We start from the raw sequence: 72,089 nt of genomic DNA, 5'->3' as shown, positions 1-72,089 counted from the left end.
CGAAGCCTTGAAGACCAGTGCAATTGTTTGCCAGCTTGCGGATCTGATCAAGGCAGAGCTGTTTAGGCATTTTATCGGAGGTCCTTGGAACTTTTCATATAGCAAGATCTCTAACAGTGAGCCCATCAGAAGGTTCAACAGCAAGCAGATTCTTTACAAGAATCACACCTATAATATTCTTGGGCTGTCCAACGTACACAGCGAAAACTGAGGACAAAGGAGTCATTGCATGACCAGCATTCTTTTCAGTTAATTCCAGTGCCCCAGCAATTATTGTGGTTTCATCATGTGGTATGTGATAGGAAAGCATACAACAACAAGGATACGGACAACAGGTGTCATAGTCGCACCAATTGCTAGCCCATATCTAGTGCAGATAGCTTGAGGGAGGATCTCTCCAAACATTAGAATCAATGTCACCGATATTATTACTGCAGCCCACGTAGAAACCAGAGAATCCAGAAATATTGGAAGGGCTTCCATAGCCAAGGAGTTGCACATAAGGAGTGTGCACAGAAGAAGATGCTGGTTTTTGACAATAGCTAAACCATTTGAGTGGATAGAAGCATCTGAAGCTAGCGGAAGTGCCTTCAGAAGCCTCTGACTGCATTGTACCACAGGCCTATCCAGAGAGAGCTGGCTTTCTTATCTCAGAAAGCTTGCTCTGCAACTCACCTTCTGTCATTAAGTTTCTAATACGCAGAGCTCGGAGTTTTAAGTGTGGCAACAGACATCCTGAAGAGAACTCATTTTCTGCAGCATGTGTCTGCTTAACTTTCAACTCATCTAGCTCTTCCAACATTTTGCTAAGAGCTGTAACAGACGCCAACTCAGTAGACCTGACATGGTCCAACTCCAATTCAAGCTAGCAATGTTCTTTTGTGTCTCACTTTCAGCCAACACTGCCTGTCTCTCAGTTTCTTGTACATCAGAATACTCTTCCTTTAGTTGATTACTGCAGACTATGATCTGACTTTAAAAGTCCAATCTGCTCTTCTGTCTCTACAAGTGCAGCTTGAGCAGCAACCAAAGCCTCATTAACAGAGCCCTGTTCTTCAGTAAGTTCTTGAATTTTCTTGGAGACAACATCCAGAGCATTATTGGCCTCTTGCCTTTCTTTTATTGTTGCTTGCTTCAAATTAGTGACATAGAGGAGCACCCCCTTTGTGCTTTCAATCTCTGCTGAGACCTTTTGTAGTTCTGACATAATTTCTTCCATGAACCAACCACCATCTGAGGATATATAGCTTTGGGGATGCAAATCAGTATACTCACTGATACTTTGTGTGCCCATGAGCTGAGACATAGGGAACGACATGAGGCCATCTTGTCAAGAATGGATCAGATGGTTCAATCTACTGATCAGACCAAGGCTTCTATTGATAAGTTGGTAGAATCCAACGAGCAACTCATGGCACAAATTGCTAAATTTATGCAGTTGCAAATGGCATCAAAAGAAGTTAATGAGAAGGCTTGTTCAAACAGTGACCCTTCAGTCCCACTTCAGCCATCCAACCAAAATGGTCATGGAGATGGGATCATTGGAAGAAGAGGCATTCCAAAAAATGGTTATGCTCATGGCCAGCATCAATATGCTGATGGTATACCTGAATCAAATGCTTATGCCTTTGGACAACATGTATATGCTGATGAGTATCATCCCATTGAACCTTGGCAGTAGAATGGTTATTATGGTCAACATGCTCATGCTTATGAGCATCCATCTCTTCAGCAAAATAGTTCTTATGGATGTAACAGAAATGGTTATGCTTATCAGTGCACTTCTAGCTTTGATCAACAGCAAGCAAGTGATTATGACCAATACAGTGGGATCAATGATCAAAGGCAACATGCTTATGTATATGAGCAGCAAACATCAGTAGAAGCAAATGCATATGCTCAACCAAACTGTCCCTCTGATGTGCAGCAGGGTTATTATCACCATATGCAGTATGGACAGCATGAGCAATATGGTCATGAGTATGGACAGCCATCTGTTGTACATGTTGAGCATGGACAGCCATCTGTTATACATGAATAGCAAGATGACTATGAGCAGCAAGTCAAAACTATCATAGAGCTGACCAATGGTGATGAACAGGTGTGTAAATTGCTATCTAAGGCTAAATGTGTTAGACACCTTACTAGTGATACAATACGGGAACTACATGCTGCGGGCTTATGCTATCGTTGTGCTAAGCCACTCTCTTGTAATCACCAAGCCACATGTAGAACAAAGTCTGCCAAAATAATCTTGCTATTTGAATATTATGATGTAAATGAAGAAGAACATCTTGTTGAGGACCATTCTGGTATGAGTCCACAGCAAGAAGTTCAACAACAAGAAGTTCAACAACAAGAAGTTCAGTTCAAGAAGGCAGATTATGGACAGCATGTGGATTTGGAGGAACATCATACAATGGAGACTTTGTTAGTGAGTACCATCATGATGATCATATTTCCAGCAGTATTTGATTTCGATCTTATGAAAGTTGATCCAATGCATGGCAAAGATACAACTTTTCCTTTTGATCCGGGAGGCTACAGGCTTATTTTGATCTCTTGTATAGATTAGTACTACTATTGAGTATTAGGTAATCTTTTCCTTTATCCCTTGTAATGCTGTACAGAGTAGTACTCTGTTCTATCCATCTCCTCTTTAGCTTGTTTCTAGGTTTGTTTTTGAGGACAAAAACTTTTGGGAAGGGATGGATTGTAAGAAGTTGGGAATAGTTAAAAATGTTGATAATATGCCATGTCACACTGACATTGGTATATAAGGAGATAAGTTGTAAATTTTCATATCTTTTTGACAAATCAATATATTTACAATCTTTCTCTCCCTTCTTGCTCTCAGCTTCCATGGCTTCTTCATCTTTCCTGTCTTTCTCTCTCCAATTCTAGTCTTTCTCTCTCCTCGTCACTCTTATTCTCTCTCTCCCTGCAGTTTTTCTCTCTCCTCTGCAATATTTCTCTCTCCTCTTTCTCTCTCCCTAGTTCTCTCTCTGACAGAAGTTGCTGCAATAATACATGCTAAGAAAGGAGAACCCACAATTCCAAAAGAGAACATTCCCTTTGCCAAATCGGTGAAGTTCAATCTTCCCAAGGAGAAACAAAACAATATAGAGCAAAACAATGTAGTACAAAGCACTGTAGAGTCAAAGAGAGCCACTCACTCCCTCACACTCTCACACTCCCTCTCTCAAGCACACATAAGCAAGCAAGAAGGCGAAGAGAAGAAGATGAGTCCACATTGCCACACACCAGAGAATGAGCTTCTTTATTCACTTTTTGGCTTTTATACATGCCCTAAATTCCTTGGGCACCCATCTCCTTTTTTACATGATTGGCCATTGTGATAAGGTCCTCTTTTCCATTACCTTCTATTTGCCCTATCTCTTTAACTATGTCCATCTACATTTTACAATCTACACAGGGAGGGAGTCTGATGCTCTTTTACAAAGGTTTTAGGGGTGTCGCCTTGCATTTAAAAATGTGACTTTTTCTTTGACTTGATTTTTTAGGCCGCCCTTGTGCTTTTGGTTGTTCTCCATCCTTCTTCTTCCATTGCATCTACATTATTGGCTTCTTTTTTCTCCATCTCAAGCTCGGGTTAACATTACCCCCTCCTAGATGAGTGCCAATCCCATGGCACTTGTGGGTCTTTGTTGATGAGGACTTGATTCTTTGAAGGGTGGTTCCCAAGTTGATGGTGGAGCCTAGTTCTCACTTAGTTGTCCCCTTGGACTCACTGTCTAGACCTACAGCTTGGGTGCCTTACTCTCTCCAGCGCGGGTCATTTATACTTCAACCAAGTGCTATGCATGCCATCACCCAAAGAATGATTGATTGAGAATCTAATGGTCAGCAACTCAATTTCTAAGGGCAAGACACACTTCTCCCCATAAACTAATTTGAATGGGGTGTGGCCAGTGGCTCGCTTAAACATCGTGTTATACGCCCAAACTGCCACATATAATTTTGTATCCTAGTCCCGCTTCTTTTCAGAGACTATCTTGGATAGGATACCCACAAGTTGCTTATTGGTACTTTCAACTTGTCCATTGGCTTGCGAATTATAGGGGGTCATCTTATTATGCTTAATTTTCCATGCTTCAGTCAGGCTTTTAATCACCTTATTCAAAAAATGGGTTCCACAGTTCGATACTATTTCCTTTAGCGGACCAAAATGGCAGATGATCTGCTCAAGTAGGAAACTTGCAGTCTCTTTTGCATTGTCCTTCCTCATCGCCCGTGCTTCTAACCACTTTGTAAAGTAATCAGTTGCTAGTATAATGTATCTTTTTTTAGTAGTAGACAATGAGGTAATAGGTCCCGCAAAATCAATGCCCCACTTCTCAAATGGAAGGATAGCCATAATTGGCGTAAGTGAACGCTTCCTATTCTCCCTACTGTCATGTCTTTGACATGTATTACATCTCTTGACATAGTCAAATGAATCCTGGAAGATGGACGACCACCAATATCCATCTCTTAAAGTTTTCTTTGTCATTAACCACCTAGCAAAGTGCCCTCCACAAGCAAAGTCATGGAACTCTTCCAATATAAATGGAACCTTGTCAAGCATTATACATTGGCAATAGATATCATCAATACCCTGCCGATATAGTGTTCCTGCGATCAAGGAAAATTTCAATACTTACTTTTTAAATTTTCTCTTCTCCAATTTTGATAAATTAACTTCAGTCTCTCCCGTAGAAAGTGTTGAGAGTGGAAAAAGACTGAAATTTTGACTAATTTTTGTTATTTTTGAGGTCTGAATGATTGATTTTTGATGGATTTAGAGTGGTGTATAGTTATTAATGGAAGTATTTGAGAGTGTTTTGGATGATATTGATTATGTTTTGGAAGTTCATGATGATTCTCAGTGGAGATATGAAGCTATGTGATGTTCTGATAGGTTCTGTTGAGGTTCTGATTGGTTCTGTATACCTTCTGTATAGCTTTTGTTTTGTTCTGATTTTCTTCTGTATGAAACATGGATTAATGATTGATGAATCATATTCGTATAGTGCTTCATCATGTCCTTAGCTTTGCCAAGGACATTAGAGGCACTCAACTCATAGCCGCGATCATCTATCTATCGTCCCATCGACCTAACTACTTGATTAGGAATTGGCCGCTGACCTACTGGGACAACATTACAATTCATTGTTTGGCTTCCACCACTTAGTGGGCCCGTCTGACTAGCCATGGGCATAGTCGTGCTAGGAGGAGCTGGTAACATAGGTAAATTTGGCATGATACTCCCTCTCCCATTCGCGTTTGATGTGGGATCACCTTGACTCCCATTGGTCAAGGCCAAATTATTGCCATTTCAATTTATCCTTGCTGCATAAGCCGCTTGTAAGCGCGACTCTATTCCTTCTGCTTGGGTAATAGCAATGTCAATGTCGGCCAAAGCGACACTACTAAGCTACACTTGGATATTGAAATCCAATCCATGTAGGAAGTATTGCAACTGTGCAGCTGCTCGAATGGAAATATGAGTATTAAGTTCGTGAAGAACTTACTTTAGTTTCTTAGCATAGGCCTGGATATTCTCATTTGGTTCTTGATGTGTTACATTCAAGATACGCAACCAATACTGTCCACCCTTCTTAGGAGCAAACTCTCTACGGAAAGCCATAAAGAATTGGGCACTGCTAGTTATGGTTCCGGCTTCGAGACCGTGGTATCATACTGCTGCTCTTCCTTTTAATGTCATATTGAAGAACATCATTAGGTGTCCTTTGTCTTGGATCCGATAGTTGAACATGAGCGTTTGAAACTCCTTAATATGGAGTTCTCCATCTTCTTCTGCTAACCCATAGAAAATGGACAATGGTGCTCCTAATGCTGGTAAATCCGGTGTCCCTGCTGGAATTGCAATGGGTTGTGCCATGGCTACAACCGGATTAACAACAAGAGTTTGTGTAGGTGTAACTACACCCCCACTTGTTGTGGGTTGATTAACTAGAAGTAGGGAAGTACTAAGACTTCCACTTGCACTCAATGGGCTGCTTGTGACACTTAGGTTACTAGAACCACTACCGCTTATGCATAATGGGCTGCTCTGAGAATAGTGTCTTACAATCTCCAACCGCCGTCTAGCCCTCTCAACATGTTCTGCTTTTTGTATTTGAGCTTGATGGTCCTTGTTAGAGGACATAAACCGAATATTTGGTCCCTAAAAACCCTAGATTCGAGAACCACCACTTGATGGCGGCTCCTAGCAAACACACCATTGATGGGACCTAAAATGGGTCGGCACTGGCTATAGCACTAGCCAGACCTCTAACATGCACAAGACAACCCCACGACGTCACGATCAAGAGTGTCTATAGGATACATTGCCGTGCCATCGTACATACATTTTGTGTTTGTATCATGTTTATAGTCCAACCCTTAACCTTCTCAGACTCTTCAGAGAGAGATCCTACACATTTCAGTGTAATTCACCACGTAGAGAACAACATAGGAGGCACCCCTCAACTGAATATCGTGGCCCCACTGCGACCCTCCTACACCTTGGGGATTGGCCCCTTGATATGTCGCTAACACATATAATACATATGAAACAGACTCCGCTCTTGGTACCAATATTATATCGTTCTAGGAATGTACCAGTTCTCACTTATTTGTCCCCTTGGACCGACCGTCTAGACCTATAGCTTGGGTGCCTTACTCTCTCTAGTGTGGGTCATTTATACTTCAACCAAGTGCTATGCGTGCCAGGAATAGATACCATGTGTATATGATTCATGCAATGGTGAATGCCTTATTTTTTGCACAAATAATTATGGTATAAAATCAGCCTATGTGTCGTGCAAAAACAACCCCTTTAATGCATTTCCGCTAATATGTTGTAGGAACCTAGCACCAAGGCAAACCTCGTGCTGCTAGATCCATTATTTTCAAATAAACCGCATCCTAAATGTTATGCATAAAGAGAACAATTAGACTTTGTATTATTTCAGTGCTTAAACTATGGTATAACATCATTCTCTCCCTCACTATTTAAATTTTGCTACGGTGCATAGGTGTAGAGGGTTTTTATGTCATTTTTTGTATGTAAAATCAATAAATACGTACTTTAATACAAAGAACAAGGCCAAATCGAGGTTTAACCTCATGCTTTAGGCCCGTCAAACATTCACATACATAGATCTTATTTTTCTATTTTTTTCAGCAAAAAACTCATTTTTTCTCTATTTTTCCTATTTATTTTTAATAGAAAATAGGTATTTTCTAGTTTTTTTATGACTCATCATTTTAACTAAAAATCAACATTTTTTCTTATTTTACCCCAAGTCCACTCATTTTTTTCACTCAAAATAAAAAAAAACTATCAATTTCTATCAAAATTAGTGTTTTTCGGGTTTTGAAAATTTATAATTGTTGTAAATCAATACGGGTTCTACATAACATTGATTGCAGCCCTTAAACATAAAACAAGAAACATTCAAATAAAATTTCAACCCATGTGCACACCATTTAGACCATGAATGATAAAAAACAAGCAAAATTCTTTCATAAAATAGAGCATACCACCTTTTTGCGTGTTTCGGGTTTTTTGAATATTTAATTGGGATTGTGTATCGACCAACTAGTCATGGATTTCAGCATAGATCTTTAGCCTTCAGCCTCCTCAGCCTCTTGGAACAATTTGGTGCCTCCCATGTATTCATCTCCCAATTCTCTTCTTAATTCTTGCCACATGAAGTGCCTCTATGCAGGAGAGAGAAAGAGGAGAGAGAAATACTGAATTCTGATCTCCACAACTAGGCAGCCATTCCACGCACGGTCTGGAGTGATAGGGAGTGAAGATTGAATGTAGACTAAGCATCAACTCAGTTGGAGGAGTTGTTTACAGCCCCCATAGCCTCCTCCATCAATCGTGAAGAAAATGGCACCTTCTCCCTGCTCACACCCGAAAAAAATGCCCCCCCCACAAATTCGTTTTTTTTTAGGGGTCCCCAAAAGTCATGACTTTTGGGCTCTCTTAAGTCCTTTCCCACTTGCCATTTTGGGATTGGCCTCCCGGGCACTCCCTCTCCATCGTTCGATACCCGAATTGAAGTCCTTAATCCTGGGCATCCATCTTGAAGTCTTCCACTGCCACGCATCTCCCAGGGTCTCACCTGACATGCCAAAAAATTATGAAAATTCACCAACTGTCATCCAGTGGGTCTTTTAAGCACTTTTGGGCATTGTCGCTTAAAATCGTACTGATTACAACCACCGCCTTTGATGAAGTCTATTTTTCCCCTGAAATTTAGAATTTTTGGCTATTTTTAAGCACTTCTCGGCATCAAAATCATCTGTCAATAGGCGAGTGTGACCTCCCTAGGTATGTCCTGCCCTTGATGTGCCCTAAGCTTGATGTGGGGAATCAAAAGAGGGGCTAGGGGGTTAGACACGGAGTTGGCTGACGAAGGCCACCAAATGAGCCTAACTTGAGAACCCTTGGATGCAATGATTGTTGAAAGATAAGCATAGGAACTCTCCTTACATTGGAGAGGATAAGGGTAGCTAGGTGTAAATGGACTGGAGGACAGGGGAAACCCTAACCCTAACTCCTCGAGAGGCTATATAAACAGCCTAAAGTACACACTCAAAGGTGGAGGAGAGTGTACTAGTTGCACCTTGAACAACTGACTAAACAAGATCTTGTTCTTGTACTTGAGCTCTTTCTCTCCCTCTTATACACACTCTTGTCAAGAAGTTTTTTTTCTTTAAATAAATAATTTTCTATATATTTTTTAAGTTTTATGTATTTTTGACTAATCATAATCATAATGAAAATTATTTGAAAATTTTTGGGTATTTTTTCTACTTTTTTTCAAAATTTTATGACATGTTGAAGTCTTGTGAAAATTTATTTTTTTATTGTAATATTTTTTATGTTTCATTGGAATTTTTTAATAAATAGAAAATACTCCAACTTTTTAGAAAAGTACAGTTTTTGAGTAATTTTTATTTGACTTTCTTATACAGAGCGCCACCTAACATGGTGTAAGGAGGTCATTTCAACATAAACTTCTTCTCTTGATTGGAAATACCGCGGGATACTATTGTATTACAAAGAGATTAGCTATGTCTGCATGCCATGGGGTAACAATTTGAACTAGAAAGAGGGAAGCATCAAAGGGAGGTCTAGGTCATTCTGCTCTTTTTCATCACTCTGAGGGATTCGTGACAGATGATTAGCCACTAGGACATGGGAGCGACCTGGTTTGGTAACCACTTCAAAGTCAAACTCCTGAAATAGAAGGAGCTATCTCATCATTCTTCCCTTCACATCTGCTTTGTTCATCAAGAAGGACAAAGCCTCATGATCCACATAGAATTTGAAGTGTGTCGACAGTAGGTAATGTTGAAACTTCTCCAAGGCAAACACCATTGCCAAGCACTCAAGCTCCATCATTATGTAATTTCGTTCTCTATTAGTTACTTTCTAGCTTGCATAATAGATATGTTGATCCAATTTTGAGGAGCCTTTTTGGCATAAGACCATGCATAAGCCTTCAACTGACGCATCAGTGTGCACATGGAATTCCTTCATCCCATCAGGAGGTTGCAAAATGGGTGCTTCAATCAGACAGTGTTTCAAAGTGTTGAATGCTTTGTCACACTCAGTGGTCCATGTAAACTCTGCATCTTTCCTCATAGGAGCTTATGCAAGGGGGCTGCCTTTGTCGTAAAGTGCACAATGAACCTTCTGTAATAGCCCACATGGCCAAGGAATCCCCTCAACTACTTGAGGTTAGTTGGCGCTATTAAAGCTACAATCTTCTTGATCTTGTGGCAGGATCTATTGCTATCCCATGTTCAAAGACAATGTGGCCCAAAAGAACTCTTGATAAGACTCTGAAGATGCATTTGTCGGGGTGAGAAAGAGATCCCATACTCTGAAAGCACTGTTCTAGGTGTCCCCCAATGCTCATGGATTAGGCTATAGACACAGAAGTCATCTAGGTATACCTCAATAAAATCATGCAGATGGTTTTGAAATGCGGCCATCATCACTCATTGAAAGGTAGCATGAGCATTATAGAGCCCAAATGACATCACTCCATAATCATAGGTTCCCCATTTTGTTGTGAAGGTGGTTTTGGATTTTCTTCTTTTGCGATTTGGATTTGATTGTATCCACTAAATCCATCCAAGAGGGAATAAAGCTCATGGCAGGGGAGTGAGATGTCAGTGGTTGGTCTGCAACATATGAGGAGAGAGAGAGGAGAATTGGTTGTGGTTCTAATGAGGAGGGGGAGAGTAAGATATGGCGGTGCTAGTGGTGGTGGTGGTGGTGGTGGTGGTAGGGGTGGTGGTGGATGTGGTGGTGGCAATGGAGGAGTAGGAGTGGTGCTTAATATATGCCCAAAAGAAAAATATGACCAAGTGGACTATGTGGAATAAAAATGGAGGTTGCTAAAAAAATCTCACTCCAAAAACTCACTTCTCGCATGCAGTTCAAAGTCCCTAGATTGGTTATTAAGAGAAGGTGGCATTGAATTATAGAAGAGACACTTTACAGGAAAGTCTAATCTTCCAAAAGGTGTTCAAATGTTGCAGTCCATGTTTTAGTACGTTAAGGATCATTTATAAGTAGTAAGTGGAGTTAAAGATGATTTGAATTATTGGAAAATGTGGTGAAATGTACAAGGACTTGAAGCAAAGTTCACAAAGTTTATAACACTAGTGGTTGATTATTAGAAACATATAATCTATACTCTTCAAACTTCAAAAGTCCAAGAATATATATTTTCATAGATTTTTGGCAAAGAATACAAAGTGATGTAACCAGTATAGATGTAGATAATGTAGATGACTTTATTGGATTGGAAGAGTTGAATGATCACTATTGTGCTTCTCTCAGCAAACGATCCAAACATGCATTTGAACCAATGCTTGATATTAAGAAAGACGAATTTGTGCTTGTTAGACCTTTAGATCCAGCATATTAAATATGGCTTGGTGGTGCACAAAGTGAGGTGGATACAAATAAAAAATCCAAAAAATTCAATAAGGTACATATACAATATTGGGCCCCAGTTTGTAGTCATCAAAATGCTACATATGTAGAGGTGTATCTTAATTGTTGGGATAAATATTGGATGTGCAACAAAAAATATCCTAAATGATAGGAAACAATAGATAGAACTATCTTCTCTTGGATGAAAAAAGATACAAAATCTCCCAAAAATTTTAAAATTCCCCCAAAGGTTGTATTGACAGCCAAACAAAGTCTACAAGAATCCATCGATTGAAGATTTTCCTTGAAGATTTTCAAGGATATTAAAAATTCATGAAATCCATTTTGATTCAAAATTCCCATATTGATGGGGAATTCCCAAATTCCCAAATTCTTGAAATTTCCAAATTCCCAAGTATGACCTGAAATAAAAGTCTTGCTAGATAGCCCATTGTCAATAGGTACCATGGTGGCTATTTTTCCTTCCCACTACTATCTTTTTCTCTCAAACACTCAAGTTGTTTCTCTTGATCTTGAGGTAAGATACTCAAGAATGCATTGACATTACACTTGAAGATACTATTGCAGTTCTAAAGAACATCCCATAAGCTTGTTTTCATGATGGCATACTTGTTCATACAAACAACATAAAATTTCATAAATGAAGATGTATAAATAAAAATATTAGCTATCAACTCATTGTAAAAAAATATTAGTACAATTACATATTGACTCTTTGAAGTTCGAAGAGAAGAGTAATCTTTGGAATTTGTGTGGGATCAATAATGGAATACAAAACCTTGACATGATGAGCTTTATTTTCTTTGTACATCTATGAGATTAACTCCATCTAAGTTGTCAAGGATGGTTTCATTACCGTATGTACAACATTTTACCAAAAAAGAACATAAACTCTAATTTTGCCAAGACATCTTTCTCAAATGCATCATCCACTTCATACCATAAAGGAGACCAAATTGATAATATGGTAGGGGTCCCTTGTTGTTTCTTCTCCTTTTATACTTGCATAAAGACACAACAAATGAGCCTTTTTCTAGTTAATAACTTTCATACTAAAATATACTTTTTAAGAGGACATACCTGTACAAATCCCTCTAAGAATAGCATGTGCAATCATGTGATTCAAGGGGATACGAGGGCACACTTCTTGAGATAGAAGGCTACACTAACATCTCCATATCGTACCATTTGTATTCTGATATCACAAAATTATCTTGTTGCTTCATCATCATTCTCATGTACCATTTTAGACCCTTTCTCCACTACTATATTATCTCCCCCTTGCCATTTTCTTCTTGCATTTGAGGATTAAAAATACCCTTAGCAGTAGGTGTATCCTCCTCTAGAATTGTAGAGAGGGATGATTAGTAAATTCTTTTATGTGGTGTAAGAGTAGATGAAGGAGTGCTGGTCTATCTTTGTTTGATGCTACATGACCTTTCAATTGGCCTTTTGTGGTGACATGACTAAAATGCCACATTTAAAAAACAAATATATGTATTAGATTTATCAACCTCTCTCTCTCTCTCTCTCTCTCTCTCTCTCTCTCTCTCTCTCTCTCTCTCTCTCTCTCTCTCTCTCTCTCTCTCTCTCTCTCTCTCTCTCTCTCTCTCTTTGGGATTACTATAATCTTGAATGGCTTGGAGTGTCCACATATTCATATGTGCCCATGGATGTGGAGAAAAATTGCATGAGCCATATGCCCAATAAAGTTGCTACTTGTTAATAATAAAAGACAAACAAAATTATTTATACTCAATCCATATTATTCTAATAATTAGCGTATTGATATGAATGCCCTGTGTTGACAACAAAAACTAAATCTTCCCTATACATGTATCAAGGTATAATGGTAAAATATGTGCTTGAGTAGGATTCATAAGTTTCCATACCCAACACATTCAAATAAGCAAGCATTTCATCAAACTATGCTTTTCTAAGACTTGCATATGGAAGCAATACTCATATGCATTACTTGAATACATCAAAATATTTGAACCAAGAGTAACTATGATTGGTCTTCAAAAATAGTTGTATTTTGAAATGCTGTAATATGTCCTCTGAGTTGCTCAACACCAGCAAGTACTTGTGAGAAAGTGGACCATTTGACTTGCAATATTTGAGAAATGCAAGTGTCATCACACAGTTACAAAAATGCATGTTTTAAAACACAGTTACAAAATGCAAGGAAACTATTTGTGTTGCTCATCTTCATTATGTGGTCTTAATAACACATCATTATCATAACATATATGATGCCAGGAGGCATATTCCACGGTGGATTCCGTGAGGTTTTGTAGTGGATTTCATAAAATTATATTTATTATCGGGGCTCATACACAAGGTGGATTCCTTGTGCGAAAAGTCGATGGGGACGCCTGTCCTTTTCGGGTGTCTTGTTAATTTAATGTGCAAGTGGGTGATTCCATAGCGGGTGATTCTGCAAAATACATATTTAAATTAATGGACGTTTATGAGTTAGACTTCGTACACACTCATAATAAATTAAGGTTAGGATTGAGTTCTAACCAATTTATTTATTTTGTAGCTGAAGATTGCTAGGTATTCACTTTTTTCGATTTAATTTTATTATTTCTAACAATTGTGAATGCTTCAGTTGATGTGTAGAGCAAGCAGCGGTGGCGTTGGGAAGCACTGGGCGATAGCGTGTATTCAAGTTATTTAGAAGAAATTATCATTTTTTATGGGTGCGCATCTTAGGCGTGGCACCGATATTTATTTTGACGTGCTTATTTATTGAAGCGCCTGGCATTTATTATTATTTTGTATGCGCATGCATGCACGATTTAAATATTTGTTATTGGACATTGTATTTGGGCACAGCTCGACTCTTTGGGCGCCAAACGCTTTAGTTCTTTAGTGGGACAAAAGCAAACACAAAAGCTAAAGCATGCTAATTGTAAATTGGGCTATTTTTTGAGCTTGGAGATGAATAATATATCAAATACATGCTTTGTGGAGCGCTCACACAAGGCATGGGGAAAGATTGTGCCCAATTAGTCTTTTGCTTTATGTTGTGCAAGTCTTCTCTCTTATTTTTTGCAAAATTAGAGTTCTTTTGTTCTTGGGGACCTTACGGCACTCGCTACGCACGCATACAACATCTGATCTGTGCACCAATGGTATCAAAGCGAAGCTGAGATTGAGGGCTTCCAATCGCTTACCATCTTACACGAAGGTGGAGCTCCTGGAACGATCGAGCTCTACAGTCAGTCTCTTGGCAATCCATCAATACTAGCGTGTTCCTGGTAGTGAAGAACCCCCTGCTACGCTGTTGGATCACGAAGGACTGGCCTCTACATGTAGAGGACCACTCGGGAAGTTCCTTTGCAAAACGTTTTTCTTAGAGAGAAGCAGATAAGTCACTTTTATCAAGTTTGATTAGAAATATTAATAAGATTTCTAAAAATCTTAAATTCCACAAATTCAAACATCTGCAGCGGCAGGACGTACTGACTGCCGTCGACGTTGTTCAAAAGCTGCCGCTGTCCTTTAAAAAAATGATTAGTTAAGCTTTAATTATCTAAAGCTTAAATATTTCATCTTTACAAAGTTTCAAATTTCAATTTCAAATCTCTCCATAGCGGTAGTTCCCACTAGATTAAACACGAACTTGTCTTCAACCTTTTGCAAGCCCCTGTTCACACCTGTGGACTGACAGAGTTCAATTCCAACAAATAGATTACTACACAGTCTACACGCACGAAGTATTCTCTTGGAAGACGATCATGATATCAAATTCAGCATCCGCAAAGAATAAATATTGCAAAAATCTATTTTAAAAAAAGAAATAAGCCTTGTAAACATGACTTTGAGCTACGCTCATCCCATTAACAAGATTTCGAGTGTGTGAGGTCTTTTGGAATTTTGCAGAATGTCCGATAAAACCATGGAAGATTTTATGGCTGAAGGTGATTTACCGGAACCAATGATGGAGCAAAAATTGGATTTGATTATGATGCAGCTTCAAGAGGAATGAAGAGCATGTCAAACTTTGCAAGCTCAATTGGCCAATCTACAACAATCTACCCCTGACCAAGATGGACCGCAATCTAAAGATCTTATACGACGTACGATCGATGCGACACTTGAAGCCCAATCTATTCGAAAAGAAAAAAAGATAAGTAAAAGAAATTTCAAATTTCGTACTTTTAATGGGTCACACGATGAAAAGACTATACTTGCTTTTATTAGTCAATTTGATGATTATTTCCATGAAGAACAGTATGCTGAGAAAGACAAAATTAAGTGTGTCACTAATCATCTAGTGGACAGAGCATCCCTATGGTGGACTGTTGTCTGCAAAAGCATTGATTGTCCTACTACTTGGGAGACTTTCCAAAAGAAATTTTTGCAGAATTTCCTTCCACCCCAATTCCACGAAAAAGCAATCAAACAATGGGATGTTCTGCAAACAGAGGGATTGTGAGCCTATTTCACAATATACCGAGTGTTTTTGGAATGCTTTATTGCAACTTCGAATGCTTGAAGATGTACCTGAGGCAACCCATAAACGCAAGTTCATGTCTGGCTTACTTGGATAATTTTTATGCGGAGGTGAACATGTTCAAGCCAACGACTCTCGAAGATGCAATTTCCTTGGCCCATGACACTGAAGACAAAATTTGAGGGCGAGAGAAGCGACCACAACAATTTCAAGCTAATGGTAACTTTGGTTCAAAACAATTCAATTCAAATTTTTGAAGATTCAATCAAAACCATTTCCTTCCATCTTCCTTCCGTAAATCTTGGACACGACCCCCTGCTTTACCATCAAACACAAATCCAAACCCTAAGCCATCTTTCCAGCCAAATCCCAACATTCCTAAACTTCCAGCTATTACCAATAATGCGTCTAAAGCCAAACTCATAGTTTGTTACAAATGCCATCAACTTGGACATCTAGCAGCAAATTGTCAATTCAAAAAGCCAACTATTCACATCAACTATTTGGGAGCGACTGAAGATGAAGAACATGAAGAAATGCTAGATTTCACGGAAGTTGATGACGATATTCGTACTACTTCAGATACTTTACCAAGTATGCCGAATCCCCATTCTTTATTAACGATGAAATGTCTTGTGCATGGTAAAGAAAAGACTGTTTTACATGATGATGGGAGCACACATGACTTTATTTCTGTAAAATTGGTCAAAGAATTGAATTTACATGTTGTTTCTACTTATTATCGTATCAAGGCTGCATTCTTAGGCACTAGATACAATTGAACACAAGAAGTGCATGACTTAGAAATTAAAATTGGTGACTATGTTGAACGTAGAAATTTCTTAGTTGTGCCTTCACAATCTAGTGACATTATTTTAGAAATGCCTTGGCGTCATCAATACAATCCCGATATAGATTATTCCACGCATTCAATGAAGATTCATTCTAATGGGAAACAAATCACATTGCATGGTATGCACACTTTCAATAAATTTTCATTGCTTAGTCATACATAGGCTAAACGTGCATTACGAAAAGGTAGCAAATCCTTCTTAATATGGGTGAATGAAATTGAAGCTAAAGAAAATCAGATGCATCCTAGGCACGCACAATTTCTTTCACAATGTCAAGATTGTTTTGCTGCTGACTTACCACCTGGCTTTCCATCTATACGTCCCGAAGATCACAAAATAGACCTAATTCCTGGATCACAACTACCATGTAAAGCACCATGTAGACATAACCAAATTGAATAGAAAGAAATTCAAGCCCAAGTTGAAGAATTGTTAACCCGAGGACTCATCAGACCCAATAGTTCTCCATTTGGTGCACCTATCCTATTAGTGAAGAAGAAAAACAATACCTATAGGACGTGCATTGATTATCGTGCCCTAAATAAGATCACTATTAAGAATAGATATCCGATTCCTAGGGTAGATGATCTTATGGACAAACTACAAGAATCTGCAATATTTGGCAAGATAGATCTTAAATCTGGATACCATGAAGTACGATTGGACACATCTGATATTTTCAAAACTACATTTAGAACACAATTTGGACACTATGAATTCCTTTTTATGCCTTTTGGTTTAACTAATGCACCAGCCACATTCAGTCGTATGATGAATCGTATATTTTTGAAGCATCAGCATTGTGTCATTGTTTTCTTTGATGACATATTGGTTTTCAGTAAGAATGAAAACAAGCATTATGAACATTTATCTTTGGTTTTTAAATTATTGAAAGAGAATCAATTATATGCTAATCCTGAAAAGAGTGAATTTTTCCAAACACAATGGTGCGCAGATCGGATGCTGTACGCTTGCGTAGTGAATGCCGGAAGGTCCCCAAGAACAAAAGAACTCTATTTTTTGCACAAAACTCAAGGTAAAAAGCATGAACGACATGAACAAGAGACTAATTGGGTGCAATCTCCCCCCATGCCTTGTGTGAGCGCTCCACAAAGCATGTATTTTATGTATTAATCATCTTCAAACTCAAATAATAATCCAAATTACAAAATAGCAAGCTTTTAGCTTTTGAGTTTGCTTTAGTACAAAATAGGAATAAAGCTAACGGGCGGTGCCCAAAGAGTCTGGCATACCCAATACAATGTCCAAGTACAAATAACATAATCGTGCACCCATGCGCATATAAAATAATAAATAAATATCCAACGCCTCAATAAATAGACGTGACAAAATATAGGCGCCATGCCTAAGGTATGCGCCCATCAAATATAAATGATAAATCGAATACTCGCTATCCTCCAATGCTTTCCTTCGCCACTGCTGCTATCTCTACACATCAACTAAAGCATTCACAATCGTTAGTAAAATAATACAATTAAACCGACAAAAGTGAATATCTAGCAGTCTTCAGCTACATAAATAAATCAACTGGTTAGAAATCAATCCTAACCTTAATTTATTACGAGTGCGCACTCTAAACTCATAAATGTTTATTAATTTAATATGCATTTTGCGGAATCATCCGCTATGGAATCACCCATGTACACACTAAATTAATATAACGCCCGAAAAGGATAGGCGTCCCCATCAACTTCTCGCACAAAGAATCCACTTTGTGTATGAGCCCCGATCAACAAAGTTTACGGAATCCACCGTAAAACCTCACGGAATCCACCGCGGCACGGAATCGACCGTGAAATATGCAAACTTTGAAATTCATTGCTTGTCTTTTCTTATTGGCTTGTTTGGTATATGATTGCTGGGCTTTGGCAATCATGGCTTTAACCTCATCAAAAATAGTATTGTGCATACTAGCAATATCATCAGCACTTTGAATTCTATTTGATAAAGATGCAACAGGTGTAGACAATCTATAACCATAAATCACTTCAAACGGTGCTTTCTTTGTAGATGTGTGTGGTGTATTGTTATATGCAAACTGTAATAAATGCAAATGTGTGTCCCATGTCTGTGGTTTAGAAATAGTATAAGCACGTAAAAGATCTAAAGTAGTACTATTAGTGGCTTCTGTTTGTCCATTAGTTTCAGGATGAAATGCAGATGAGAAATCAATTTTTGTGCCAAGGTTAGCAAACAAAGTAATCCAAAAGTTGTTACAAAATCTAGAATCACGATCATAAATAATAACTTTTGGTAATCCATGGTTAGTGAAAACAGTTTTCAAAAACATTTGTGCTGCCTGTGATGCTGTTAAAGTTTTCTTACATGGAATGAAATATGCTTGTTTACTAAACCTGTCTACTACTGTCCAAATCATATCATGGTTAGATTTAGTATTAGGTAAACCAGTAATAAAATCCATAGAAATTTGTTCCCATGGTCTTGATGGAATAGACAAAGGCATAAGTAATCCATACTGTTTACCATGATGTCTCTTAACTCTTTGACAAATCAAACATTCAGAAACAAAGTTAGATACATCAGTGTCCATATGCGGCCAATAAAAATCTTCAGTTAATGTACGTAATGTAGATATGATACCTCTATGACCTTGATATGGAGGACAATGAATTCCATTCAAAACAAAAGATCTGAATGGAACTGTAACACATAATCTCTTTTCATAAAACATGAATCCATCATTATAAGACAGTGAATCAATAGGAATCAAGTTATTTTGAACTAATTTATTCCAATCAGCATGAAAAGTAATGTCTTGATGATAAGTATCTTTCATAGCAATCAAAGAATCAAAAGATATAACAGAAATATTATGAATGGCAGGTCTTGTACTTAATGCATCAGCCACTATATTTTCTTTTCTGAGTTGATATTGGATGATAGGATGAAAACTCTGAATAAAGGATGCCCATTTGATATGTCGGTCAGATATTTGAGGTTGGCTAAGTAAATGTCTAATACTTTGTTGGTCGGTCTTAATCATAAATTCAGAGCCCATTAAATAATGTTTCCACTGTCTTAAGGCTTGTACCACAGCTAATAATTCTTTATCATATGTGGAATATTTCAGTTCGGAGGGTTTCAGCTTACAACTAGAATAGGCTATGGGATGATTGTCTTGCATAAGTACGGCTCCTATTCCTGATCCACTAGCATCGGTCACTACTAAAAAGAATGGTCTATTAAAATCAGGCAACTGTAGTACAGGAGCATGGGTTAATGCATGTTTCAATGAGTCTAAGGATTTCTGTTGATTATCGGACCAATGATAAATAATACCTTTCTTCAGAAGTTTAGTCAGAGGCAAAGTAAGTAATGAAAAATTACGCACAAACTTCCTATAGAAACTAGCAAGACCTAGGAATGATCGTAATTCATGCACATTTTTAGGTACAGGCCAATGCAATATTGCTTCTATTTTCTTAGGGTCAACCTTAATTCCATCAGATGATACAATATGACCTAAATACTCAATTTCTGTTTTAAAGAATTCACTCTTTTCCGGATTTGCATACAGTTGATTATCTTTTAATAACTGGAAAACCAATGACAAATGTTCATAATGTTCTTTCTCATTTTGACTAAACACCAAAATATCATCAAAGAATACAATAACACAATACTGATATTTCAAAAATATACGATTCATCATTCTACTAAATGTAGCAGGTGCATTAGTCAATCCGAAAGGCATCACTAAAAATTCATAATGACCAAACTGTGTCCTAAATGCAGTCTTGAATATGTTAGACTTATCTAATCTTACCTGATGATAACCAGATTTAAGGTCTATTTTACTAAATATAGCAGAACCTTGCAGTTTATCCATAAGGTCATCGACTCTAGGAATTGGATACCTATTCTTTACTGTGATCTTATTTAAAGCTCGATAATCAATGCACATACAATAGATATTATTTTTCTTCTTTACTAACAGAATAGGTGCACCAAATGGAGAACTACTAGGTCTAATCAATCCTCTATTTAGTAATTCCTCAACTTGACTTTGAATTTCTTTTTTCTCTATTTGGTTATGCCTATATGGTGCTCTGCAAGGTGGTTGGGTACCAGGAATCAAATCTATTTTATGGTCTTCTGGACGTGAAGGAGGTAAACTAGGTGGTAGATCTTCTGCAAAACAGTATTTAAAGTGTGCAATAAATTCTTTATGCCTAGGATGCATATGATTTTCTTTAACTTGCAGTTCATTCACCCAAATGAGATAAGATTTACTACTTTTGCGTAATGCACGTTTAGCTTAAGTATGTGAAAGCAGTGGAAAAGCATTAGATGCATGCATACCATACAATGTAATATGTTTTCCTTGAAATTGAATATTAATTGAATGTGTGGAATAATCTATATCAGGGTTATGCTGATGACGCTAAGGCATACCTAAAATAATGTCACTGGACTGTAGTGGTACAACTAGAAAATTTCTTCTTTCAATGTATTCACCAATTTGAATTTCTAAGTCATGCACTTCCTATGTACCATTATACCTAGTGCCTAAGAATATTGCTTTGATGCGATAATGCGTAGGTACAGTCTGTAACTTCAATTCTTTTACTAGCTTTGCAGAAATAAAATCATGAGTACTACCATCATCATGCAAAATAATCTTTTCCTTTCCATGCACTAAACATTTCATTGTCAATAAAGAATGTGGAGTTAGCATACCTGGTAAAGTATCCGAAGGAGTAGTAATGTCATCTTCATATTCCGTAAAATCAGGCATTTCTTCATGTTCGTCATTTTCCATTGCTCCAAGGTAGTTGATATGGACATGTGGCTTCTTCGAATGGCAATTTAGTGCTAAATGTACAGGTTGGTGGCATTTATAACACACTATAGGCTTGGCTTCGGTTACACCTTGTTTGCAATGGCGGGAAGTCTAGGTACATTAGGATTTGGCTGTGGAATAGGCTTAGGATTTTGATTGACATTGGATGGTAAAGCAGGTGGTTTTTCCCAATTCTTACGGAAAGATGATGAAGGAAAACGACCTTGATTAAATCTTCTAAAATTTGAGTTGAATTGCTTAGATCCATAGTTACCATTGGCTTGGAATTGCTGTGGGCGCTTGTCTCTTCCTCGCAGCTTGTCTTCAGTGTCATGAGCTAATGAAATTGCGTCTTCAAGAGTTGCAGGCTTGAACATATTAACTTCAGCGTAGTAATGCCCAAGTAGTCCAGACATATACTTGCACTTATGTGTCGCTTCAGGTACGTCTTCAAGCATGCGTAACTTGAGTAATGCATTCCAAAAACGTTCGGTATACTGAGGAATAGGCTCACGATCTCGTTGCTGAAGAAGGTCCCATTGCTTTATGGCTTTTTCATGGAATTGTGGAGGAAGAAAATTCTGCATAAACTTCTTCTTGAAATTCTCCCAGGTAGTGGGACAATCTATACTCTTGCGAACCACAGTCCACCAAAGAGATGCTCTATCCACTAAATGATTAGTGACACACTTAATTTTATATTTTTCTGCATATGTTTCCTCATGAAAGTAGTCATCAAACTGACTAATGAATGCAAGAACAGTTTTTCCCTCTCGAGTGACATTGAAAGTACGGAATTTGAAATTTCTTTTACTTATCTTTGTTTCCTTGCGGATGGATTGAGCTTCGAGAATTGCGTCAATGGTACGTCGAATAAGATCTTCAGATTGAGGTTCCTCTTTGTCGGTAGTCGATCTTTGTAAATTAGCCAATTGAACTTGCAATGCTTGCCTAGCTCGTCGTTCTTCATCCAATTGCATCATAATTAAGTCCAGCTTTTGCTCCATCATAGGTTCAGGTAGGTCGCCTTCAGCCATTAAATCATCCATATGTGATTCCGTCATCCTGTAAAACTCAAAAGACCTCTCACTCTCAAAATCAAATTAGCAGGATGAGCGTAGCTCAAGATCGGGTATACAAGGCTTATATATTTTTGTGTGTGGCTTTCACAATCTTCGTCTTTGACTATTACGGGATTTGTAATCTTTGCAAAATCTGTGTTTTATCTTTTTGTGTGTGCTGAAAATGCTTCAGCAAACCTGCGTATGCGAAGAGTACTTTCCAATGAACAATTTTGCAGTTCGGAGTTTCTGCGCAGGAACAACCCTTCTATGAGTTTTGAACAGAAGTCAGTTTTGACTTCAGATGACTTGTCTGACTTGCAGAATTGCAGATTTATGTGACTTGCAGAGTTTCAGAACTTGCAAAACTTGATTGCTTTATCTGACTTGCAGAATTTAGACTTAGAATACTTGCAGAACTTGCAGAGTTTGGCAAACTTGTAAGACTTATATGATTAAGCTTCTTTTGAGCTTAATGGACTTAAGCTTTAGAAGGCTTAAGTCTGCCACAAATTCAAATCGATTTAGGAGGGGAGGGGCTATTTTTCGCCGCCGACTTTGACCAGATGATGCTGCTGCCGTCGATTTCGAAATTCGTGGTATAAGCTTTCTTATTAAGCTTAATAATAAGCTTTTTATCTTTTGAATTAAAGCTTTTAAGCGTTTAGGCTATGGAGTCTTATCTCTGTTTGAAGATGACTTGATGTAGGAGATATCCACGTGGTCCTCCGCCTCTGCAAGCTGGTCCTTCACAGTCTGATGATGGAAACAGAGGTTCTTGATCGCCAGGAATCCACCTGTATCGACCGTTCGCGACAAGATTGACCGTAGAGCTCGATCGTTCCAGGAGCTTCGCCTTCGCACAAGATGGGTAGCACTTGGAAGCTCTTGATCTTAGCTTCGCTCTGATACCACTGGTGCGCAGATCGGATGCTGTACGCTTGCGCAGTGAATGCCGGAAGGTACCCAAGAACAAAAGAACTCTAATTTTTGCACAAAACTCAAGGTAAAAAGCATGAATGACATGAACAAGAGACCAATTGGGTGCAATCTCCCCCCATGCCTTGTGTGAGCGCTCCACAAAGCATGTATTTTATGTATTAATCATCTTCAAGCTCAAATAATAGTCCAAATTACAAAATAGCAAGCTTTTAGCTTTTGAATTTGCTTTAGCACAAAATAGGAATAAAGCTAACGGGCGGTGCCCAAAGAGTCTGGCATACCCAATACAATGTCCAAGTACAAATAACATAATCGTGCGCCCATGCGCATATAAAATAATAAATAAATATCCAACGCCTCAATAAATAGGCGCGATAAAATATAGGCGCCATGCCTAAGGTATGCGCCCATCAAATATAAATGATAAATCGAATACTCGCTATCCTCCAATGCTTTCCTCCGCCACTGCTGGTATCTCTACACATCAACTGAAGCATTCACAATCATTAGTAAAATAATATAATTAAACTGACAAAAGTGAATACCTAGCAGTCTTCAGCTACATAAATAAATCAACTGGTTAGAAATCAATCCTAGCCTTAATTTATTACGAGTGCACACTCTAAACTCATAAACGTTTATTAATTTAATATGCATTTTGCGGAATCACCCGCTATGGAATCACCCATGTACACACTAAATTAATGAAATGCCCGAAAAGGATAGGCGTCCCCATCAACTTCTCGCACAAAGAATCCACTTTGTGTATGAGCCCCAGTCAACAAAGTTTACGGAATCCACCGTAAAACCTCACGAAATCCACCGTGGCACGGAATCCACCGTGAAATATGCTTCCTAGCATCACACAAATTGAATACCTAGGACATATTGTTTCATCTGAAGGTATTAAAGTTTGACCCTAAAAAGATAGAAGCAATTTTGAATTGGCCCATACCTAAAAATGTGTACGAATTACGTTCTTTCTTAGGTCTTGCTAGCTTTTACAAAAAATTTGTGAGAAATTTTTCATTACTTGCATTACCTTTGACAAAATTATTAAAGAAAGGCATTGTGTATCATTGGTTCGACAATCAACAAAAGTCTTTTGATTTACTGAAACATGCTTTAACTCATGCTCCTGTATTGCAATTACCTGACTTCAATAGACTAGTTTTCCTAGTAGTCACTGATGCTAGTGGATCTGGAATAGGAGTAGTTCTTATGCAAGATACCCATCCCATAGCCTACTCTAGCTAGAAACTTAAATCCTCTGAACTTAAGTATTGTACTTATGATAAGGAATTGCTAGCTGTAGTACAAGCTTTACGTTAATGGAAACACTATTTAATGGGATCTGAATTCATGATCAAAACTAACCAACAAAGCATAAAACGTCTGCTTAGTCAACCACAAATATCTGACCGACACATTAAATGGGCTGCTTTTATTCAAAGTTTCCATCCACTCATACAATATCAACCTGGAAAAGAGAATGTTGTTGCCGATGCTTTAAGTGGAAGACCGACTATTCATAATATCTCTGTGATATCTTTTGACTCTCTTTTCCCTATAAAAGATACCTACGACCAAGACCCTAGTTTTCAAGCTGATTGGACTAAATTAGTTGCAAATAATTGGATTCCCATTGATTCATTGTCTTACGCTAATGGATTTATGTTCTATGAAGATTATGTGTAATTGTTCCATTTCGATAATTTGTTTTGCATGAAATTCATTTTCCCCCATACCAAGGCCATAGAGGAATTATTTCTACTTTGCGTACACTAATTGAAGATTTTTATTGGCCACACATGGAATCTTATGTATCTAACTTTTTATCTGAATGTTTAATTTTCCAAAGAGTTAAACGACACCATGGTAAACAATATGGTTTATTAATGCCTTTATCAATTCCAGAACAACCATGGGAACAGATCTCAATGGATTTTATCATTGGTTTGCCTAACACTAAAAATAATCATGATATGATTTGGACTATTGTCGATAGGTTTAGCAAACAAGCATATTTCATTCCATGCAAGAAAATGTTAACTGCATCTCAAGCTGCTCAATTATTCTTGAAAGCTGTTTTTACTAATCATGATTTTCCAAAAGTTATTATTTCTGATCGTGATTCTAGATTATGCAATAATTTTTGGATTACTTTGTTTCCTAATTTAGGAACAAAGATTGATTTTTCATCTGCATTTCATCTTGAAACAAATGGGCAAAAAAAAGCTACTAACAGTACCATTTTAGATTTTTTGCGTGCATACACAATTTTAAAACCACAAACATGGGATATACATTTACATTTACTTCAGTTTGCATACAATAACACACCACATACAGCTACGCAAAAAGCACCATTTGAAATTATTTATGGATATAGATTACCTACACATGTTACATCATTGTCAAACAAAGCTCAAGTTGTTGATGATATTGCTAACATGCATGCTACTATTTTTGATGAAGTTAAAGATATGATTGCAAAAGCCGAGCAATCATACACAAAACAAGACAACAAGAAAAGAAAAGCTATGAGTTTCAAAGTTGATGATTATGTTTGGTTACGTATTGAAAAGCGAAGATTACAAAGTGTTGATAAACACCCTGTTGTAAAGTTAGCCCCTAGATTTTATAGACCTTTCAAGATCATTCACAAAATCAATGAAAATGCATTTAAACTAGAATTACCACAACACTGGAAAATCCACAACACTTTTCATATCAGTTTGGTACAACCTTTTAGAGGCCAATTACCTGTACATCAGGCCTTAGATATTCTAGATATTTGGTTAAGTTTAAAAAGCATCCTGTTGAAGAGGCCCAATGGATGCATGCTCGAGACCTAAGTGCTTACCCCTCACTGTTGGCTCCACATTGAGCTAATAACAATTGAGGACAATTGCTATCCCACCTCGGGGGTATGATGCCAGGAGGCATATTCCACGGTGGATCCGTAAAATTATATTTGTTGTCAGGGCTCATACAGAAGGTGGATTCCTTGTGTGAAAAGTCGATGGGGATGCCTGTCCTTTTCGGGCGTCTTGTTAATTTAATGTGCAAGTGGGTGATTCCATAGTGGGTGATTCCACAAAATACATATTTAAATTAATGGACGTTTATGAGTTAGACTTCACACACACTCGTAATAAATTAAGGTTAGGATTGAGTTCTAACCAATTTATTTATTTTGTAGCTGAAGACTGCTAGATATTCACTTTTATCGATTTAATTTTATTATTTCTAAAAATTGTGAATGCTTCAGTTGATGTGTAGAGCAGGCAATGGTGGCGTTGGGAAGCACTGGGCGATAGTGTGTATTCAAGTTATTTAGAAGAAATTATCATTTTTGATGGGCATGCATCTTAGGCATGGCGCCAATATTTATTTTGACAAGCTTATTTATTGAAGCACTTGATATTTATTTATTATTTTGTATGCACATGGGCGCACGATTTAAATATTTGTTATTGGACATTGTATTTGGGTACATCCCGACTCTTTGGGCACCCAAATGCTTTAATTCTTTAGTGGGACAAAAGCAAACACAAAAGCTAAAGCATGTTAATTGTAAATTGGGCTATTTTTTGAGCTTGGAGATGAATAATATATCAAATACATGCTTTGTGGAGCGCTCACACAAGGCATGGGGGGAGATTGTACCCAATTAGTCTTTTACTTCATGTCATGCAAGTCTTCTCTCTTGTTTTTTGTGCAAAAGTAGAGTTCGTTTGTTCTTGGGGACCTTTCAGCGCTTGCTATGCACGCATACAACATCTGATCTGTGCACCAATATGGGCTTGGAATACAATATTTTAAAATGCATCCTTTTTAACAAAATGTTTCTGACTTGCCTATGAAGTATTTTAACATGCATAGTTTTGATGTATAAAGCTCCTTTTTCATTATATATTCATTCACCACACGACCAAAAGAAAAGGAAGCTTCTATATTATATATTCATTTTCCACATGACTAGTTTAGATAAATACTACTTTAGATTACAAGCTTTTGCAAATCATGAAACAAACAAAGATACAAAGTAAAGCCAAACTCATGTTGAGGACCATGACATCCAAGCAAATTGAATTCCATGTCACACTTATCATTCTAACCTTGAAAGCAGGGTATTCAAAAACACCAAGCCATCAAAGTCTTCCAAGCTTTTTTAGAACATGGTAATGAATATATGCACTACCTTGCGAATGTGCAAGTGGTTCCTTACCCTAAGATTTTGCAATTGTATGTGCTTAAGGGTGTGTGTAACAAACCCTAACATGCCCTACTCCTTGTGACCTATGTGCATGTGGACTCAACTACCTATGCACATTGACTAATATGTGACCTGAATACTCCATTTAAAATAACTAGTCTATGGCTTCTAGTGTGATGAGTCAAGTACCACTATCTAAGATGACTCGACTGGCAGTCTTATCTTAAGAACATGACTCAATGATGATAAAAAACTACCTAAGTGACTCAACTACATGTGGTACTTGAGGACTCCTATCAATTCAACAGCTACCTAATGAGACTCAGGCATGTGATGTGACATGGGTTTGACTATGGGTTGGCTCAACCATGGTGCTAAGGGACTCTAGGATGGTGATGTCCGTGGACTCAATGAGACAAAGAGGGAGATAGACTTGATGACATGTTGGTGGGCTTGACTAAAAGTGGAGCCATCTCGACTACTCGGACCTGATGATAGACTGCGGGATGGAGTCAACCCCACTAGCGTGTTATGACTCAACTATAATGGGTTGTGATGGCTCAATCATGATGATGTGGCCCAACTACACCATGGCATGATTGCCTTGATGATGCGTGCTAGAAAACACATGACTAGGACTCAGTGGCAAGGATGGTGCTTAATTTGAGCATGCCTTGTGCTAATTCCAAAAGGTCAAAGTGCAAAACAAAAATGCACCTCTTTGATATATATCCTCTTTGTGAAGCCTTGAATGGTGTCTTGAATGCCTCAATACCTACTCTTTGCAAGACTTGGAGGTTTGTTATACATTTTCACAATCATTTAGACTATAGTCAAGCTAGCCATTGCTAGGTACGACCACACAATTTGGTTTTGGGGGCACAAGTTAATGCTACCTCACTCTCTCCAGTATGTGGATTCACAAGTGAATCGCCTTGAAATTACACATGATAAGCTGTATCTAGCAATAGGCAATCCTCATATACAGCTCTTTGAACACAACATAGATAACACTGACCCTAACCTTACTTATGATTCATACGCCAACAATGTTATAGTAGTACACCTTTAGTGTGATGGAAAGTGGATGTATTCATTTAGCCATTCAAGGCATCACAAATAAGTGTGTTTTAAAATGCATCTACTTTTGTTTGATGCTACTATTGTACTCATGATCCAAGAGTGATCTATTTTGTAGCTTAATCTTACTGCCTTTAAAAGAATGTAGTAGAGTGAGATAATTGAGCTAGTTCTCTTGTGTGAATCAAAGGCAACTATGGTAAAGTTCAACTCAATGGAGCAAGGGATGTCCTATTCTTGTGTACTAGCTTGGGGCAGTTTAACTTTGAATGGAAGTGTGTAGATGTGGTTCAATTAGTGGGGAAATGTACATGACTTTTAATGTTGTCATTTTTGTAGATGAAGAAACACAAAAAAGTTTCTACAGTAAAAAGTAAAGTCATGAAAAAAGTACTATTATTATTGCTATGCGAAAAGTGACACTTTTTTTGCTTTGGAGCAGTAATCTTGTAATGCAAAACCAGGATGCATGCCATCAAGGTTTATTTAATAAGTGTATTTTTTATTCATGCAGTAGGCCATTAGATATTCAAATTCACTTATAGATTTTCCAATCAAACATGTGTACGCAATGTTTTCCTTTGCATTTTAAAAGTAGCAAGGACTCTTTAACAACAATCTATAGTTGAATTATGTGCCATAATGTCCTATGGATGAAGAGTAAATGATGGCCATGTAAATGTGGCAAAACCATACATCTCTCTCTATTACTGAAAGGATTATTACATGAGATGTATTCATTTCTATAGTCAATCTTGACTTGTTTTTGCTGTAAGCTGCAACTTCCAAATTAAACTTTCTATAGTCTATGGGATGAAGATATTGTGTAATATACAAGTAATTGAAGTCTAATCTATAGTCTCTTTTTCAACAACAATTCATATGGCACTTAGCTCTAGGATCTAGTGTTTGATAGTCTGTCATGCTTCTTACCATATATAATAGTATATGTGCAAAAAATCACTACACTGGTAGTCTTAAGAGAAATGCTTCAAATCTCTTTGATAGAACATGGGCATATCACAAAAGTGTTACATGGTCTTCAAAGTAAGGCATACATGGTCACATCTTCATACATGTATTTTTGTTTGCTTAATGGGCCTATGGGTCAAAGTTTTTAACAATATGTTTTTCTTCTTAATCTAAAATGTGCTTACTACTAAATGGAACTCATTTGAGGCCTTGTAAACCAATATTCATTTAGCCATATAGGGCATCACAAAGAGGTGCATTTTAAAATGCACATGTTCTTGTTTGATGGTGCTATTGTACTCTCAACCCCAAAGTGATCTATTCTATAGTGTGAATTGCTATAAGGGTGGAGAGAAGGCTTGGTACTTCCAGATCAAAGTCCCATACAGATAATGATTTCTCAGATTTTGATTTACACTTAGATTTAGATTCAGGATTAGAAAATGATAGTGAGGATGAGGATAGCGAGTCCAGTTCAGGACCAAAAATAAATCCAATGATTCAAATGATAAGGAGTCTAGTAGGAACAAGCACAAGAAGATAAAGAGGAAATTAAGTTAAACAAAGAGAAAGAAGAAGAAGGAAAATGATAAAACCAAGAAGAAGATAGAGGATAGTAAATTTGATAGGAAGATTAAGTAGAAGTTAAAAGACTTAGGTCTTTCTAAAACCAAGAGAGGAATGAAAAGTACCATGAAATATGCCAAATGAATGGTCATGAAACCAAAACTTGGTGGTAGAATCCCAGTGATAGGATGACACAAAAAGTGCCAATGATGCAGCCTAGGCCAAGAGTTGTGTAGCTAGCTATCGTTAACCAGGTAATTACTAACACAATGCCTCAAAGACCTTTCAAGGGACCTAGAAGAATGACAACATGACAACCATGGAAAAATTTTCAAGCACATCAACAAACTACTCAAATGAGAGCATGCCATTACTATGGAGGTCAAGGACTCTTTGTGGGGCCAAACTGTGAACTATGAGTAAGGCATAGGACTGATAGAGGAATGCAAGTAGCAAGGAGCTACAATGATGAAATGTGAGGTGCCTCTTCCAATAGACATAGAGGAGTCCTCTTAGTAGTCGATCAAAATTCATATCAATGCAAATCACCATCGAGCCTCCCCATGGGAAACCTAGGACTTAGTTGAACATGGGAATCTTAGTTCTACTTCATAGTGGAAAATCTAACACCCACCTAAGAAAGACCACTTTGTCATTAATCAAAGGCAAGAGTGAGGTTAACACCGCACTTGGTTCAAAGAGAGTGAGAGACGAGGAGACTGTAACTTGTTGTAAAAATTACATGGCACAACGAACGGAATCTGAGAAAGAGATAGAGAGTACACAACAGATAAGAGGAGAACAATTGATACAAAGATTGCTCTGTCCACCCATGCGCTTCCACTGTGAAGCTTAGATGGCGATCTAGATAGAAGATAGGTGAAGATGGAACAACTTTGACTGGGTGAAAGATCGATGATGGATGGCTGTGAAGGGGTTTAGCTTTTATAGCCCGCGAAGGCAGTTAGGTCAGCTTGATCAACCTACCATATGAGTCTACAATAGCCGGCTAGGGAATATTCCAAGGAACATTCCCTTTATCGCTCGGGCCGAGGGCACTATCCCCGGACCCATGTCAAGGGGGCCTCTGCTCCCTTGGGACCCCCAACCCACTTTCATGGCCCTCGGACCCCAAAATAGGGGCCCTTGATAACTCCCTTATCTTGCAACTCGATGCAATGTGCCTCCAGTTGCTACTAGCTTAACTACTCCATCTAACCCAAATATTAGACCCACAATGGTCACATTTTTGCCATTCAGTCACATAGATCTCATTTGGCATACAAGTCAGGACTCAACCAATATCCGGGCTCACATATGGCTTGTCCTCATAATGGGGGCCTTACAACTTTGAGAACCATGGATCATTGGTGGCACCTTATGAGGGTGGGTATTGAGCATATGTAACACCCCCCCTTAATGTCCACCCAACAGGTGAACTATCTCCTTGGAAAGTGTCTGAAGATGAACTTGAAGCAGATCCTTCGTAAGTGCTTTGGTGGAGATGTCTACTCCATTCTTCTCTATTGTTTCACTATCCGATCCTCAATCAAATCATGCATATAGTGATATTGGATCTCTATATGTTTGGTACTGTTAGAATATCAAGCTCATTTAGTGTGTGTTGACCGACATGAGCTGGACACAGCTAGTCTAGCCATAGTAGTTAGATACATTAAATAAGTCGGTGCCTTTGGTGTGAATGGTCTTATGACCGTAGGTTGTATCTTTCACTATTGAGTGTGGTATAAATAATAGAGTGTGAGAGAGGAAGCTAGTTGCTTCACTCTGTCTGTCATCTATCTGCCTCTTTGAATCTGAACATGGTATCAGAGCTTCATCCATGAGGCTGTGGGAGAATGGGCATGACAACTTGCAGTGCAAAGGAGATGGAAGTAAGGAATCAGGAAAAATCATGGACTGCCTCCTGAGTCTGAAAATCGTGGACTACCTCCTGAAACCTGTGTTTGAAAATCGTGGACTGCATCCTGAAATCTGTGTCCTGAAATCGTGGACTGCAACCTGTGTTTGAAAATCGTGGACTGCCTCCTGAAATCTGTGTCCTGAAATCGTGGACTGCAACCTATGTCTGAAAATCGTGGACTGCCTCCTGAATGGACAGCAACATGTATCTAAAAATCTGCGCCTGCTGATCTGAATGGATAGCAACCTGTATCTGAAAATCTGCGCTTGCTGATCTGAGTGAATAGCAACCTGTCAATCTTCAGTGGGGCACCTGGACAAGGTTCATAGAGCATGTATGCTCACTATTGAAGGTATTTGAAGTGTGCAAGGAGTAAATGCTTGTGTGGGAGCTCTGTTATGAGCTGGAGTGACAGACACAGACCTGTAATCATTTCTGAACTGCTATAAACATGAATGGACAGCATGCATTCAGTCATTACTGACACACAGGAGCCTTGTACTACACTCAGAAAGCATCTTTGGAGCACAAGAATGTGTCAAAGCATGTATACATTGGATCAAATGTCTTGGAGCTGAGATCTCTTGCTCAGAATACTCAGATCTAAAAATCTGAAAACTGTCATACACAGTCAATGACAGAATACTCAGATCTGAAAATCTGAAAACTGTCATACACAGTCAATGACAGAATACTCAGATCTGAAAATCTGAAAACTGTCATACACAGTCAATGACAGAATACTCAGATCTGAAAATCTGAAAACTGTCATACACAGTCAATGATAGAATACTCAGATCTGAAAATCAATGATAGGCTGAAAACTGTCATACACAGTCAATGACAGAATACTCAGATCTGAAAATCAATGACAAGCTGAAAACTGTCATACACAGTCAATGACAAGTACTGTGCATTACTGAAGCAATACAGGTCATCTTGGGGGTTCCATCATCTATATGAACTGGCCTATACATGCTAATGCATGGAGAATTGAAGCAAGCAATGAGCATCATTGAAAACTGAATTTTGAAGCTGAAGTAAATGCAGTTACACTGTCCTGGCTAATTACAATTTTGGAGTTGCTTGGAGCTTGGTATGCTGAATTCTGGTTGACTGCAACCTGAAACTGAATTTGTTGACACACTCAGTTTTGGACTTGAAATTGCTGTTGGTTACTCACAGTTTACAGTTTTCAGACTGCATGTATGTACCCTGGCAGTGAGGTTACATAAGCTTAAGCTGAAGCAAACACATAGCTTATGTATTGACAGTTATATCTACAGTTGAGACCACTTGTTTGTGGGTTGTTTTGGGGTGTCAGTGGGCTGAAATACTCTGGTTTTTTTACTGCAATTAATTGCAGAAAACTGTCATAAACAGTTCCGGGCTGAAGTTGAACTGTTAAGAAAATCTTGGTTTGCAGGTAGTCAGGCAAGGTCTGCAACATGGCAAATGCTGATAGAACTGATAATGTAACCCAGATTGTGGGAGAAAAGCTTGATAGCAACAACTATTCAATATGGAAGTTCCGCATGGAGAACTTTCTGATAGGCAAAGGATACTGGGACTTAGTGACAGGTGTTGAGGCTGAACCTGAAGTTCCAGATAGGAATCCTACAGCTGATCAAAGACGAGCACATCGAGCTTGGACGGAAAGAGCTCGCAGAGTTTTACATTGGCTGTCATTATGTATATCGGATGCTATGGTGATGCAGATCATGAACTGTAAATCCCCAGCAGATGCATGGAACATATTGGTCAGGTACTATGGCACAACTACAAGTGCCAGGAAGATACAACTGAAGCAAAAATTCAACAACATAGAGAGGAAGAACAGATCCATACAGGACTATGTCACGGAGATTAAAACCTTAGCAGATCAGCTCGCATCTGTTGGCTCACAGGTAGAAGATGAGGATATGGTTGCAGTGACCTTAAATGGCTTGGGTCCGGAGTATAAGTCTTTTGACACTTCAGTATTTGTGCGGGCTGAGATGCCTGATTTTAATGAGCTGGTTGCATTATTGATTCATGAAGAGGTGAAGCTTGGCTTAGCTACAGGGTCAAGCAGCTCTAAGAATAAGGATGTAGTTTTTTATTCGAATCAGCGTGGTCGTGGTAGCCGTGGTAGAGGCTATGGATCTGGCAGAGGAGGCCAGCAGAATGCATCCTATAGTAATAGCAATCAGCAGTCATCAAATGCAAGAGGTAGTGGCAGCTTTCAAGGTAGGGGGAGATCGAACTCCCGTGGCAGAGGCTCATGGCAGCAGCAGCGTCAGTCAGACAATCCAAATAAGGACAAGGATTGTCACTACTGCGGAAAGTATGGGCATATTGCAAAGGATTGCTGGAAGAAGCAGGGAAATCAGAAGGGCAAGCAGCATGGACATTATGCTACGTCCAGTCAGGCAGATGACTCTGGTGATAGACTGTTTGCCATGCAATATGTCAAAGATAAGGCTGCTCAAAAATCATCTGATGATGTAGTGTGGTACATTGACTCGGGGGCGTCGAATCACATGACCCCTCATGGTGATTGGTTCACGGATATGGTGGCTGAAAAGCATGGCTATGTATGCACAGGTGATGACACGCAACATAGCATTGAGCATAAAGGCAAAGTGCCTCTGGTTGTACATGATGGCAGGAAGAAGAATCTTCATGATGTTTTGCATGTTCCTTCGATTACGAAGAACCTATTGTCTGTGGGTCAAATGACAGAGCAGAACTTGCAGGTTCGCTTCAATAAGCATGGCTGCTTTATTGAAGAGTTTGGCAATGGATGCAAGTTGATCGCGAAAGGCCACAGAAATGGAAGAATGTTCACTCTTGATGCTACACTGCCAGAGCTGAATTCCACTATGTTTGATCAGGGTTCTGGCACTATCAGGGACTTAGAGATTTGGCACAAGAGAGTGGGGCATGTCAATTTGCAGAGGCTGCAGACCATGCAGAAGAAGCAGCTAGTAACAGGGCTACCTAGATTCCAATATTCAGATATTGGTCATGTCTGCGAGGCTTGCCAGTTTGGTAAGCAGTCACGATTGCCGTTTGTCAGGCATGTAAGACAGAGTACACGACCACTGCAGTTAGTGCACTCTGATGTTTGGGGACCAGCTCATAATGCATCTATGGGGGGTTCCAGATACTATGTATCCTTCATTGATGACTACAGTCGATATACCTGGCTTTACATATTGAAAACAAAAGATGAGGTCTTTGCTGTTTTTCAGAAATTTAAGGCACAGGTTGAGAAGGAATTTGAGTGTTACATCTCTTGCTTGAGATTTGATAGCGGTGGGGAGTATGTCTCCAATGAATTTGCTGATTTTTTGGCTGAAAATGGCATTCGTAGGCAGCTAACCTGCAGCTACACTCCGCAGCAAAACGGAGTAGCTGAAAGGAAGAACAGGGTTCTAATGGAAGCTGCCAGGGCCATGATGAATGAGAAGCATATGCCGCTTTACTATTGGGCAGAGGCTGTTGTGACAGCCGCATATATTCTGAACAGGACTCCCACTGCAGGCATTCATGACATGACACCGTTTGAGAGGCTCTATGGCTATAAGCCGGATGTAAGACACATGAAGGTCTTTGGCTGTCTTGCTTATGTGCACATTCCAGATGAGAAGAGAAAAAAGCTGGATCCCAAAGCGCATAAGAGTGTGTTCATTGGATACTCGCAGGAGAAGAAGGCATACAAATGTTATGATCCCTCTACCAGGGAGACTTTGGTAAGCAGGGATGTCATCTTTGATGAGCTGGGCTCTTGGTATGTCTCACCAGTTGCAGTGCTATCCGATCTGTCTTCCACTCATGTCTCTACAGTTGATATGCAGCAGAGCACTGCTATGACATGTTGAGATATCGAGCTCCACTCGTGATACGCCAGGGTGACCGTTGTGTATTTATGTCACCGACTTGTCAGTTGTAGATGCGGTTGGTACACCGCCCATGAATAATAGCTAGACGACAGCTATCCTTATCTACTCTAGTTCGTGGCTCAGTTAGTATGCCACCTTAGTTAGTTGAGTTTGGTTTGAGACCCATATAGAGGGTTCTTCTATTTCTTTGTACTAGAGTTCTTTTGGCTTACACAACTAAGAAGAGGAAAACTGTTTTCAGCCTCCACCCTTGTGTGTATTCCCCCATTGTGCAAGCAAGAAAGCTACAAGTGAGACTCCTTCCTTCTCTCCCACAATCTTGACATGGTATCAGAGCCTTGTTCGTGGTAAGGAGCTCAAGAAAGCAAGCCAAGCTCGCGGTGTTCTGGTAAGAGGAGCAGTGTTGCTTTCATTTTCTGTTTTGGGAGCAGATCTCTGCAGGTAGCACAGCCGGAAATTGCATGAGTGCATTGTCTCAGGTTGAGACGCCCTTCGCGGTGAAGCAAGAGGGCAGTATATGCTGCGGGAGAGAGCTTTAGCTCTCGGCGACCCTATTTTTTTTATTTGAGGCCATTTCGGGCCCTGTTTTGAAGGCGGAAGTTTTCTGCACGCACTCAGGAAAAGGCCCTGTTTTATGCTGTGCGACCACCGTAATACAGGTCGGTGAAAAGTTACCATAGAGATTGCATCGTATGCTTGTGTGCAGAGACATTGGGAGTTACAGAATCATCCCTGTTGCCTGTTGATGCAAAATCGTCACTAGGAAGTGACTGTGTGGTCAAATACCACTTTCGCCAGTTTTGCAGATTTGCCCTTGTGAGGGTGAAGCTGTGTTTTTGCAGTGACAGAATTTCTTGCAGTATTCTGTAATGGCGTCTGATTCTCTTTCACAGATTGTCACTGAAAAGCTTGACAAGAACAACTTCCAGGCATGGAAGTTTAGAATGACGAATTTCCTTATGGGAAAAGGATATTGGGAATTTGTTGCAGGAAATGAAGAAGAACCAGTTCTTCCTGATGTTCCCAATCAACAGCAAATGCAGGCATTCAAAGCATGGCATGAGAGAGCCAGGAAAGTTATGTACTGGCTGTCTATCAGCATTTCAGACTCTATGATTGTGCATATTCAGGATGCAAGTACGCCAAAGGAGGCATGGGATACTTTGTCAAAAATGTATAGCACAAATACGCAAGCCAGGAAAATGCAGCTCAAGCAAGAGTTGCACAATGTGCAAAGAGAAAATATGAGCATCAACGACTACCATATGAAGGTGAAGAAGATTGCAGATGCACTTGCTTCCATTGGGTCGCCAGTGGAAGATGATGATTTAGTTTCTGTGACCTTGAATGGTCTAGGAAAGGATTATGCACAGTTTCGGACATCCATTTCAGTTCGTGAAAGATTTCCTGATTTTGAGGAGTTGATTGCTCTTCTAATTTCTGAGGAACAGAGAAATGGTGGTGCATCTTCTTTAGGAGGAACTTCAAAAGAAGCTGTCTTCTACTCAAATGCTGGAAGAGGTAGAGGCAGAGGTAGAGGAGGCCGATTTGGAGGCCGTGGTAGAAATCAGAATATGCAGCAAACTCAAGAAAACCAGTCCTATGGAGGAGGACGTGGTAACTCTAGAGGCAGGGGGAGCCAAAGAGGTCGTGGTGGATGGCAAAGAGGTCAAAATGCAAACAGTAATGTTGAATGCTACTATTGTGGTAAAATGGGTCATATGGCTAAAGACTGCTATAAAAAGCAGAATGACATTATGAATGGAAAACTGCAACAAGGGAATTATGCATCTTCTAGCAGACAGGGTGATGACAGAAATGAGCATTTGTTCATGGTGCAGCACATGAACAACTCTGTGACAAGTGCAGAAGAAAGCAATGATGTATGGTATGTTGACTCAGGTGCATCAAACCACATGACAGGTCATGCAGAATGGATGGAGGATGCAAGGAAAATGGAAAAACCAGGATTTGTGGAGACTGGTGATGATACTGCACATCCGATTGTGCAGATTGGAAAAATTCCTTTGTCTATGCAGGATGGGAAAAAGAAATACCTGTCCGATGTATTTCATGTCCCCAATATCACCAAGAATCTGGTTTCTGTTGGTCAAATGGTTGAACAGGGCTTGCAGGTCAGATTTAATCCTCATGGATGCTTTGTTGAGGATATGAAAAATAAAGGTCGCTTGATAGCAAAAGGAAAGAAGAAGGGCAGAATGTTTACGTTGGATGCAGACACGTCTGAATTGAGTGCAGCAATGTTTGCACATGGGACCGGTGTAGTTGCAGATATTGATATCTGGCATAAACGCATTGGTCATGTTAATGTACAGCGACTTAAATCAATGCAGGTCCAAAATATTGTTGCAGGATTGCCAAAATTCAAGGTTGCAGAAATGCATAAGGTATGTGAAGCCTGTCAGTTTGGAAAACAGGCAAGGAAACCATTTCCTAGACATGTTCAAGAGAGTGAGAAGCCATTGGAATTAATCCACTCTGATGTGTGGACTACTAAAGCTGCATCTCTTGGAGGCTGTCATTATTTTGTCACTTTTATTGATGACTATAGCAGAAAAGTTTGGGTGTATTTTATGAAAAAGAAAAGTGAAGTTTTTGGGCATTTCAAAACTCTTAAAGCTATGGTTGAAAAAGAAACAGGTCTGCAAGTAAAATGCCTAAGGTCAGATGGAGGGGGAGAGTACCTCTCAAATGAGTTTGCAAGGTTCCTGCAGGAGCATGGCATAAAGCATCAATATTCATGCAGTTATACCCCACAACAAAATGGAATTGCAGAAAGGAAAAACAGGCATATTGGAGAGGTATCTCGTGCCATGCTCAATGAAAAAGACTTGCCAGATTTTTATTGGGCTGAAGCAGTTGCTACAGCAGTCTACATAATGAACAGGACTCCCACTGCAGCAATACATGGAATGACTCCAGAGGAGAGGTATACTGGTAGGAAACCAGATATTTCTCATTTGAAAATTTTTGGTTGCATTGCCTATGTACATGTGCCAGATGAGCTGAGATCCAAGTTGGATCCAAAAGCTGAGAAGTGCATCTTTATTGGTTACTCTCTGCAGCAAAAAGGGTATAGATGCTATAACCCTTCTACTCGTAAGTTTACAGTGAGCAGAGATGTTGTTTTTGATGAGATGAGTAGCTGGTATAAACCAGTAAATGTGATTGATGATGAAGATGCACAAAATGGTAATGCTACACAGAATTCACAGCAGCAGTCACAAAATATTAGTGGACCTGGAGCATCCTCTAGCAGTGGTTCACATTCTTCGCCATGGACAGGCAGATTGAGATCAGGAGAATCTTCTCAAAGCAATGCAGATAGTGGTATGCAGGTATCACGAAAAGGAAAAGAGAAGGTTGATCAGCCCATGTTTGATGTGAATGCAGGTCACTCTTATGTGGATGGTGAATCCAGTGGCTCAGAACAGAGCATTGATGATGAGTTGGGTATTCCTTCTATTGTTACACCTGGAGTAAGGAAGACCAGGGATGTTTTGAGAGCACCTGGGAGTGAACCTACTTTGCGCAGGTCTACGAGAGCTAGGTATCCTGTGGATAGGCTGAAATATGATGGATTTACAGCCATTCATTATGCATATATGGTTAAAGTGATACAGGAACCAGAACCCACTTCTTTTGAGGAAGCCATGGGAAAAGAAAAATGGGAGAAAGCCATGGATGAAGAAATGGATGCCTTGGAAGCAAATGCTACATGGGAGTTAGTACCTTTGCCTAAAGGTAAGAATGCAATTGGCTGTAAGTGGGTTTATAAGGTAAAGCACAATGCAGATGGTTCTGTAAACAGATACAAGGCAAGATTAGTAGTCAAGGGGTATGCACAAACATATGGCATTGACTATGAAGAAACATTCAGTCCGGTTGCAAGGATGGCAACCGTAAGAGCAGTCATTGCTATGGCTGCATCAAAGGGATGGTCTTTACATCAGATGGATGTAAAGAATGCCTTCTTGCATGGTGATTTGCAAGAAGAGGTATATATGGAGCAGCCACCAGGTTATGTGCATGCTGTTCATCCTGAGTTTGTTTGCAGGTTGAAGAAAGCTTTGTATGGCTTGAAGCAAGCACCTAGAGCATGGTCTGACAAGATAGGACAGTATCTTGTCACTATTGGCTTTCAGATTTCCAAGGCAGATTTCTCACTTTATGTGAGAAAAACAGAGAAAGGTATTATGCTACTTGTCATTTATGTTGATGATTTGATTATGACAGGTGATAGTGATGAAGATATCCTTCATGTGAAAATGCTATTGAAGCAGAAGTTTGAGATGAAGGATTTGGGAGAGCTGCGTTATTTCTTGGGCATTGAGGTGATTAGATCACCAAGTGGGATACAGCTCTTGCAGAGGCAGTATGGATTGGACATGCTATCCAAATATGGGATGACAGGCTGTAAGCCTATTTCAGTTCCTTTGGAGCAGAATGTGAAGCTGAGCGCAGATGCAGGTGAGCTTCTGGATGACCCTACTATGTACAGACGCATAGTAGGAAGTTTGATTTATATGACTATTACCAGGCCAGATTTGAGTTATGCTGTTGGATTGGTAAGTCAGTTTATGCAGGCTCCAAGGAAACCACATTTGGATGCGGCTAGACGCATACTCAGGTATGTGAAGTCCACATTGCAGTATGGACTATTTTATGAGACTGGGGTTCAGATACAGTTGCATGGATACACTGATGCTGATTGGGCTGGTAGTATTTCTGATAGACGATCTACCAGTGGATATGTATTCTCTTTTGGGAGTGCTGCAGTCACTTGGAGCAGCAAGAAACAGCCTACAGTTGCCTTGTCGAGCACAGAAGCTGAGTACAGGGGTGCAGCAATGGCTGCATGTGAGGTAGCTTGGTTGCATAAGCTACTTTTTGATATGCATCAGTCTACAGATGGGCCAGTTGTCATTTATTGTGACAATATGAGTAGTATACACTTGGCAAATAACCCAGTCTATCATGCTAGAACAAAGCACATTGAGGTGCATTATCACTATGTGCGAGAGAGGGTTTTACTAGGTCTTATTGATCTAGTTTATGTCAGCACAGAGGATCAGGTAGCTGACATATTCACGAAGGCATTGGGCACAGAGAAGCTGCGCAAGTTCAGAGACCTGCTTGGTGTGCAGGAATTGGGATTGAGCTCGAGGGGGAGTGTTGAGATATCGAGCTCCACTCGTGATACGCCAGGGTGACCGTTGTGTATTTATGTCACCGACTTGTCAGTTGTAGATGCGGTTGGTACACCGCCCATGAATAATAGCTAGACGACAGCTATCCTTATCTACTCTAGTTCGTGGCTCAGTTAGTATGCCACCTTAGTTAGTTGAGTTTGGTTTGAGACCCATATAGAGGGTTCTTCTATTTCTTTGTACTAGAGTTCTTTTGGCTTACACAACTAAGAAGAGGAAAACTGTTTTCAGCCTCCACCCTTGTGTGTATTCCCCCATTGTGCAAGCAAGAAAGCTACAAGTGAGACTCCTTCCTTCTCTCCCACAATCTTGACATGACAGGCCCTATCAGTCAGACAGTATCCCCATGGACAGGGAGATTGAGGAGCTCACCGTCCACTGACACGGGTATGTCAGTGAGGGGGAGACATGATGTCTTGGACAGCAAAGGAAAAGAGAAAGTTAGTGAGGATGGTATGATGACACCTGGCAGAATGACTTCGAGCTATGAGTCTAGTGATACTTTAGACAGCGAACTTGGTATTCCGACTGTCTATACGCCTGGCACGAGGCAGAACAGGTACATTCCGCCTCATGAGAGAGGTGAATCGAGTAGTGCACCACAGCCTAGACGATCGCAGAGGGTCAGATACCCTGTTGACAGGTTGACGTACTTTGGTTATTCTGCAAAACATTATGCATACATGACAAAAGTGATGGAGATCAAAGAACCAGGTACTTATGCTGAAGCTGCAAAGGATGAAAACTGGTGCATGGCTATGGACGAAGAGATGAAAGCCTTGGCTGAAAATCAGACTTGGGATTTGGTACCACTGCCTGAAGGGAAAAAGCCTGTTGGCTGCAAATGGGTGTATAAAATCAAATGTAAGTCTGATGGCAGTGTAGAAAGGTACAAAGCAAGGCTGGTCGCTAAAGGATATGCTCAGCAGTATGGCTTGGATTATGATGAAACATTCAGGCCGGTTGCAAAAATGGCAACCATACGAATTGTTATTGCCTTGGCTGCTGCAAAAGGCTGGAAATTGCAGCAGATGGATGTTAAGAATGCATTCCTCAATGGTGATTTAACAGAGGATGTATACATGGTTCAGCCGGAAGGGTATGAGCACCCTGATTTTCAGCATTATGTGTGCAGGCTGAAAAAGGCACTGTATGGGCTGAAGCAGGCTCCGAGAGCCTGGCATGCTAGGATCAGCAGTTACTTGCAGAGTCTTGGATTTGTTGTTGGCAGGGCTGATCACAGCCTGTTTACAAAGAAGACTGACAGTGGCTTGGTAGTGCTGGTCATATATGTTGATGACTTGATAATCACTGGAAATGATGACATGGGAATTCAGCATGCTATGAAGATGCTGAAATCTGAATTTGACATGAAAGATCTGGGAGATCTGAAGTATTTCTTGGGTATTGAGGTCGTACCAGCTGAAAATGGCTTATGGCTGATGCAGAAGCACTATGCCATGGAAATGCTTAAGAAGTATGGCATGGCTGAATGCAAACCACTGGATACACCTCTGGACCAGAATGTAAAGCTAGACATGAACACTGGGGCTGAAGTAGAAGATGTGACTATGTACAGGCAGATGGTCGGCAGTCTGATTTACTTGACCATCACTAGGCCTGACTTGAGCTATGCAGTAGGGCTGATAATCCAGTTTATGCAAAAGCCGAGAAAGCCGCACTTGGATGCAGTTAGATGCATCATGAGGTATGTTAAGTCCACTGTAGACTATGGGCTGTTCTATGTCAGAGATAAGCCCTTGATACTGATTGGATACACAGATGCAGATTGGGCAGGATGCTCAACTGAGAGACGATCTACGAGTGGCTATGCCTTTGGCTTTGGTAGCGGCATGATCAGTTGGAGCAGCAAGAAGCAGCCTACAGTTGCTTTATCTAGTACTGAGGCAGAGTACAGGGGGGCTGCATTGGCAGCATGTGAGATTGCTTGGCTGCTCAAGCTTATGGCTGACTTGGATATTCAGGTTGATGCTCCAGTGAAACTGTTATGTGATAATCTGAGTAGTGTACTCCTGGCCATGAATCCAGTTTACCATGCTAGGACAAAACACATAGAGGTACACTACCACTTTATTCATGAGATGGTCCTTGTAGGAAAGGTTGATCTTATGCATGTGAGGACTGATGAGCAGGTAGCAGATATCTTTACCAAGTCTCTGGGTAAAGATAAGTTCTGTGGTTTTAGACAGCTACTTGGAGTACATATGCTGTCTTGAGCTTGAGGGGGAGTGTTAGAATATCAAGCTCATTTAGTGTGTGTTGACCGACATGAGCTGGACACAGCTAGTCTAGCCATAGTAGTTAGATACATTAAATAAGTCGGTGCCTTTGGTGTGAATGGTCTTATGACCGTAGGTTGTATCTTTCACTATTGAGTGTGGTATAAATAATAGAGTGTGAGAGAGGAAGCTAGTTGCTTCACTCTGTCTGTCATCTATCTGCCTCTTTGAATCTGAACAGGTACATGCATGAAACACCATCTTTTTGGCAACGATGCAACTTTGATTGTCACATCTCAACACAATTGGTTCTTCATCCTACACTCCCATACACCATAGGATCCTTCTCAACCATACTGCTTCATATGTAGCAAAACAAGTTACCTTGTACTCTGCTTTCGTAGAAGACAATGCCACTATTGGTTGCTTCTTACTAATCCAAGAGAAAATTTCCGAACCCAAAGAGAAACAATAACTAGAAATTGACTTCCTAGAATCATTATCTCCTACCTAATTTGAGTCACAGTTCCACACAAGACAAGTTCTGAAACTGTATGTGATACCATAGTCAAGAGTTTTCTTCAAGTATCTGAGCATCCACATCCTAGCTTTCCAATGACTCTCATGAGGTTTGTTTGAGAACCTGCTCAAAACACCAACAACAAAATTGATATCTAGTCTGGTGTAGAGGCAAGGTCAAGCTCAACCGCCAAGACCCATGGACCACTTACTGTTCTCAAGCATTCCAAGCCAAGCACTAATGGCTACCTCTCACATAGTTGACATGCTATCCATCTCTACAAGTGTAGTGAGCTTACTTCCATGCCTAATTGAGTTGCCTCCTTTCTTGAGCACTCCGGTAGCTCCACGATCCAAATGCAAGCTTCAAGAAAGCTCCATCCTTGAGCTCCATGCTCCAAGCTCCATTGCCGCGAGCAAGAGAAGAGAAGAGAAGAGAAGAGAAGAGAAGAGAAGAGAAGAGAAGAGAAGAGAAGAGAAGAGAAGAGAAGATGGAGAGCTTCTCCACCACGGTCCCTCACCCTCACACACTCACTCCCTCACACTCACACTCCCTCTCTCAAGCATAAGCTCAAGAAGAAGAAGAAGAAGAAGAAGAAGAAGAAGAAGAAGAAGTGAGCTACTTTTGGCCACACACAAGAATGAGCTTCTCATTCACTTTTCAACTTTATATACAAAACCCTAAATCCCTTTTGGGCAGCCATCCCCTTAACATTACCCCCTCCTAAACGAGTGCCAGTCCCATGGCACTCACCGTCGTAGGTAGCAGGCTTTGGCATGCACCGAAGATGTGGGTAGAAGGGACAACTTTGTTTGCCTTGGAGGAGTTTTGGTGGTTGTGCGGATGAAGGTCATTGGGGGAACATTGTTGGCTTGGGTGGCTGGTGGTAGGGTTGTTGGAGTTGGTGATAGGGGTCTTTTTTATTGGAAATCGCACTGATGGCTAGCACATGTGTTGTTTTTTTGGGAATTTTGAACATGAAGATTCTTTCGTGGGCTTGCATGATGATAAAGGACAAGAGTTCAGAGTTGAGTGTTGATGAAGAGCTAACGGTACTTTGGTTGGAGTCGTCAATACCTGCAGACGTAGTTTGATTAGTTTGGGAGATAGGTCAAACTCTAAGCAAGATGAGAGTAATGTCCTACACTTGATGACCCAAACTATGTATAGATTGTGGTTCAGATATTATGTGAGTATCCATGCATACTTAGATATTACGTAGTTGGAAGACTGTTGGTCTGGTTCCTCGTAGCAATATGTGGATGAAGCAAGGGTTCAATGGGGGTGGAAAAAATTGTTGATGTTGAGGAGAAGTACACACAAAGGCTCCTTGAGACATCATTTGTGATTTTGACAACATGATGTAGCATAATTGAGCTCATTGACACCTTACCTTTTAGTATTTGGTGGATACTTGTATTTTTCGAAGAGTACGGTGTACTTTCCATGGTCTTTCGTGCCTTGCTTACCACTATTTATTGCAATGGTACTGAGATGGAGTGTGAAAAAAGAATCGTGCAAATGGGTCAGGGTGACAGGTCTAACCATAGGCGAGACAAGCTCCCTAGGTATGTCTTGCCCTTGATGTGCCCTGAACAATTATGGGGGATGTGTAAAGGGCTAGGGGACTAGGGATGGAGCCAGTCAACTAAGGTCACTGGATGTACCTGATTTGAGGACCCTTAGGTGTTGTGTTGTGATCATGTGTGCCTTTCTTCTTTTATTTTATTTTCTTTTTGTTTTCTCTTGTCTTTTTTTTTCCTTTTTTTTTTGATAGCATGAATACAACCATTCCAATACATTGAGGCTATCAGTCTTTCATTTGGATTGGGAAATTTTGAGATCCAAAGGCTGTGAAAATGGATATTACAACGATAATTGTGCTAGTAGCCTCGATGCTAGAGGAAAAATTGTTGACATGGAGAGATACACTTGAGATTTTGCAAACCTCTTTGTAACATGTGAGATATCAATACAATTGAGGTAGCAATGACTATGCTTTGGGCCATGCTCAAATGCAATGTGGGCTTTCTGCAAGGGTGATTTTCTCTTCCAGCAGTGGGGCTTCCATCATGGCTCTTTGTTCTTGGTATTTCTATTGCTTTTTTTGTAATGACTCTTTGTGGGGTTGGTGGTCTTATGGTAACTTGGACATTGAATGCTTTCGTATAGAGACATGTGTCATCCTATATCCACTTGAAAACAAGAGTAGATGCAAGTCATATGCTTCAACTATAATGAATAGGTACAACTCAAAGAGATATCACTTATCTGAATCCCATGGTGTTGACTTCTATGCATATCACCTATGCTTGATTATCTTTTTTGCTAATGACATGAAATGTATTAGAAGTAGGTAAGGAAAGTTTGTACAGTTGGGGAACCTACTCCTTTTAACCACCTAAAGACTAAAAGTCATGGCAAGATAGCCATGTGGTAAGCATCTTATACAAAATTGGGGCTATTCCACTTGTATGAGGCGGGGTGAGTTCAGGTGACCAGATGACTATGGTATTGCATGTGAACCATCATCCTGATCCATCATGTGAGTGGCCAAAGTCTGAGCAGTCGAGGAGAGCCGCACACTTGATTTGGGCTATCCTGAGAGCTATTGGGGATGATGTCAAGAGGGTTACAATCTAGTTGACCCATTGTGTTAACCCTTGTGGAGGGGTTGCCAGTGACTAGAGTTATTGTTGGTGGTGAGCTCCAATCAAGCAAGGCAGAGGAGGTGTCGGCTCAAATCCAAATGGTGTAGTCCCTGGTTGTTGTTGTATTAAGAATGCTGTGGAATAGTTCAGTAATTTCATTCTTGATTTTTGCTTCCTTTTCCTCTTTTGAGCATCTAGTTCACGAGCATCTGTGGAAGGTCTGCACGTCATGGGTCACTACCCTCTAGGCGTTCCTTTGAACCTTCCTCTTCTTGGTTTGGGAAGGAGTTCTTACGGTTGGCCTACGTCTTGGGCATTTACGCTATGGGCCTCATCTTGCCAAATACTTATTCAGGGTGGGCATGTAGCGTTCCAGTAGAGCGGAGCTTGCGCCATGTGCTCCCTTCTGCGGAGGAGAGCTTTCATGTAGGCCAGTGGCATGGGGTACTCCATGATTGGACACTGTTGAGGAACCTGCAAAATGTGAACCAAAGGTTAGACCCTAAGGCAGGACAGAGCTACTCGCATGAGAGAGATTAAATAGCGGGTTAACATGTGCATATGACAAGGAGTGGTGAGGCGAGGCATGCAATATTTGTTGCAGAGGGGACATCCCCTGTGATGATACTCGTCCTGTCTCAAGTGTGGGATGGATTCTAGTCGGTAGTAGTAGATCTTCACTAATGCCAAGTTGTGTGGACTGGCTGTGATTGAAGGGTGCAGGGCTCGTCCCCAGAGGAATAGACCAAAAAGGGGTAAAGCTTATAGGAGGGGATAACGCCTCGTCCACACCCTTAGAGGTGTTGGCCAGGGCTTCCAATGGCAGAAATGAGGGTTGTATGCCCTCCATTTGGAGACACGAATGGCCACATGACTTCTAGACGCATGGTGAGAGGAGGACTTGAGGAGCTCAGCTTGTCAAGCCCAAAATTTTAGTCCTACTCTTGATTATCATTGCTTGTGTGTGCTTTTTTTAGTATTATCTATACACAGTCACAAAACTCATTGTTTATTTATGTACACATTTATGAATCCATATCACTTTGTGAGGATAAAAGCCAATTGTAGAACTTAGGATTGTACTGGAGTGTGGGACACACATCCAGTACTCGTGGCAGCCTACTCAATAACAACGGATATTTTGCAACATCGAGTAGCATGGTACCTTGTCCGAGTCTACTCGCAACATATAGCTCCTCCTCAGTGAGAATTTTATAAATCAGAGAGTTTTCTTGGCTAGTTCTCGGCTAAGTCCATACCTCAAGCAGCAATCAGTACTTGAAAGGAAGTTGACGCTACATAGGTTGGGTCTCTTTGAGACCACTGCCATTTGGCTAGTCGCTCATCTAAGACTGGGGCTCCAAGTTCGGCCATCATAGCATAGTTTTCAAACTAACATTTTTCAAATTGACTTTGACCCTTTAATTGTCGCTTTAGTTGCTCTATCTCTAAGAGATTTGACTAGCAAAGCACATCATTGAATGTCACAGTTAAGAATAGTTCGTCGGACTCCTCATCAAAGATGAGTTGCATGCATTCATGTAGGAGCTTATAAAGCAGCTAATTCCCAGAGCTTGCCATTAACTGAAAAATACAAGGAATAGACATAATATGCCAAGAAACCATAGCCAAGGTGGCTAGGAATGAAATGATATTACCAATGTTGGCTGAGAATCAAATGATGAGTGGCTGTAGCAAGGTATGCACCCCAAGCTATGGTGGCCAAGAGTATTCACACTCTTAGATGGTGGGAGGTTGAGATCTCAAACATGTAATGTTTGTAAAATGGCGAAAAAGATCCTTCACATGTTACATCTCCACCTTTTATACTTAACCCTAGCCTACCCTAGACTAAGGCATTTATGCTTTATTGCAAGCCACCTCGGCCTAAAAGAGCTTTGTCCTCAAAGCTGGAATTGGGACAATTTATAAGGAAAGATTACAAGGATATCTTTGTAAGTGATGAATCCATGCTGTAAAGAAACTCCAAGCTGAAGAAGATCTCATATGTCAATGAAGTACAAGTATGAAACTTGAATTTACTATTGAAAACTATCCAAAATAGGCTGATGCACAAGAAGGACCATAACTTGAAGAAGAAATGTCCAATCACCATGTATGAGCTATAGAAATGTAGAGGACAATCCCTAGTATCTAGCCATGCCATAAAAATCCAATTTTGATTATCATAGAATAATTATTTTTATGACAAAAATTTAATGCAACAAGTTGTTCTGTTCAGATATTACTCTATTTCCTACAAAAACCATGGAAAAGAATCAAGGTATGATGATGGTTTCCAAGTAGACTCCTCCACGAGCAAACCTCACCATTTAATAAGGTACTCCAACACTGAATTGTTTCTTAAAACCTTTTCTCTTTTGCCAAGAATCTTTTCAGGCTCATAAATGATGAGAGCTTCATCTATGGGAAGTAACTCCTCTAAAATCTTTATGGCTGGACCCACATACTTCTTAAGTTGGGAAACATGGAAGGTAGAATGAATCCTTGTTGAAGAAGCAAATCAAGTTTGTATGCAAGCTCACCAACTTGTTTGAGAATTTGATAAGGCCCATAGTAATAATGAGCCAACTTATTATGACCACGTTTAAGAGAAGCATACCTAGATTTAGGCACTTTAAAAAATACCCAATCTCCTTCTTCAAACTCCAAAGGTCTCCTCTTTTCATCAGCATAAGCCTTCATAACATCTTGTGCCTTCCTAATATTTTCCTTAAATTGATGTAAAAGAGCTTCCATTTTCTCAACTTCAGCCTTGGCTTGTGGATTCACGTCTTTATGAAAAAGAGTTGAAGGTATTTGCACTTTCTATCCATAAAGTACTTCAAATGGCGACATGCCAATGCTCATATGATGAGTGTTATTCTAGCAAAATTCAGCAAGAGGTAGCCAACGATCCCACAAGGCTTGGGTATCATGGTAAAAATGATGAAGATAAACTTCCAACCATTTGTTGGCACGCTCCATTTTGGCCATCGGTTTGGGGATGATATGCCGTGCTAGGAGTCAAAATTGTTCCCATAGAAGTGAACAAACTCCTCTAAAAACTTCTCATGAATTTATTGTCACGATCAGATACTATTTTCAATGGCATACCATGAAGCTTAAAATTTTTCCATGAACTGTTTAGCCACTTGCTTTGCTGTAAATTGAGCCTTGGTAGGAATGAAATAAGCTGATTTAGTCAAGGGGTCCACCACCACATAAATGCTATTCCACCCATGCTTTATTGTAGGTAATCCCACAATAAAATCCATTGTAATATCAGCCCACTTTCCTTGAGGAATAGGAAGTGGTTGAAGTAAACCAACGGGTAGAAGAGATGGTCTTTATTTTGTTGACACAGAAGACGTTGCATAACATAATCCTTTACATCCCTCCAAAGTCCCTTCCAATAGAAACTCTTACGAATATTATCAAATGTTTTGAACAATCCATGGTGTCCCGCTAAAGGCAAAGAGTGCATCTCATGCAAGATTTGGTCTTTACAAGAAGATTGTGGTGTCAAGTAGACTCTACCATGATACCATAAAAGACTGTTGTGCCATTTGAAATCGGGATACTCTTCTCCTTTACCTTGTTGACATTCCTTCATCATTTTCAATGCTTGCTCATCAATCAAATACTCTTCTTGGATGTCATGGATCCAATCCTTATGCATGGTTGAAATAGTAGAGATAGAACATGCCCACATTCTTGATAAGGCATCCACCGCCACATTGTCTTTTCCAGCCATATAAGAGATCTCAAAGTCATATCCTTGAAGAGTAGCTAACCATCTTTTTTTCTTGGGAGATAAATTTGGTTGTGAAAGGAAGTATTTCAGCACACGATGATCGCTTTTGACCTTGAAATGGCTGCCATAGATGTAGTGATGCCACTTTTTGATAGCATCAAATAGTGCTAACATCTCTTACTCATAAACATGTAATTGACTCTCCTTGTCATCAAGCTTTCGGCTCTCATAAGCTATGACTCCATGATCTTGACATAAAACAGCCACAATTCCTCTTCCACTAGCATCCGCACATGTGATAAACTCCTTAGAGAAATCCGGGCATACAAGGATGGGTGCTGAAAAACTCATTGAAACTTTGATCGGCAATGGAGTCCCAAAAGAAAGCCTTCTTTTTGAGTCTATCTATCAATGGAGTCGCCACATGAGCATAATTATTGATGAACCTCCTATAAAAGGATGATAACCCAAGGAATCCTCTCAAAGAGGTTGCATTCATAGGAGTATGCCATTCTTTAACACATTTTACCTTATTGGGGTTTACTTTAATGCCTTACTCTCCCACAACATGACCTAAGTATTCAACTTAATTTTCCATGAAAGAACACTTTGTCATCTTGAGAAAGAGTGTGTGTCTTCATAATGTGTCAAATACCTCTCGAATATGCTTCAAATGCTCATCCTTGGATTTGCTATAGATTAAAATGTCATCAGAGAAAACAAAGACTATTTTGAACAAGAAGGACTGCAATATTTTATTCATGAGGGCTTGAAAAGTAGTAGGTGCATTGGAAATCCCAAATGACATAACCAAGAAGTGGTATAACCCTCTTTCAATCCTAAAGGCTGTTTTGAACTCATCTCCTTCCTTCATTCTAATTTGATGATAACCCGATCGAAGATCTATTTTGATGAAGACCTTTGCATCTTTAAGCTCATCCAAAAGATCATCAATTCAGGGAATAGGATACCTATTCTTGACTGTTGACTTGTTCAAATCCCGATAATCAATACACATGCAAAATGATCCATCCTTCTTCTTGACTAAGAGCACGGGAGAGGCAAACGGTGATTGACTTTGCTGAATTAAACCCATTTGCAACAATTCTTTTACTTGTCGCTCCACTTCTTCCCTTTCAAACTTGGACAAGCGATAAGGAGGTTTGTTGATGGGCTTTGTGTTAGGCAACAAATCAATAGGATGGTCAACCTCTCGCTTTGGAGGTAAATATGATGGTGGCTGAAATAAATCCTTGTATTCCTCCAATATCTCTTCCAATCTTGGATCCCTTTTCTTTGAAGAAGAAGATGGTTGATTTGTTGATTGCCCTTCATCTACTTTCGCAAGCAAAAGAGTGAAGATGCATGACTTGGCATTGATTTCTTTTTGTAATTTCTTCATGGAGATGAGTTGTATTTGTTTGTGGTCCATGCCTTTCAACTCTATGTCCTATCCTTGCCAATTAAATCCCATTTGTATTTGCTCCAACTCTAAGGTGGATTTGCCATGTGTTTTCAGTCAATTACATCCAATGACGATGTCAATAGGCCCCATATCTAAAGTGATCAAGTCTACATTTATTGTGCAAGAGGGTGATAACTCAATTGAAGTACATGGACATACTTCTTTACTAGACTCATATAAAGCATTGGCAACTTGTATCTGCAAGGAAGAATCCATATCAATGGGTAGCAACTTCAGCCCATTCAAAGATTTGGTGTTGACGAAGCTATGAGTGCTGCCCGTATATCCACTAAAATATGTGTAACCGTACCATTAATGAAACCTTTGAGTCTAAGTGTATTTTTCCCTTTGCAACTAGTCCATGCATCATGTGAGATGGTACACAAGGAAGCATGAGAATCATGAGTACCACCTGGATCAAATGGAAATCCATCCATGGGATCATAAAATTCTTCATTGGTGGCAAGCTCTTCTTCATGAATCTCTTCAACCATTGGGTATAATATTTTCACGCAATAAAAATTAGTTGGTTAGTTCAAAAGTTAGTTAGTCAATTAATAAGTTAGTAAGATTACTAACTAAAGACTAACTAAGGTAAAAACTGACTAGCATTAATAGCTAATAATTTTTATTCAATTAAAAATATACTTAAAAAAATCGAGAGTCATAAATCTGACATTTTTCTTGAATTGACAAGGACCGTAGCCACCCTTCACGTAAGTTACAATGTGAACGAGACTTATGAGCTATATTAATCACTAGTATTAATGTGTATAGTTTTTATGGTCCAAAAATATTAGATTCTTGGGGGTGGGGGGAGAGGGGGGAACTATTATATTTTAGATATTATCCTAAAAAGATAGAACTAAAAGTCATTTAAAAGAAAAGACAAGTGATGTTTTAGTTAGTTTTGGAGAATTTATAAAAAGAAAAATAAAGAAAAGTGATTTGCAAAATCGCGCGCGCCACGATCACAGTCTATAGGCAATAGACAACACTTCGAACAGAGAAAAGGAGTGAACTAAGAGCTTTCTAACCAAGTGTCTTAAGGTTTTACCCCCATTTTGGAGCCAATCCAACAATCAGATTTACGATTTGAGCATCAGATCACTGATTCTTCTAAGAGCCCCTCCACTCTTGTTCTCAGACTTATGCCCTCCTCTCTAATTCATTATAAATATGAGGCATGGGGAGGCACAAGAGAGCATAAGGAGAACCTGAAAGGCTACAAGAGAGAGGGAGAGAGAGAGTATACCCCTTTAAGACATTGTGAGAGAGATCTTGAGAGAGAAAGAGAGAGAGAGAGAGAGAGAGAGAGAGAGAGAGAGAGAGAGAGAGAGAGAGAGAGAGAGAGAGAGAGAAGAGTTACCCCGAGAGGCTGCACAATTTCCCTCTATCTTGATCCTCGATTTAACCATCTTTTCTTTCGCTCTCCCATCTCGAATCTATTCCACCTTCTTAATCTCTTGAGTCTACTTGCAGACGATGGCCTCCAAGGGAAGAATGTCACGTGTGGATGACAATCCTACAACAACCAGCAATAGAGCTTTGGGTGAAGGCATCACTATCAATCCAATTGCGGTACTGGTCGTAAGTAATGTATTTTCAAATTGATAGATGCTTGTTTTAATGCTCACAAGAGATACATTAGGCTCCGTACCTTGTGGTGCTAGAATAGTAATTGAAAAGGATAAATCACATCTCAAATATTCAAAGATGAAGTTTGTGAAGTGCTTGTATCAAAGGGAGTTAAATTGTGCCTAGTTGCTATGTGATGAATCCATGCATAGCATAAGCAACATATGGGACACTAAAGTACTGAGCATCGATGAGTCTTTTATTAATCTTTACCGATGATAATATTTTTTAGAGTTCGCAAATGCATATACACGATACATACATGGGAGAGATTATGTAAACTTTACATCGATGACATGTGACTCCTTGCCTTAGGAGAAAGGAAGATAAAGCCAAGAAAAAATGTTGCATAGTAGGGAAATGCTAAAAGATAATTGTCACTTAGAAAAGAAGCATAAATGCTCTTGCTAGATTGATTAATTTGCATTGGAATGATAGGACTTACGTCATGTATAGTATTGGAACCTTTAGTATATGCCTTAGGCTAAAGGAGGGAATATTAAGTAAATTCTACTCTTTGGCCCCAAGGGGGAGAGCGAATATGCAAAGGAATTATTGTCGCGTCTATTATTGTATTGTTTGGGAAAAATACAATTAGTTTTATTGGTTGATTGAACAACACCCTAAATGTTTTTCTTTCAATCAAGGGATTGTTGCATTGTGATTTGGATAAATATTCCAAGGCTTGTGTTGATGGCAAATGCATGGCAAGGGTTTGTAATGACAAGTTGCCATGGGAATAAAGGAATGTTTTTCTAGAAGATGATATTACGGTTGATTGCTTTGATTGTGCTTGAATTTTAATTGGATTAATTAAGGAAGGATATTTTACATGCATGGATCATCTCCAAGATTGCACCGTGGACTATTCCGAGAGGGCACTGCTTGATTCACAGGCCGATGGTCGAGTGGTGAAAAGGCCAACCATGGAAATGACATCTCTCTCCTAGACTGCTTGTGGGTCAGGTGGAGCTCTGAATACCCCTTGCCTGTCCAGAATGGAGTTGGAGATCCCCGTGAGCCCAATGTCTGGGACGTTGGAAGATCCTATTCTAGATAAAGGATGGAAATTTTGGTGCCATGAGATTTGGACCGGATACTTTTGTTGGATAGAAGGGATACATAATTCTCCTCTATGGGCAGGAGACAAAGATTAACTTAAAGATAAGTTAAGAAACTTGTTTGATAAAAGGACTGCTTGTTTTGTTTTTGTGTATGTGTTGTAAATTACATGAACAAACTTTGTGCCCTAAAAGGCTTAATTAATGAAGCTGATTTTAAATGTCGCACATAAATGTGGTAGGACCTAATTAGACAACTAAAGCTATCAAGGGAAGCGGGTGGATGGCATCCCCTGACGGGTTCGTCTTACGGCTGGGTGGTTCTAGAGAACCAGGAGGCTCCTCACAAGGATTTACCGTCGGATGACTTTAGGTATTGTTAGAACCCGATTCATGCCGTTTTAGGGGACCGGAATGGGACTATGCCCTACGGGCAGAGAGATTGAGCGGTACATCCCTCTCATTTCCCATTCTCTATGAACCAAGTGTAGCATAAATCTGCTTCGACTCTGTTGTTCCTACTCAAAGTGGGTCATCTAGAGCTCAATGCTAGCTACTTCCTAGAGACTTAGTTGATAGGAAAGAAACCCTGACTTCAGGTCAGTCCTAAGTGGAAACAGCCGAATACTTCCACTTTGGGGCAGACTCAGAAAGACCTAGATCGCAAACCCTCTGGCATTCCTTGCAAGTGCCAGGTGGCGCTTTCTAGACTTTCCTCCCAATGGGATGTTAAGACGTGTCCCACAAGTGGTTAAGCGGACACGTTACATTAGATATGCATGAACATGTAGTAAATTCCCCTCTTGAACTTCTTCATCTTCAACTTCCACATCTTGAGTGATCACCATGTTGATTTTTGAGTTCTTAGCTTTACACTTTAGCTTATGATCTTGTGGCCATTTCTCCCTACATTTGAAGCATAATCCTTTTGCATGCATTTCTCTAAGCTTATCGTGAGGAAGAAAGTTGTTGCTAAAACTGTTTTGGGGCAATTTAGGAGCATTTTTAGCTCTTGAAAAAGTACCTCTTGGCTCAGCCACATTTTTGAAAGTTTGCCCCTATTTCTATTAAAAAATTTCACCCTATTTAGAGGCATAAACAGTGGGAAATATTGGCACTTTGCTATTATAACTATTTTGACTGTTATAACCTCTGTTTTCTTACCTAAAAGAAAGAGTCTCTTGATTGGTTGAAAACTTGCCCATACTTTGTAGGTTGATTGGAAATATTATTGTCCATACTTCTTTGCTAGAAATTTTCTGCATCTCTCTTGTACTTCAAGAAATATCTTTCAGCCAATTGTATGGCCTCATGTAATGGTTTTGGTTGTTGAGCTCCTACCTCCGATGATAGGGCAAGGTCAATACCAAAAATTTATTTATTCAGCTTAGCAAAATCTGAAATGCCTTCAACATACATGGAGAGATTCAAGTAGGTGTTGGACTAGTCTCTAACAGACATTCCTCTTTGAGTGCATGCATACCATCTTCTTTGAAACCTTTCTTTTTCCAAAGGAGACACAATGACATCAATCATTGCTTGCTTGAACTCCTCCCAAGAGTCAAATTTTTGCCCAATCTTGTGCATGTAATGCCACCCAGTATGGGCATAACCTTCAAGATGAAGAGCCGCAAAATAAATCTTGGCTTCTTCACTTCTAGGATAAAGGGTGAAGTATAACTCAAGCTTATTGATCCACTCCTCCCATTCCGAAGGTGAAGCATTATCTCCTTTGAAATTAGTGATATTGATCTTTTCCTTATATTCTTTTTCATTGTAAGATGGTTACCCATGAGAATGTTGTCTCCGTGAATCTTTGTTCCATGTATTTTGCCTAAAAGTAGGTGGTCCAAAACCATGAGATGAAGGTTGTCCATTTGAAACATGCTCTTGGTTTGGAGCTGATCTTTGCTCATCATGCCTTCCACCTTCATGAACTTGATTGTTGACTGCATTTTCCTTTTGTGCATTTGAGGGATGATAATAAAAAGTCTTGTAGAAGGGGTCATATCCATGATAATCATTATCCTATCGAGTGTTGTCTTGTTCCCCTTCATATCTATGATTATCTTTTGGGCTACTAAACTGAGGCCTTGGGGTATGAATGCCATGAATTTGTGAAGAATGATGGTTGCCCCTCACTCTAGATGGTTCTCCCTGAGAGCTGGATTTTAGGACCTGCCATTCTTGAAGTGTTAAAGCTCGTTTTGGAGCCGAAAAGTGAGAGGTGTTAAAGAGCCAATTTTTATGAAAAATCAAACGATGGCGGATGGCTTGAGCTAGAGTTTTCCTAGATGCATTTTGACATCAACAATCCAATACAAGTCTCGGTTTGTCAATTGGAGGTCCTTTGACCCCCATTTAATCCCCACAAGGTTCGGCATTATAAAACAACTATTGGATCGGGAAGTCACAAAGTGCATGGGAGAGGCCAGGTTGATGGAGTTCAATGCCACGAAGCCACTTATCCAGTTGGATTGCAAATCGTTTTGCCCCCTCAAAACTAAAATATCCACTTGCGAGACAGTGTAAACACAAAAAGATGAACCGGTTATTTTAACATTTTAAACCTTACGCTTAATAAAAGCATTGAAACTAATGCAAAAATTGTCGAACTGAGGGAAGGGTCAATGCGCCTCCTCATTTTTGCTCTATGCCTCTCCAATTTAAACCCGTTTGAAAAGAGAGAGAGAGATTCTCTATCATGGTAGAGAGAGGAACAAGATGGCTATAAGCTTGCCTGTTTTAATGGAGGATTTAAACATCTCATTTTTTAGTCTTTCTCTCTCCTCCCTCTCTCCCCTCTATGGGCTATTCTTCATGCGCATCATCTTGAAGGAGAAATCAGGAAGGAGATTGAAGCAAATGATAATGGAGATTAATGGAGATGCTGAAGCTTGATGTGCAACATGGAATTGACGGTAATGGAGGCTCCATCCGTTGGTCACACAGTCACTTAATACCTCTCGGGTTTTGTAAAAACACGGTATGACTATTTTTTTAAAGGAAATGAAGCTTTTTTGACATTTTATGATGGAAATGATGTTCTCATGTGATGAAAAATTGTTTAATTGTTGGTTTCATCATGTTTAATTGTTTTCTATCAGAAAAATTTTGATTTCAGAATGATTTACATGTGTTGTTTTAATCCCGTAAAACCCGAAATGCAATTTTTAAGGGTAAAATGATGGTTTTGTCGTTTTGGGTGGGTAAAATGTGTTCTTATGGGAAAAAATAAAAAATAAATTGAATTATAGTATGTTGAAATGGTTGGTATGAAAAAATAAAAAAAATAATAGTGATTATTATCAAATAAATACTTACAAAAAAGAAAAAAAAGAAAAAAAAAAGGAATACGCTTCATAAAAATGAGAAAAAATACAATGAGTGTTTGTGAATGTATGGTAGTGGCAGAGCATGATGTTTAGTCTCAATTTTTCCCTATCTCTTTGTCAAAGTTCTTGGTTTATTGCTTTTCATACATTAAAACATGACAAAATAAACCCCTACACATATGCAAGGGAAGCACTACTTAAAAGTGGGGGGTGGGGTGTTTGAAAGATGCGATTTCAGTGCTATTTATTGCTGATTTTTTTTATGCATATTATGATATAGGGTTCGTAGTATTTTAATTAAGAGGATAATAGCATGAGCGTTGTCTCGGTGCTATCCTTACATCGCCGCAACAAGTTAGTAAAAGAGCATTGGAAAGCCTCGTTGTGTATGTCATGTTTTTTATTGAAATTTATGTTTGAGAACATTAGGATCATCCACTTTTTCATGTCCATATCAACCATGGTATTGGAATATGAAAAACTGGATGCATAAAACCTATTTTCCATTATGATGACCTACGCTTGAGTGTGTGAGACAACCTAATTTATAGGCTAGTCGATCATTTTTTTGGGAATTGTTTGGTAAGGACACATGGTATCTCCTTGGAATACATTCAAAATGAAAGAGTGGAGCTTGTATCGTGTGTATTTAATGTTGGAGTGATGCATCTTGGGGCCAATCCCCGATGTGTAGAAGAGTCGCAGTGGAGCTACGACAGTCAACGTTATGTGTTATGGGATCTCCCTCTGAGGAGAAGGGATGGTAAACGTTGGACTAAGATCTAATACAAACGCATAATTGACATTAGCATTTAGTGTAGAGTGAGTCTTAGATGCTCTTGGCCGTGAGGCTGTGTGGTGGGGTTGTCTCTTGTGTGCATGAGGTCTGATTAGTGCCATAGCCAGTGCCGGCCCATTTTAGGTACCATCAGTGGTGCATCTGTCGGGAGCTGCCTATAAGTGGTATTTTCTTAATCTAGGTTGTAAAGAGACCTAAGTTTATAATTTCCATTAGTAGTATACTAAGTTTCCCATAAAATGGGGTTCATTCAAGGATCGAAAACCTTGGCTTTCCGTATACAAAACTTATTAATGGATTTAGTTAGTTATTGGTGCGCAGATCAGATGCTGTACGCTCGTGTAGTGAATGCCGGAAGGTCCCCAAGAACAATAGAACTCTACTTTTTGCACAAATTACAAGGTAAAAAGCATGAACGACAAGAGCAAGAGACCAATTGGGTGCAATCTCCCCCCATGCCTTGTGTGAGCGCTCCACAAAGCATGTATTTTATGTATTATTCATCTTCAAGCTCAAATAATAGCCCAAATTACAAAATAGCAAGCTTTTAGATTTTGAGTTTGCTTTAACACAAAATAGGAATAAAGCTAATGGCAGTGCCCAAAGAGTCTGGCATGCCCAATACAATGTCCAAATAGAAATAACATAATCGTGCGCCCATGCGCATACAAAATAATAATAAATATCCAACGCCTCAATAAATAGGCGTGACAAAATATAGGCATCATGCCTAAGGTATGCGCCCATCAAAATATAATCCATAAATCGAATACTCGCTATCCTCCAATGCTTTCCTCCGCTACTGTTGCTATCTCTACACATCAACTGAAGCATTCACAATCGTTAGTAAAATAATACAATTAAACCGATAAAAGTGAATACCTAGCAGTCTTCAGATACATAAATAAATCAATTGGTTAGAAATAAATCCTAACCTTAATTTATTACAAGTGCGCACTCTAAACTCATAAACGTTTATTAATTTAATATGCATTTTGCGGAATCACCCGCTATGGAATCACCCATGTATACACTAAATTAATGAAACGCCCGAAAAGAACAGGCGTCCCCATCAACTTCTCACACAAAGAATCCACTTTTTGTATGAGCCCCGGTCATCAAAGTTTACGGAATCCACCGTAAAACCTCACGGAATCCACCGTGAAATATGCCTCCTGGCATCATACCCCCGGGGTGGGATAGCAATTGACCTCAATTTCTATTAGCTCAATGTGGAGCTAATAGAGTGGGGAAAGCATTTAAGTCTCTAGCGTGCATCCATTGTGCTTCCTCTACAGGATGGTTCTTAAATTTAACTAGATATCTAGAATATCTTCGGCCAGTTCTAGTGGTCATAAAATCAGTATCTATGATAGCTTCTGGTTCAAGTATTTCAGTCTCTTCCTCTAACAAAGGTGGATTTTCATAAACAGGATGTACAGGTAATTGGCTTCTAAAGGGTCTTAATAAACTAATGTGAAATGTGTTGTGAATTTTGCAGTGAGATGGTAATTCTAATTTGAATGCATTATCATTAATTTTATGAATGATCCTAAATGGTCCATAGAATCTAGGTGCTAATTTAACAACGGGGTGTCTATCTACACTGTGGAGTCTACGTTTTTCTATTCTCAACCAAACATAGTCATCAACTTTGAAATTCATTGCTTGTCTTTTCTTATTCGCTTGTTTGGTATATGATTGCTGGGCTTTGGCAATCATGTCTTTAACCTCATCAAAAATAGTATTATGCATACTAGCAATATCATCAGCACTCTGAATTCTATTTGACAAAGATGCAACATGTGTAGATAATCTATAACCATAAATCACTTCAAACGGTGCTTTCTTTGTAGATGTGTGTGGTGTATTGTTATATGCAAACTGTAATAAATGCAAATGTGTATTCCATGTCTGTGGTTTAGAAATAGTATAAGCACGTAAAAGATCTAGAATAGTGCTATTAGTGGCTTCTGTTTGTCCATTAGTTTCAGGATGAAATGCAAATGAGAAATCAATCTTTGTGCCTAGGTTAGCAAACAGAGTAATCCAAAAGTTGTTACAAAATCTAGAATCACGATCTGAAATAATAGCTTTTGGCAATCCATGGTTAGTAAAAACAGTTTTCAAAAACAATTGTGCTGCTTGTGATGCTGTTAAAGTTTTCTTACATGGAATGAAATATGCTTGTTTACTAAATCTATCTACTACTGTCCAAATCATATCATGGTTAGATTTAGTATTAGGGAAACCAGTAATAAAATCCATAGAAATTTGTTCCCATGGTCTAGATGGAATAAACAAAGGCATAAGTAATCCATACTGTTTACCATGATGTCTCTTAACTCTTTGACAAATCAAACATTCAGAAACAAAGTTGGATACATCAGTGTCCATATGCGGCCAATAAAAATCTTCAGTTAATGTACGTAATGTAGATATGATACCTCTATGACCTTGATATGGGGGACAATGAATCTCATTCAAAACAAAAGATCGGAATGGAACTGTAACACATAATCTCTTTTCATAAAACATAAATCCATCATTATAAGATAATGAATCAATAGGAATCAAGTTATTTTGAACTAATTTATTCCAATCAGCATGAAAAGTAATATCCTGATGATAAGTATCTTTCATAGCAATCAAAGAATCAAAAGATATAACAGAAATATTATGAATGGCAGGTCTTCTACTTAATGCATCAGCCACTACATTTTCTTTTTCGGGTTGATATTGAATGATAGGATGAAAACTCTGGATAAAGGATGCCCATTTGATATGTCGGTCAGAGATTTGGGGTTGGCTAAGTAAATGTCTAATACTTTGCTGATCGGTCTTAATCATAAATTCTGAATCCACTAAGTAGTGTTTCCACTGTCTTAATGCTTGTACAACAGCTAATAATTCTTTGTCATATGTGGAATATTTCAGTTCAGAGGGTTTCAGCTTACAACTAGAATAGGCTATAGGATGATTATCCTGCATAAGTACGGCTCCTATTCCTGATCCACTAGCATCAGTCACTACTAGAAAGAATGGTCTATTAAAATCAGGCAATTGTAAGACAAGGGCATGGGTTAATGCATGTTTCAATAAGTCAAAGGATTTTTGTTTATTTTCGGACCAATGATAGACAATACCTTTCTTGAGAAGTTTAGTCAATGGTAAGGCAAGTAATGAAAAATTTCGTACAAACTTCCTATAGAAACTAGCAAGACCTAGGAATGATCGTAACTCATGCACATTTTTAGGTACAGGCCAATTCAATATTGCATCTATTTTCTTAGGGTCAACTTTAATTCCATCAGATGATACAATATGACCTAAATACTCAATTTTTGTTTTAAAAAATTCACTCTTTTTCGGATTAGCATACAGTTGATTATCTTTTAATAACTGGAAAACCAATGACAAATGCTCATAATGTTATTTCTCATTTTGACTAAACACCAAAATATCATCAAAGAAGACAATTACACAATACTGATATTTTAAAAATATACGGTTCATCATTCTACTAAATGTAGCAGGTGCATTAGTCAATCCAAATGGCATCACTAAAAATTCATAATGACCAAACTGTGTCCTAAATGCAGTCTTGAATATGTCTTGAATAGGTCTTCGGCAAAACAGTCTTTAAAATGTGCAAGAAATTCTTTATGCCTAGGATGCATATGATTTTCTTTTACTTGTAGTTCATTCACCCAAATGAGATAAGATTTACTACTCTTGCGTAATGCACGTTTAGCTTGAGTATGCAAAAGCAGTGGAAAAGCATTAGATGCATGCATACCATACAATGTAATAGGTTTTCCTTGAAAATTAATATTCATTGAATATATGGCATAATTTATATCTGGGTTATGCTGATGACGCCAAGGCATACCTAAAATAATGTCACTCGACTGTAATGGAACAACTAGAAAATTTCTTCTTTCAGTGTATTGACCAATTTGAATCTCTAAGTTATGCACTTCCTGTGTACCATTATACCTAGTGCCTAAGAATGCTGCTTTAATGCGATAATGCGTAGGTACAGTTTGTAATTTCAATTCTTTTACTAGCTTTGCTGAAATAAAATCATGAGTACTACCGTCATCATGCAAAATAATATTTTCCTTTCCATGCACTAAACATTTCATAGTCAATAAAGAATGTGGAGTTGGCATACCTGGTAAAGTATCCGAAGGAGTAATAGTGTCGTCCTCATCTTCTGTGAAGTCAGGCATATCTTCATGTTCTTCATCTTCCATTGCTCCAAGGTAGTTGATATGGGCAGGTGGTTTCTTCGAATGGCAATTTGCTGCTAGATGTCCAGGCTGGTGGCATTTATAGCATACTATAGGTTTGGCTTTGGTTACATTGTTTGCAATGGCAGGAAGTCTAGGGACATTAGGATTTGGCTGTGGAATAGGCTTAGGGTTTTGATTGACATTGGATGGTAATGCAGGTTGTTTTGCCCAATTCTTACAGAAACATGATGAAGTGAAACGACCTTGATTAAATCTTCTAAAATTTGAGTTGAATTGCTTAGATCCATAGTTACCATTGGCTTGGAATTGCTGTGGACGTTTGTCTCTACCTCACAGCTTGTCTTTAGTGTCGTGAGCTAATGAAATTGCGTCTTCAAGAGTAGCAGGCTTGAACATGTTAACTTCAGCATAGTAATGCCCAAGGAGTCCAGACATATACTTGCGCTTGTGTGTCGCTTCAGGTGCATCTTCAAGCATGCGTAACTGGAGTAATGTATTCCAAAAATGCTCTGTATACTGAGGAATAGGCTCACGGATCCCGTTGCTGAAGAAGGTCCCATTGTTTTATAGCTTTCTCATGAAATTGTGGAGGAAGGAAATTCTGCATAAACTTCTTCTTGAAATTCTCCCAAGTAGTGGGACAATCTATACTCTTACGTACTATAGTCCACCAAAGAGATGCTCTATCCACTAAATGATTAGTGACACATTTGATTTTATCTTTTTCTGCATAGGTTTCCTCATGGAAATAGTCGTCAAATTGACTAATGAATGCAAGAACAGTTTTTCCCTCTCAAGTGTCATTGAAAGTACAGAATTTGAAACTTCTTTTACTTATCTTTGATTCCTTGCGGATAGTTTGAGCTTCGAGAGTCGCGTCGATGGTACGTCGAATAAGATCTTCAGATTGAGGTTTTTCTTTGTCGGTAGACGATCTTTGTAAATTTGCCAATTGAACTTGCAATGCTTGCCTAGCCCGTCGTTCTTCATCCAATTGCATCATGATTAAATCCAGCTTTTGCTCCATCATAGGTTCAGGTAGGTCGCCTTCAGCCATTAAATCATCCATATGTGGTTCCGTCATCCTGCAAAACTCAAAAGACCTTTCACTCTCAAAATCAAGTTAGCGGGATGAGCGTAGCTCAAGTTCGGGAATACAAGGCTTATGTATTTTTGGGTGTGGCTTTCACAATCTTCGAAAAATCTGTGTTTTATCCTTCTTCGTATGCTGAAAATGCTTCAACAAACCTACGTATGCGTAGAGTATCTTCCAATGAACAACTTTGCAGTTCGGAGTTTCTGCACAGGAACAACCCTTCTATGAGTTTTGAACAGAAGTCAGTTTTGACTCCAATTGACTTGTCTGACTTGCAGAGTACCAGACTAATGTGACTTGCAAAGTTTGTAGACTTGCAGAACTTGCTTGCTTTATGGAACGTGCAGAACTTCAACTTGATAGAGTTGCTGAATCTGGACTTTGCAGACTTGCTGAGTTGTAAGACTTAAGTAACTTGGAGCTTTGGTAAGTAAGCTTAAGCTTACTGAAGAAAAACGAAAAATCGTGGGGGGGGCGTTTTTTCAGCCGGCGCAAAAATCGGAGGTCCCTTCACAGCTCGCGATGACGTTTTTGTTTTTAATTGAAGCTTAAGGCTTCTCTAAAGCTTTCTAAGCTTTAGTTTTTAAAGCTTTGAGATATGGAGTTTTTGACTTATCTCTGTGTATGAAGACGACTTGATGAAGAAGAGATGGAAGTGGTCCTCCGCCTCTGCAGACTGGTCCCTCGCAGTTTGATGATGGAAACAGGGGTTCTTGATCGCCAGGAATCTGCCTGTATCGACCGTTCACGATGAGATTGACCGTAGAGCCCGATCGTTCCAGAAGCTCTGCCTTCGCACAAGATGGGTAGCGATTGGAAGCTCTTGATCTCAGGTTCGCTTTGATACCACTGATGCGCAGATCGGATGCTGTACACTCACGTTGTGAATGCCAGAAGATCCCCAAGAACAATAGATTTCTACTTTTTGCACAAATTACAAGGTAAAAAGCATGAACGACAAGAGCAAGAGACCAATTGGGTGCAATCTCCCCCCATGCCTTGTGTGAGCGCTCCATAAAGCATGTATTTTATGTATTATTCATCTTCAAGCTCAAATAATAGCCCAAATTACAAAATAGCAAGCTTTTAGCTTTTGAGTTTGCTTTAACACAAAATAGGAATAAAGCTAATGGCGATGCCCAAAGAGTCTAGCATGCCCAATGCAATGTCCAAATAGAAATAACATAATCGTGCGCACATGCGCATACAAAATAATAATAAATATCCAATGCCTCAATAAATAGGCGTGACAAAATATAGGCGTCATGCCTAAGGTATGCGCCCATCAAAATATAATCCATAAATTGAATACTCGCTATCCTCCAATGCTTTCCTCCGCCACTACTGCTATCTCTACACATCAATTGAAGCATTCACAATCGTTAGTAAAATAATACAATTAAACCGACAAAAGTGAATACCTAGCAGTCTTCAGCTACATAAATAAATCAACTGGTTAGAAATAAATCCTAACCTTAATTTATTACGAGTGCGCACTCTAAACTCATAAACGTTTATTAATTTAATATGCATTTTGCGGAATCACCCGCTATGGAATCTGTCAAGATTGTGGGAGAGAAGGAAGGAGTCTCACTTGTAGTTTTCTTGCTTGCACAATGGGGGAATACACACAGAGGTGGAGGCTGAAAACAATTTTTCCTCTTCTTAGTTGTGTAAGCCAAAAGAACTCTTATACAAAGAAATAGAAGAACCCTATATATGGGTCTCAAACCAAACTCAACTAACTAAGGTGGCATACTAACTGAACCACGAACTAGAGTAGATAAGGATAGCTGTCATCTAGCTATTATTCATGGGCGGTGTACCAACTGCATCTGCAACTAACAAGTCGGTGACATAAATGCACAACGGTCACCTTGGCATATCACGAGTGGAGCTCGATATCTCAGCACTCCCCCTCGAGATCAATCCCAATTCCTGCACACCAAGCAGGTCTCTGAACTTGCGCAGCTTCTCTGCGTCCAATGCCTTCGTAAATATGTCAGCTACCTGATCCTCTGTGCTGACATAAACTAGATCAATAAGACCTAGTAAAACCCTCTCCCGCACATAGTGATAATGCGCCTCAACGTGCTTTGTTCTAGCATGATAGACTGGGTTATTTGCCAAGTGTATACTACTCATGTTGTCACAATAAATGACAACTGGCCCATCTGTAGGCTGATGCATATCAGAAAGTAGCTTATGCAACCAAGCTACCTCACATGCAGCCATTGCTGCACCCCTGTACTCAGCCTTTGTGCTCGACAAGGCAACTGTAGGCTGTTTCTTGCTGCTCCAAGTGACTGCAGCACTCCCAAAAGAGAACACATATCCACTGGTAGATCGTCTATCATAAATACTACCAGCCCAATCAGCATCAGTGTATCCATGCAACTGTATCTGAACCCCAGTCTCATAAAATAGTCCATACTGGAATGTGGACTTCACATATCTGAGTATGCATCTAGCCGCATCCAAATGTGGTTTCCTTGGAGCCTGCATAAACTGACTTACCAATCCAACAGCATAGCTCAAATCTGGCCTGGTAATAGTCATATAAATCAAACTTCCTACTATGCGTCTATACATAGTAGGGTCTTCCAGAAGCTCACCTGCATCTGCGCTCAGCTTCACATTCTGCTCCAAAGGAACTGAAATAGGCTTACAGCCTGTCATCCCATATTTGGACAGCATGTCCAATCCATACTGCCTCTGCAAGAGCTATATCCCACTTGGTGATCTAATCACCTCAATGCCCAAGAAATAACGCAGCTCTCCCAAATCCTTCATCTCAAACTTTTGCTTCAATAGCATTTTCACATGAAGGATATCTTCATCACTGTCACCTGTCATAATCAAATCATCAACATAAATGACAAGTAGCATAATACCTTTCTCTGTTTTTCTCACATAAAGTGAGAAATCTGCCTTGGAAATCTGAAAGCCAATAGTGACAAGATACTGTCCTATCTTGTCAGACCATGCTCTAGGTGCTTGCTTCAAGCCATACAAGGCTTTCTTCAACCTGCAAACAAACTCAGGATGAACAGCATGCACATAACCTAGTGGCTGCTCCATATAGACCTCTTCTTGCAAATCACCATGCAAGAAGGCATTCTTTACATCCATTTGATGTAAAGACCATCCCTTTGATGCAGCCATAGCAATGACTCCTGTTACGGTTGCCATCCTTGCAACCGGACTGAATGTTTCTTCATAATCAATGCCGTATGTTTGTGCATACCCCTTGACTACTAATCTTGCCTTGTATTTGTTCACAGAACCATCTGCATTGTGCTTCACCTTATAAACCCACTTACAGCCAATTGCATTCTTACCTTTAGGCAAAGGTACCAATTCCCATGTAGCATTTGCTTCCAAGGCATCCATTTCTTCATCCATGGCTTTCTCCCATTTTTCTTTTCCCATCGCTTGCTCAAAAGAAGTGGGTTCTGGTTCCTGTATCACTTTGACCATATAGGCATAGTGAATGGCTGTAAATCCATCATATTTCAGCCTATCCACAGGATACCTAGCTCTGGTAGACCTGCGCAAAGTAGGTTCACTCCCAGGTGCTCTTAAAACATCCCTGGTCTTCCTTACTCCAGGTGTAACAATAGAAGGAATACCCAACTCATCATCAATGCTCTGTTCTGAGCCACTCGATTCACCATCCACATAAGAGTAACATGCATTCACATCAAACATGGGTTGATCTACCTTCTCTTTTCCTTTTTGTGATACCTGCATACCACTATCTACATTGCTTTGAGAAGATTCTCCTGATCTCAATCTGCCTGTCCATGGCGAAGAATATGAACCACTGCTAGAGGATGCTCCAGGTCCACTAATATTTTGTGACTGCTGCTGTGAATTCTGTGCAGCATTACCATTTTGTGCATCTACATCATCAATCACATTTACTGGTTTATACCAGCTACTCATCTCATCAAAAACAACATCTTTGCTCACTGTAAACTTACGAGTAGAAGGGTTATAGCATCTATACCCTTTCTGCTGCAAAGAGTAACCAATAAAGATGCACTTCTCAGCTTTTGGATCCAACTTGGATCTCAACTCATCTGGCACATGAACATAGGCAATGCAACCAAAAATTTTCAAATGAGAAATATCTGGTTTCCTACCAGTATACCTCTCCTCTGGAGTCATCCCATGTATTGCTGCAGTGGGAGTCCTGTTCATTATGTAGACTGCTGTAGCAACTGCTTCAGCCCAGTAAAAATCTGGCAAGTCTTTTTCGTTGAGCATGGCACGAGATACCTCTCGAATATGCCTGTTTTTCCTTTCTGCAATTCCATTTTGTTGTGGGATATGACTGCATGAATATTGCTGCTTTATCCCATGCTCCTGCAGGAACCTTGCAAACTCATTTGAGAGGTACTCTCCCCCTCCATCTGACCTTAGGCATTTTATTTGCAGGCCTGTTTCTTTTTCAACCATAGCTTTAAGAGTTTTGAAATGCCCAAAAACTTCACTTTTCTTTTTCATAAAATACACCCAAACTTTTCTGCTATAGTCATCAATAAAAGTGACAAAATAATGATAGCCTCCAAGAGATGCAGCTTTAGTAGTCCACACATCAGAGTGGATTAATTCCAATGGCTTCTTACTCTCTTGAATATGTCTAGGAAATGGTTTCCTTGCCTATTTTCCAAATTGGCAGGCTTCACATACCTTATGCATTTCTACAACCTTGAATTTAGGCAATCCTGCAACAATATTTTGGGCTTGCATTGATTTAAGTCACTGTACATTAACATGACCAATGCGTTTATGCCAGATATCAATATCTGCAACAACACCGGTCCCATGTGCAAACATTGCTGCACTCAATTCAGGCATATCTGCATCCAATGTAAACATTCTGCCCTTCTTCTTTCCTTTTGCTATCAAGCGACCTTTATTTTTCATATCCTCAACAAAGCATCCATGAGGATTAAATCTGAGCTGCAAGCCCTGCTCAACCATTTGACCAACAGAAATCAAATTCTTGGTGATATTCGGGACATGAAATATATCGGACATGTATTTCTTTTTCCCATCCTGCATAGACAAAGGAATTTTTCCAATCTGCACAATAGGATGTGCAGTATCATCACCAGTCTCCACAAATCCTGGTTTTTCCATTTTCCTTGCATCCTCCATCCATTCTGCATGACCTGTCATGTGGTTTGATGCACCTGAGTCAACATACCACACTTCATTGCTTTCTACTTTAATTTGTCACAGAATTGTTTATGTGTTGCACCATAAACAAATGCTCATTTCTGTTCATCACCCTGTCCACTAGAAGATGCATAATTTCCTTGTTGCAGTTTTCCATTCATGATGTCATTCTGCTTTTTATAGCAGTCTTTAGCCATATGACCCATTTTACCACAGTAGTAGCATTCAACATTACTGTTTGCATTTTGGCCTCTTTGCCATCCACCACGACCTCTTTGGCTCCCCCTACCTCTAGAGTTACCACGTCCTCCTCCATAGGACTGGTTTTCTTGAGTTTGCTGCATATTCTGATTTCTACCACGGCCTCCAAATCGGCCTCCTCTACCTCTGCCTCTACCTCTTCCAGCATTTGAGTAGAAGACAGCTTCTTTTGAAGTTCCTCCTGAAGAAGATGCACCACCATTTCTCTGCTCCTGAGAAATTAGAAGAGCAATCAACTCCTCAAAATCAGAAAATCTTTCAAGGACGGAAATGGATGTTCGGAACTGTGCATAATCCTTTCCTAGACCATTCAAGGTCACTGAGACTAAATCATCATCTTCCACTGGCGACCCAATGGAAGCAAGTGCATCTGCAATCTTCTTCACCTTCATGTGGTAGTCATTGATGCTTATACTTTCTCTTTGCACATTGTGCAACTCTTGCTTGAGCTGCATTTTCCTGGCTTGCGTATTTGTGCTATACATTTTTGACAAAGTATCCCATGCCTCCTTTGGCGTACTTGCATCCTGAATATGCACAATCATAGAGTCTGAAATGCTGATAGACAGCCAATACATAACTTTCCTGGCTCTCTCATGCCATGCTTTAAATGCCTGCATTTGCTGTTGATTGGGAACATCAGGAAGAACTGGTTCTTCTTCATTTCCTGCAACAAATTCCCAATATCCTTTTCCCATAAGGAAATTCGTCATTCTAAACTTCCATGCTTGGAAGTTGTTCTTGTCAAGATTTTCAGTGACAATCTGTGAAAGAGAATCAGACGCCATTACAGAACACTGCAAAAAATTCTGTCACTGCAAAAAACACAGCTTCACCCTCACAAGGGCAAATCTGCAAAACTGGCGAAAGTGGTATTTGACCACAAAGTCACTTCCTAGTGACGATTTTGCATAAACAGGAACCAAGGATGATTTTGTAACTCCCAATGTCTCTGCAGACAAGCATACGATGCAATTTCTATGGTAACTTTTCACCGACCTGTAGAACAATGGTCGCACAGCATAAAACAGGGCCTTTTCCTGAGTGTGTGTAGAAAACTTCCGCCTCCAAAACAGGCCCCGAAATGGCCTCAAATCAAAAAAACAGGGTTACCTAGGGCTAAGGCCCTATCCCTAGCATATACTGCCCTCTTGCTTCACCGCGAAGGGTGTCTCAACCTGAGACAATGCACTCCTGCACTTTCCGACTATGCTACCTACAGAGACTTGCTCCCACACCAGAAAAATGAAAGCAACACTGGTCTTCTTACGAGAACACCACGAACTTTGATTGCTTTCTTGAGCTCCTTACCACGAACAAGGCTCTGATACCATGTCAAGATTGTGGGAGAGAAGGAAGGAGTCTCACTTGTAGCTTTCTTGCTTGCACAATGGGGGAATACACACAGAGGTGGAGGCTAAAAACAGTTTTTCCTCTTCTTAGTTGTGTAAGCCAAAAGAACTCTTATACAAAGAAATAGAAGAACCCTATATATGGGTCTCAAACCAAACTCAACTAACTAAGGTGGCATACTAATTGAACCACGAACTAGAGTAGATAAGGATAGCTGTCATCTAGCTATTATTCATGGGTGGTGTACCAACCGCATCTGCAACTAACAAGTCGGTGACATAAATGCACAACGGTCACCCTGGCATATCACGAGTGGAGCTCGATATCTCAACAGAATCACCCATGTACACACTAAATTAATGAAACGCCCGAAAAGGATAGGCGTCCCCATCAACTTCTCGCACAAAGAATCCACTTTGTGTATGAGCCCCGGTCATCAAAGTTTACGGAATCCACCGTAAAACCTCACGGAATCCACCATGGCACGGAATCCACCGTGAAATATGCCTCCTGGCATCAATTATGTAGAGCATGAGTCCTCTACAGAAGATATTTTAGATGATGAGAGGAGTAACTAGTTAGTGATTACTGCATCCGCTAATGGGATGGCATGGGCCGAGGTTCACCTTGGTGTGGTCTCAACCCAAGAGAAATCATGTATAACCATCCATCAACCTAGAGGACATGGAACAAGTATGTTGGAAGCTATCACGGCCATGGCATCAACAAGTGATTATGCTAAAGCCGTAGTGCCATGGGAAAAAATCGACATACAATGGAGTGCAATTATGACTGAAACATCCCATGTGGTGGGGCATCATGCCAAAATTTAGGTATCACAAGGATGCTAGAAGCCCTAGTTGTAAAGGGAAAATTGTTGCTTAAAAGGCATGGCCCCAGGGCCTAAGTGCTTAAAAATAAGTTTTCTTTTGATGAGGGACAAAAGCTCCTAGATAAAGGCATCATGGAACTACCTAGGAAGGAAAGATCCTCCAAGAAAGGATCGGAATGACATGCTAAGAGCTATAGGGCTCCCTAGACCACTTTGTGAGTTGGTAGAAAGGGATGGGAAGGACAATATTAAACTCCCTACACCAATGGAGGTGGAAATGGAAGAGGTTGGAGACCCTAAGACACTAGAGTTAGGTCATGAATATGAAGGATTTAATAGCATAGTGATAATCCCAAAGAAGAGGACTAAATGCACTCCTCCTTATAGGGATCTCCCAGTATTTCATGGGTTAGTAAATGAGGACCCAATGTTGCACTTAAAAGAATACGGCCTAAGTTTCCTTGCAAGTGGGTTTAATGATATTCATCGGATGATTGTATTTTCTAGCACCCTGAAGGGAGTAGCTAGAAGATGGTACTGGAGCCTCCCAAGTGGGTCTATTAAATCCTTTGAGGAGTTGAGTGATCGATTTTTAGATGA

This window comes from Lygodium microphyllum, chromosome 21 (assembly GCF_053477565.2).
Source record: "Lygodium microphyllum isolate KBCC chromosome 21, Lygodium_microphyllum_v1.1.10, whole genome shotgun sequence".
NCBI lineage: Eukaryota > Viridiplantae > Streptophyta > Polypodiopsida > Schizaeales > Lygodiaceae > Lygodium > Lygodium microphyllum.
This window is presented reverse-complemented; position numbering follows the sequence as displayed.